The sequence below is a fragment of the Wolffia australiana genome, chromosome 1 (assembly GCF_029677425.1).
Source record: "Wolffia australiana isolate 7733 chromosome 1, ASM2967742v1".
In the NCBI taxonomy this organism is placed as follows: domain Eukaryota; kingdom Viridiplantae; phylum Streptophyta; class Magnoliopsida; order Alismatales; family Araceae; genus Wolffia; species Wolffia australiana.
In genome coordinates, this window is record NC_135835.1 from 3,142,788 (window position 1) to 3,212,253 (window position 69,466).

A 69,466-nucleotide genomic window follows, 5' to 3' on the forward strand; every position below is an offset into this window, starting at 1 on the left:
TGGGTGTTATTTATAAGAAAGAGTTCATTGAATTGATCCATATGAATCCCTAAATTTTGATATACCAAAATATTAATCATGTTGATTCACTCATCAAATCTATTAGTAATAGCTTAATATGATGATATTTACATATTTATTTACATTAAACTAGTTATAAGTGTTTGTTATCAAGCCTAAAATGATTAAATCCATTTAAAATAATGTATTAATTTTTTTATTTTTGGGGATTTTCTAATAACATATTTGGAAATAAAATAATCTTTTGAGTCATGGTATTATTTTTCCTAAATTTTTGACATTATTCTCATAAAGATATGATTTTCCTACGTCAAAATACGTTTTTATTTATATTTTCTGGTTTATATTTAATTTCATATGAGTTTTAAGACATTTTTGGGTTTTTGTTTCTGTCATACCACGTGTTGCTGTTCACTTTGTCGAACCGCAACCAACCAGAAATTATGGTTAATGATTGACGATAGCCATTCATTAAATCTAGTAAATGATTGGCGTTAGCCAATCATTTAACGTAGATTCTTATGGCAACGCTAATTGCGATGCCATAATGGCACTTACAATTAACTGATTCCCTTTCTTGTTTGTTCATTTCAAGGGTGACGTGGCCCAATAAAAAATTGATTTTCACAAGAAATGTAACACAGAGATCGAGGCTCAAAAACTTAAATTAATATATGTTTTCCCTTTTGACCATTCCAATACTGTGACACTGTCCATTGTATAGTAAGACATGTTGAGCCCCGTGTACACATGACATGCATATGTTCACTTTTCATTGATTTTGTTTTAGAACATGTGTTGATGTGGCATGCACTGATGTGTCATCACATCAATCAGTTATTAACTAATCCCATTTAAATATTATGAGTATAAAGTTTAGCATTATTCCTACCTTTTGTCTTTTTCCAAAAGTGACACCCGGTGCTACAAGAGTCGTCTATCAAGGATGACACAAGGAAATCTTAGCCAATGATTGTATATACTGAGAGATAAATATTTGTACTAAATCAATGGCTAGGAATCATCTCACTTTTGGCTTGATATCTGATGATCAAGAACTCCGATTCAGCTGAATTTTGTGGGTAGCTTTGTCTTTCTGCCCTTTTCCCATCTATTGGATTAAATCTATGAATTGAGTTCCCGATCTTTGTAAAAAACATCTTGAAGCTCACTTCCTCCAAGAGAGGCAAATGGAAAGCAAGTGAACTTATGAAGGTCCATCAAGAGTGTCTTGGTCACCTGAGTTCTTGGAGAAGGTGAACAGAGAAGAGGGTAGGCTGATATGCATCAGCAAAATGCCTTGATCCCAACATAGCATAATGATATAAAGTTAGTATCTTCCCTTACATTTATTAGTCTTCAACACATTCATTTAGATAAGATCATACACATCACTATCATCCATCCATATTTATCGTCATCTACCATCCACCTTACATACCACTTATTATCACAATCTCGTCACATGTTCCCCTCTCTATTTATCTAAGAAAACCTAAACCACTATCTTCCTCCATTTTATCCATCATCTACTCCTTATACTACCTTCATCACTGTGTCTCATATCGTCATCTCTATCACGTCTCACCTTCAAAATATCCTATCTTATATTAAATCCTAACTTCAATATTAAACCCTAAAACAGATATTTCTTATCATCATCACTGATTAGTTCTCACCTTGTCTTATCTTCACTTTGTCAGGACTTCATTTATTCTTCTCTCTCATTTTTACTCGCTTCAATCAAAATCCACCGCTCATGTAATACGCATCTCATTATTCTTATACCATTATTCCCCTTATCTCTAATCATTATCATCATCTTATCATTACCTCTTAGCTATATGTATCCCTTCTCACCCTCCCAAATTTATCCTATAAAGAAAGTTATTTCCTAAAGTTTGTCCCGTGTGGGAACAACCCTTGCTCATCACTAACTACTCAAATAATTCATGATTAAAGGTTTATAAAGTTTATTGATTAAAATCAAATATAAACAACATAATTTTACCCTAATTTTGAGTTTATCATTCACTCACAGTTATATAAGTGGTCCTTAAAATTGAGACACTGAAGATATTTTTTCGACGCATAGTTGTATTTTGACTATGACCTATGAGTATTTAATTGGGGAATTCTTAATAACCATAGTTCAGATGCGGCAATAAGTTCACAAAGACCATTGAAAGGTCAAGATGGTATTGTCTACTCTCGGTATAATATGAGACAACCAAAGGAAGATGAAGAGATGAAGTCCTTGGCAACAGAAGTGGAATACTATAAAAGAGTTTTCTAATGATTTATGAACGCATTAGTATTGAATCGGATGATTGATTACGATTTTATTGTTGACCATACCCTAAGTCATCCTTGGAGTGTAAAAAGGATGGGGGACTCTACTTACACAATAACTGATGAGAGACAAGTTCTATGAGTGAGTCAATACACTCCGTTGTGTCTTCTAGATCATGAGTTGTAGCTTGGCAACCCACGGGTTAGAGGCTCAACCTATCAATTTGGTTAAATTGATATATCATTAACTAATCAAAATGATAATATTCAATTAAATTGGGATGCTAATAATTGTTATTAGGTCGTCAAAGCTGTTAATCATACTTATACATGGGCCTGGAGAGTCACTAAAAAATGGTATTTTGGACGTTAGAAGATATAGTTAAATTTTAGGGGATTTTATGAATAATTCTTGCTAAGTATAAATAGGGGAAGTTCACACATGTCACAATTGCACAGGGCCCTACCCATTTCTCTTCTCTCTTCTCTTGTTTTCTCCTCTCCATTTCTGATGCGATCCGGATGACGTAACGATGACGGCCGAGATAGAGCGTGTCTTGTCAAGATGAAGGATTAGATCCGATGTGCCACGAATTATGTAGATATGACAATAGGCTGCACAATTAAGCAGCTCAACAAGTCTCTTTCGTGGAACCAAAAAATATGAATTAGAGAGAGAGAGAGAGAGACAGAAAGACAGAGAAACAAAGAGATAGAGGGACAGAGAGATAGAGATATAGAGACGGAAAGATATAAAAAATAGAGAGAGGGGGGAGAGAGAGAGAGATAGAGATCGAGAAAAAAGACCCACATAGACACACGCCAAAAACAAGATAGAGAGAACTTGATGGAGCGAATGGGGGAGAGAGAGAGAGAGAGAGAGAGAGAGAGAGAGACCTAAGTGTGAGAGAGAGACAAATACACACACAAGAAGAAAAATAGAGAGAGGGAGGGAGGTAGGTATGAAGGAAGATGGAGACAGAACTCAGAGTCAGCAACTCGGCAGCCATGTCAGCAGTGCCGACCAATGGGAACTTTAATAAACATTAGCTAGTGAAAACACGACATGTATCCTATACTCAGTTATTAGAAATAGAGGTCAGGATTAAATGTAAGTTCAAACATAGATAGAATGAAACACAGACGGCTTGGAGCAAATCATAGATATGAAACAAACTAACAGACAGGATTCGTTTGGTTCTAGCCATTATAACTAATTATAATAGCTAGGATTAAAGGGCTAGATAACTTCTATTGTTACATTATATAGAATACTATAAATACTAACCAACATGTGACAAAATGATTAGTGCAATCAACAATCTTAACCATCTATCTTGGTGTGTCCATTCCTCCTCTCTCTCCCTCTCTCTCTACTTCTCTTCTACCTCCATTCTTGTTCTTGTACGAATTACATCTTCAAGAAGCTTTTACAGTCTGGACCGTGAGAGAGTGAGAGACGAGAAAAGAGAGCATATCAAATTGCATAGAGCTTCTTGTAGTCAGTGATCAAGAGTTCAGGGTCCGAGATGAGGGAGACGGTGAAGGAGCCGCTGAGAGAGGACCGGCGGAGGCGGCTGATCTTCCTCGACTCCACTCTATTCGCCACGACCCAAAACGTCATCGTCCCCAGCGTAGCCACCATGATTCCCGCTCCAATCGCAGTCACACACACCGCAAGCAACCGATCATGGGGTCCAACGACGACAAAGGAGATAGCGAGAAAGGAGACAGAGATGAAGGCGCAGGCTATCCACATCAGCTTATTAATCACGGCCATCATCCTCTTCTTCGCCTTCCTCTCTATGACCACGACCGAGGTCTGCACCACGACCACCGCCAGGGCTATGATGAGGGATACCGAGTCAAAGACGAAGAAGATCATGAACGCAGCCTGGTGAGCTATGTTCGCCTCGCCGGGTTTCTGACCCGGCGATAACTCGTTCTCACCGCCGGCGTACTGGCCAGGAACGGTGAAGATGGCCGCGAATGCGACTGTAGCAATGAGAACAGCCACCACGGTGGTGGAATTAATGGCGTTGTTAAGACCCTCGGCGTGGAGCTTGTTCAGACGCTTTGCTATTCTCTGGACGCGGCGCCTCGTCTGGTAGGTGTGTTCTAGCTGGGATTGTACTTCGTGCTTTATGTCGCTCACCGTCTGCTTCAGCTCTCTCGCCGCATTGCCTGTCATGCAAGTTCTGGCTTTCTGTGCCCCACGCTCGATGAGAGCAGCTACGACCTCTTCGTTTCCGCCTTTCTCGCCGGCGTCCAGGGCCGTCTCCCCTGCCCTGTTGGCAATGTTGAGCTCCGTCTCTGGCAGATCTAGCAGCCATCTCACCGTCTGAAGAGGTAAAAAAACGATCAATGAGGAGGAGGGGGAGAAGAATCAAGAAAAATCTTCAATGGTATAGGAAGAAGAAGTGTGAAATAGGCTAGAAAGGAGAAGATGAAAAACGAAGATGAGAAAGGAGAATAATACTATTAGTAGTGGTTATCATTATAATAATAACAATAATGAGGAAAAGGATAGGAATAATATCTATAAGAAGATAAAGAGAAAAAACTGTTTTTAAAAAGAAGAAATGAGAAATAATTAAGAATAAGAAGAACAAGAATAAGAAAATAATAAAATAAAAGAAGGAGATGCGGAGAAGATAGAAGTCGGAGGAAGAGGATGAAGGAAAAAAAAAGAGAAGCAAGAATACAACGAGAAGACTAAGAAGAAGAAGAAGAAGCTAGAAAGAAGAGGAGGAAGAAGAAGAAGCTAGAATAAGAGACGGAAAAGACGGAATAAACTAGAAAGAAGAGGAGGAAGAAGAAGAAGCTAGAAGATGAGACGGAAAAGACGGAATAAACTAGAAAGAAGACGAGGAAGAAGAAGAAGCTAGAAGATGAGAAGGAAAAGACTAAAGAAGAAGAGGAGAAGGAAGAAAAAGCTCGAAGAAGAGAAGGAAAATGCTAAAGAAGGAGCTAGAAAGAATAAGGCGAGCAGGAGGTTGAAGAAGCTAGAGGAAGAGAAGGAAAAAACTAAAGAAAAAGCTAGAAAGAAGGAGTGGGGGAAGAAGAATCTAGAAAAAGAGAAAGAAAAGACTAAAGAGGAAGCTACAAGAAGAGAAGGAAAAGACTAAAGAAGAAGCTAGAAAAAAGGAGAGGAGGAGGAAGAAAAAACTCGAAGAAGAGAATGAAAAGACTAAAGAAGAAGCTAGAAAGAAGGAGAGGAGGAGGAAGAAGAAGCTCGAAGAAGAGAAAGAAAAGACAAAAGAAGAAGCTAGAAGAAGAGAAGAAAAAGACTAAAGAAGAAGCCAGAAAGAAGGAAAGGAGAGGAGAGGAAGAAGAGTAGCCAGAAGAGTGGGGGATTCACCAGAGGTCGGCCCTTCCTGGCGGCAACATGAAGAGCTGTGCTTCCCTGCGAGTCCACGGAGTTGACCAGAGATGGTTGGCAACGGAGGAGCTCCGCCACCGCCTCCTGGCTCTGGCCTTTGACAGCCATGTGAAGCGCCGTCTGGCCCTTCTTATCTGGTCTGTGGGCGATCATCGGATCGACGGCCAGGATCCTTTTCACGACCTCGGCATGCCCATTCCTGGCCGCCGAATGGAGCGGCGTCTTCCCGTTGCTACGCGCGATCTTCACCAAGCTAGCGTCGGCGGCAAGCAGGAGTTCAACCACGTCCGCGTGGCCTAGAGCGGCGGCCGTGTGAAGCGCCGTCGTGTTCGACGAGTCGGCGGTCACGACCAGCTCCGGGATCGCGTTCATCAAAATCTTTAGCACATCTACCGTAGACGAAAATAACCGGTTATTATATCTAAAACGACATCCCAAAGCATTATTCAACGCAATTTCATGTGATAAATGACATCTTTTTGTGATACTTGCTTCATTGGATCATTATTTACTACATACACACCGTAAATGATCAAGTTATCGTATACCTTTATCAAGTTCATAATGTTTCTTCGTTGTTTTCTAGACCCTTTCGTGTATTCTTATCTTACTGCATTGTTTATCCCTTCTTGACTCAATCGATGTAACCTTTGGAGGGATCTTATTGAACTGGATTTTTATGGATGACCGACTTCTTATGTATAAGAACACAAACATCAAAGAGTTAAGAATAAACTTCACTTGTGAATCAACAAATTGTAATGGGAACTCTTAAAGATTAAACTTCACTTGTGACTCGAAGATTGGCCCCTATACATAGGCAAGAGGAGAAACCTTATCCTCTAATTTCCATTCTGAAATTTTAATTAGGATAGGCGTTGCCTCTACGCATTAATTAAACCCCAGAATGAATGAAATGTTTAATTATGATGTATGTGATAGTTTATAATCAACGATAGTACAAATTATCGTCCAATAAGGAAATTATAACTTGAGAAAAAATTTATTCTAACCATCACATTCTGATTATTTTCAATGCAGGACTACGGGGAATCGATAGCAAGATGAAATCTCCAAAGGTAGTAGAATATGTTCAAGAGCTCACCAGCGTCGCCTTGTTTGGCCGCGATGTGCAGCGCATCGTAGCCGTTCTTGGCCTTGATCCCGGCAGATGAAGCGTCGTAATGTTTCGTCATCTCGCTGACCACGTCGAGATAGCCGTACTCGCAGGCGACGTAAAGGGCCGTCTCGCCTGCATGGTTTTGCCGGCAAAGCAAGCTCTGCATGTCTTCGTTACTCGTCCCCGCAAAGATCGCCACAACCATGGAAAGATTGCCATTTCTCGCGGCCGAATGGAGAGGCGTATCGTCCCGCTTTGCCGTCAACTGCTTCGTCATCTTCTTCCTCCGGAAACTCGTCTGCCCCCCGGCAGAAGAATCCATTTCTAGACTGGATTATCGTCCACGGACGAGCGATTCTTTCAAGCCATTGAACGTAAGGAACGAGAGGAAATCTGAAGAGATGGGATTAGACGGAGAGGAAAGCGGTCCTGAAGATGATTACTAGAACCTGGCGTTGATGCCGAGGACGCGGCTCTCAAAGCGAAGCCGAGAACGGCGGAGGACCGCTGATTTCTCTGTAAATTAACTCTCTCATCTTCCATAATTTACTGAAAAACTCGAAATTTTATGGTATGGAAGACCGGTCGACGATTCGCTTTGGACCCTTTTGATTCTGTCACGTCGGCCGTGAGTGGCTGCTAAGATTACTGGTGTTTCAGAAGGCTGCATAGTTGCCTCGCTGTTTCGTTATACTTAGTTCCGTGCAGCGGTGGCGCGGCGGCGCCGCCTCTCATCATGCGTAATATATAATAAAATATGTTCGATGTTTCCTGTATGAACTGTCTAAATTTCGACTTCTCTTATATCTAATGACCTTGTAAAGATCCCAAACCTTTTTACCTACTAGAGAACTGCAGTACTGCCTTTTATGTGTCCATTTAAAATAAACGATCGGTGACATTCTTATCAAATAGCGTCAAATTTTTTGCCTCATTTTAGAGTAATAGCATAAAATTAAATGAGTTTGTTAGGAAAATATTAGATTCTGAACTCACTCAAATATGTGTACACCAGTATTATGCTGGGTACCAGTCAAATGCACAGAGAGCAAGCTTTGATTATTTTAAAACGGTTCACTCTGTCAAACTAGATCAAATTAAATGAAAAAGGACAAAAGAACTATGGCAATATTTATTAGATTAAATTTAAGAAGTATTCATATCCTATTAAGTCAAACAGATCATAATTGAATTAAAAATCATTGATCAACTCAACCTATGTGAGAGCATTGACCAAATCAACGCACTTATTTATGAGGGAGAAATTTTTAGATTTTTATATTTCCAAAAGATGATAATACAAGCATTCTCAAAAATATTTTTTTGTAATTTTTTAATTTTAAAATCAGAAGAAAATCAATGGACAGTTCAGAGAGTTGACAATGACCAACCAATTGACTTTAGGTGAATTGAGAGTCAAAATGGTAAAGGATAATTATCATATTAACTTGGGAATTTTTTGAGAAGGTATAAAATTAATAACAATTTTTCAGAGTCATTGCTTTGAAAATGACCCAATTAATGACATCCAATCACAGCGAAGAAATTGAAGCCAAAATTTCATGAATGAGTTATGGATGTAAAGATGTTCAATAGAGGATTCCAAGATATAAAAATAATCCAATTTAGATATTAGAATACTGAGATATGGATCTCGCAATTCAATGCCCAAAAATTGTGACTCGCAAGAAACATATCTATTAATATATATAAATGGAAAGAGGACTCAAAGACAGATTGTTTGCCACAAAATCATGAGATTTGGTTTAGGAATGAGTGAGACAAATATGTCCAAAATTACCACAAAAAAATGCAGTGGATTTGAGGAAAATTAGTGAAGATTCAATCAAAATATTTATTGTTTTCTAATATAATTGCAAGTCTAGCCCATTAAAAGCAAAAACAACAAAGATTACATCTTTCCAACCCCAAAACTCCAAAAATGAAGCCTTAAATCCTTAAATCAAGTTCAAAGTTTGTTAATCACCTCATATTTTACTTTTGGAGTATTCTTGCATGTTGGTGACAATTCTCCCTCTTTTTTCATTGATTGACGAGATTTTTGCACCAAGGGCAGCATCACCAAGTCCACAATACAACTCTATCCTTGACCAAAGAAACACAACTTCACGCTCGATCAACTGAGGATTTCTTTGGTGTCTTTCTTGTAAGGAGAAAAAAAGCTTAAATAAACTCCTCTAAATGTGAGAGATCTCAGCCGTCCATTGTTTTGAATAAACTTGGACGGCCAAGATGATACCCTGTGGCATTGAAGGAGAGGCCACATCCTGAGAGTCGTGGAGTTTATAGTGGGGTCCAAACCTTGATCACTACATCATCATCCAATGCCTCACATGTTTCCACATTTACCTGCATAGAACATCAAAGTAGTAATCACATATGGAAACACTTACATTCGTGGAATGGTATAAGAGGTTATTTCTTTCATATGAAATAAATCCTCTTGGGCTCTTGTGGGCCACATTGTGCCACATAGGCAGTTTGCTGGGTACTTGTAGGTGTGCTCACTCAGTCGAATGCCTCTACATTCGTGCATGCATGTCAGCTCTTAACATGGGCCCATGCCTTTTATTATTCTTACTTTTTAGGCATTAAAATTATTTAAATTCAGAAATAAATAATATGACTTAGAAATTTTGTATCTTTTAATTTTTTAAGGCATTTTTAATATTTTTCCATCATTTTCTAATTTCCATCTTTTAAAAACTCATGCCACCTTAAAATAAATAATAATACAGAAAAGGGATTAGTTTAAATCACTAGTTTGACTTGAAAATTCACACTAGGACAACTTTGATACTTATAATCTTTGCCTTTGTTTCTTGCTTCCTTGTTCATCCACTTAAGCCCCGAAAGAGCTAAACTCAATAGATGTGGTTAAGTTCAAATGTTTTGACTTGAAAAGTCAAACTAGGACAACTTTGATACTTCTAACCTTTGCCTTTGTTTCTTACTTCCTTTTTCATCCACTTAAGTCCCCAGAGAGCTAAAATCAATAAATGTGGTTAATTTGAAATGGTTTGACCTTGAGAAATTTCAAACATTAATAAATATGTAAAAGTTAGGACTTAATGAAATGGCATGGTAATGGTGAAAGTATCATAAAATAATGATAACATGCATCATAATCATCAGAATTAGGCATCAATATGATGAAAGATGATATAAATGAATGCACAAGATGCATGTTATCATACTCCCCTACTTGAATCATTTCTAGTCCCTTAGCAATAGAAATACATAAAATGTATAATGGGACCACCAAGTGATGTTGAAAATCCATGGGTTGAGCGTTGATGAATTTGAAATGAAATTTCTACCCCAAATAGTGTTAAGGTGGAAGTAGTGTACTTAAAATTTTTGGGTAGAGGCATTCTTTCAATGAACACCTTACTGCACCACTAAGACCAAGACTCCCACTTAATGTCTGCAGCTGGACGTAACTCATTCTGTTCACAACTATGGAGGGACCGAATTCTCTAGAACTTTCAATCTGTTGATGTATTCCGGCCGTGATGTCTCGTTCCCAATATATGGTTTAGTCGATAGCAATTAAACTTGAATTTTTTTCAGTCTTAATATGTGATATTAATACCATTCCATTCTTGAATGATTCAAAGGCCATCACACCTAAAACGCAACGTTCCTAGAAAGGGTTTGATACGAGAATTATAAAGCCAAACTTTATCATTTATATTAAAACCTTTTCTACTAATATGCTTGTCACCAAAGGCTTTAGCGTGGCTTTACAAATCTCAGCATTATGATACAGTTAATTTTGTAATGCAATAATCCTTGTGTTCAAGTTCAACCAGAAGGTGAAAAAAGTTTGCCATCTGAGCGTCATCCTCTAGTGTTGAGTTCATTCCATCCTCTAGGTTTGAGCCTTCTTTGTGCTTCCCAATAGAGCCAAGCATCATCCTCTAGGGTTGACTGCATTCCATCCTCTAGGTTTGAGCTTTCAAGTGGATTTTCATCACATCTTCTTGGAGTTTTATTGAAATTCAGGACTTAAGTAAATTAAAGGGTATTTTTGGATCCATATGGGAAAAAAGTCTTAAGCAACTTGTTGGACGAGAACAGGGAAACCCAAGACATGACCCAGATTATAAAATAGGCCTAATATACAAAAATCCCATTTTTGGATCCCATTCAAGAGTTGAGTCAAATAAACGCAATAATTTTGGAAGCAACCCAAAATTCAAATTTCAAAGTCTATTTCCAAACATAGGCAATAATGGAAAATGATTCAGGCAGGAGATGAAAGTCATTATCGCCATCCAAAACCCTAGAATTACATCCAAGGAGTAAGAGAAAAAGAAACTTTTTTTAGACACTTTTTTCTCTCTTCATATCTTATCTTAGATTTATGCTCCCAACTTGTTATTGGCAGCCTAGTGTATCCAATTAATTTGATCCATCCTTTTTTATAATAATATGGGAGAAATATTTCAAGTTTGATCAAGATTCTAGGAGAAAAATCACCATTCATCCCTTAGGGGAAGTGACAACAAGTTCTGTAGATCTCCTATCTTTTTTATTTGAACTCCCTCACCATTTCCTCTATGCAAGCATTTCAATAGAGCCTAGACATCAAGCTTTCCAACGCATTAAGACACCTGTAAAAATTTGGTCTGTAGATGAAATAAAATTGAATTTATGAAACCACACATGGCCACCACTCACCATGGCCAACTATTGCTTGGTTGGCCCCAACTGCCCACTCCAAAAAGCTTACTTGATACCCGTCCAAAACTGATCAGTCGGGATCAACAAAATAACTGATCTAACCAAGTTGCACTTTCCAAATCCTATCCAACTCAATCAACCATAACCAAACCAGTTGTGAACTAGTTGCCGAGTCATCTTGGTCAGCTAATGGACTAAGGTGGACTAGTGAAATCCTGCCATACATGACTCTGCCACTCGGCACCAGTGAAGGGCCCACTAAAGATATCTTATCAACTCAAATTCATTGAATGATAAAAAATTCCACTAAAAACTTGTGACGACATATTTAATCCCTAAAATATGATGAAAATGAAAGAACTATGTAAGAAAATATCAAATAATCCCAATTTTCTTAAAATTTCAGACAAGCTATTCAAATTTTCAGAAAATTATTATAAATGAAAAAATAAGAAAGGACATTTAAAAATCATAAATATATATAAACAAAATTTCCCACTTTTTCATTACCTGCTTCATGCATATTCAACCCTTACTCTGTACTAAATAATGGAAATTTTAATTATTGTTGCATAAATCATACAATGATATGTTTTAACTTATGTTGTGGTTTATCAATTAGCTATGAAGGTCTAGTTCTTTTAATATAACCCCTCTCCTTGACCTCAATTCCAGATCATAGGAATATCATTCTTTACATGATCATGATATGTCCTAAAAAAAGTGAAGTGGAGCCAGATAACTGTCACCATACTAAGGATTTCTTTTCTTCATGTATCCAAATTAGGCAAGTATGACTTATTAACATTTGTTACATACATGCTAAGAATAGAGATATCCATGTAAAATGAAAAAATAGTACAGTAAATTCTTCGATATGGGTATCAAAGTAATTCTTTGAAGACTTAAGAACTAAATGAAACTTAACAAATTTCTGGAGCACAATTCAGATCTTATCACGGGATTTCCTAAAACACATCTGATACATGGTTTACAGCAATGTAATAAGGGTCTCTCAATCGAGTTCCAAAAAATTTTCTGTCCAGAATGTGTTCTAATAACCCAGTAACTTTTTTAATACAGGATGGCAGGAGCGTGCAGTGGCGGTGAAAATGAAGACAAAGGCGGTGAGTTGGAGATGATGGTAATGGTAACCATATTAGCTGGAGATGCTGAAAGGGGGGTCCCTTTTCGGCAATACGACTGTAGTACATGTGGCAGCAGACAGAAGGCTTAAAATTATTAAAAACTATTGTTTTAACCGAGTGCTATGTTTAATGCATGAAATGAGAATCCATAAAAAATGAAGATAGAATGAATAAAATGATCCCAAAAATAGCCCAAACAGGTATAATTTCAAACCTCATTTTGGGTTCATCAGAGGCGAAAACCCAGACAAAGATGATGACAAAGATGATGATAATGGTGATGATAGAGACTAGAGATGGAATTCTAATTATATATATAAAATCAGTTATGCTCTGTTCAGATCTTTAACATCTGCGGTTTCGTAGCCATTCAAAACTGTTCCCATCATCTTTTTTCCTGTGTTCGAACTTCCAGTAGTACATTTTATAGAAGTTTTCTTTGTATAGAATCGGGACTTTTTTATATAGTAAGATCAAGACCACTGGAGAGCGGATACAATTATGCTGTTCCACATCAAAGCTATCTACAGTCAAATGACTCACATAACAGTCAGTTGGCTTCCATGACTGTGTAAGCGCCGTGCTATAAGAGGGCAGAGAATCCATTTCAGATGGCGAAGAATGGGTCAATGTCAGAGTCTGAGAAATCATACCGGATCCTCGAGCTAGACACAAGACTCCTCTTCATGGTCTTCTCCCTCTTCCTGATTGTACGGCTGCGCCTGGACTTAACCACGTAGTAAGTCATAGTGCCAATGACACTAGCCATTATAACACCACCAATCACTGTCACGAGCATGGCGGCCCACTGGAAGCGCCTTCCCACTACGATATATGACGAGGCAATGAAGGCAACCGAGGTGCAGATCGAGGCCAGCCACATCAGCTTATTGATCACCTCGATTACCCTCCTCTCTGACTTGGTCTCCCCTCTGACCAGCGTTATCTGCACCACCACTACTGCAAGCGAAGTGAACAGAGCCAGAGCGTTGAAGACAAAGAAGATCTTGAAGGAGTGGTAGGTGACGGCAACCGCCACGCCATCCTCGCCATTACCACCAGGGACGGTGAAGACGGCGGCGAAGGCGACAGTGGCGAAGAGGACAGCAACGACGGTGACAGAGTTGGTAGCATTGTTGATGCCTTCTCTGTGGAGCTTGCGCAGCTCTTTGGCGATGCCATGCACATTCTTGTTGGTCTTCCTCGTCTGCTCAAGCTGGTTGTGCACATCCTTCTTGATCTCTGTGACGGCCTTGCGGAGCTCATCTCTGGGCTGGTTCAGCTCATTGGCCCGCAGCGCTCCGTGCCGACACAGACACTCTTTTATCTCTGCCGAGTCCTCGCCCAGTGGCAGCCCCTCAGCAATGTCCAGGGCCGTCTTGTGCTCCCTTGTCAGCGCATTCACATTGGTATCCGGCAGAAGCAGCATCTCCTTCACAATCTGCATGAACCAGTACATGAGATTAATCAACGTTGTAAGCCTAATTAGATGATCATACAGAAGTTTAATTCATGTAGTCAATCGACTATTTTAGACTCTTGGCCAAATCATCTGCAAGGTTAACTCAGAATCTTTAAGCTCGAACCCTCAAAATTAATTGTATATAAAAGCCTCTGTAAGTGACCCTCTGCAAGTATTGTTCATAATCCGCAAACTTCAACCCACGACATGAGCAGCCATATGAACCAATTACTCGTCGTCTGCAAGTTTAATTCATAATGTACGAGCGCAAACCCATAGAAATTAAGGGATGATGTCAGCCGATTTAACTCATCATCCGAAGTCTAATTCAAATTCCAAGGGCTTCAACCCAAGAAATGAACCGACTATACCAGACTCGTTGACTAACCGACTATACCACCCTCTTTAATTTATTTTCTGCAAGTTTAATCACTATCTATGAATTCAAAACTAAGAGATGAACCCAAACTATTAGCCGATTGTCCTCATCATCAGCAAGTTTGATTCAATCTACAAATTCCAACCCACGAAATTAATCGACCATATAAGCCTATTTAACTCAGCATCAGCAAGTTTCTGTCACAACCCAAGAAACTAACCACGATATTAGAACATTTCACTCATCATCTACATGTTTATTCCGGTTCGTGTGCTCAGACCAACAAAATTAATCGACCTCATAGGCCTTATAACATTAGCTAATTAAACAGAAAGAAAGGGGGTACCTCGGCTCTCTTCTTCCTTGTGGCAACGTGTAAGGCTGTGTTGCCATGCTTGTCTGGGAGCATGACGATGGCAGGGTCGGCCTCGAGAAGGAGTGTTACAACCTCGGTGCTCTTCCCTTTGACAGCCAAGTGAAGGGAAGTCTGCCCTTTCTTGTCTGTTCTCCGGGCCAGCTGTGGGTCTTTGTGGAGGAGAAGTCGAGCAATCTCGGAGTGCCCGTGCCTCACAGCAAAATGAAGGGCATTCTTGCCATTTGACCTGGCCAGCTCAACAAGGCTGGGATCTCTACGCAGAAGCTCCTCTGCTATCTGAGTGTACCCCTTAGTTGCAGCTGTTATCAGAAGTGTTGCGTTCGACGGCCCCAGAACCTTGCTAAGGCTCGGCTCGTGGTCTAGCAGTAACTTGACAATGTCTGCCAACACACATTCAATCTCAAATTGCAAAAATCAAAGACTTCAAACAGTTATCTTCTCACTTGACTCATCATAATGATCCTCTCAAACCCCAAATCTAATTTAAAGTTGACTAACTAAATCTTCCGGTTATGCATGAATCAAATAGTTTGAACTAGAAGGGTTGACTGATGAAATCAATAAAAAAATTAAGGTAGGAAGAATGAATGGGGCTCAAGACGATGTAAAACCGCGGTCAATGATCCCAGAGAAAGCAGTTTTTTGTTGACTACATGGTATTATGGCGAGGAAGTTATAATCATCTACGGATGCAGGACGGCCAGATACACTTAGAGATTGACTGATGAAATCTAAACAAAAATTAAGCCACAGTATCTGAACGAGCTGAAGATGGTGTAAAACCCAGGCGGCTGATCACGAGAAGAACACAGTTTTAATATGTTTAAAATCGAGAGATTAATTAAAATTTTGAAAAAAGTTGGAGAGGGAAGAGATTAATTCATACCCAAGTGGCCTTCCCTGGTAGCTAAATGAAGCGCGTCGAGCCCAGTGTTGTTCTTTCTCCCAAGACTCTCTCTTTCGGCATATTTTAAAAGGTCGGCCACCATTTCAATATAACCCTTCTCCGCAGCAATCATCAAAGCCGTCTCTCCTTTATCATTTGGCTCGTAGACCACCGCAGACATCATCTCTCTGACCTGATCATCAAGCTCTCCTCCGCCGACGATCTCCGTCATCTGGGCATCGATGTCCCTCAAGATCTGGCGGACTGCTGCAAGATCTCCCCCTTGAGCCGCAAGATGAATTTCAGTATCGTTGTGTCTTCCCGTGACCTGTCTGACGTACTTCTTCAACACCGGCTGATCCATTCTCTTCCCAGAGTGCGAGAGAACAAGACCAGGCGCGATAGAAGCAGAGGAAGAGGAAGGGGAGGGGGATGGAGAGTAAGGGAAGGACGCGCTGAAGAGCGATTTTGGGCTTGAACTCTGAGCCGGGCTGCCATCGATTGTGGGTAAAGCCAGCGAGCTCCCTCTCCCTTCACAATTAGGGGAAAAAATCGTTGAAAATCAAAGAATCAAACCGTGAAATTTGAGGAAAGAATTACCTTCTCGGAGACCCATCTCGCTGTTCTTGCCGATTGAAACCCTAATGGCGTCGAGGGAAGTTCTGGGTCAGCGTATCATTGGAATCGGGCAAGAACGAAGCGGCGATGGCATGGAATTCTCTATCTGATGCTCTCTCTCTTTTTTTCTGAATAGACGAAGACGAGCCAGTCTTCTTTCTCCAATCTCGTGGGCCCACAGACATGACGGGACGTGTGTCCTGTCTCAGTCTGTCTCGTCCCGTCCCGTTCCGTTTCATTCCGTCTCGTCCCGTTCCCCTCCGTTTCGTCCCACCTCATTCTGTCTCGTCCCAATCCGTTCTGTTTCGACCTCGTCTCGTCCACTATCATTCCATGTCGTCCCGTTACATTCCGTTTGCCCCGTCTTATTCCGTTTCGTCCCAACTCGGCCTGTCTCATTCCCTTTCATCTTATCTCTTCTCGTCTCAGTTTGGATCGTCCCCATCTCGTCCATCTCATTCTGTTTCATCCAATATCTATAGTTCCTGATCTTCCCGGACGTGGATGATGGACGGGACATGACAAATTTCGTCCCGTCCGACATCCGGATTCAGTGGAGGGATGAAGGACAGGACGAATTTTCGTCCGACGGTACAAAAACAATCCCGTCCAGTTCTCTAGGGACGAATTTTTGTCCCGTGCCGGGAAAAATCGTTCCAGTTCCTCTTTACGGATGAAAAAAACCATTTGATATTTTTAATATATTAATATAGATTTTTCTAAGTTTCTTAGGGAAATATGGAGGAGAGAGGATCCAAATGGATATATGTACAATTATTTATGCATGGTGTCAGTTTGCACGCACAAAAACATACAGGGACTTTAATGCAAATTGTCAAAGCGAGGCCACGTGACTACATCTCAACCGTCAGATGTGAATCCGGCAGTCTTTCGTCCACATTTGTCCGTCCATCGTCTGCGACCTCTGGGCGGATGGTTTTTTCGTCCCAGGGGACGAAAACCATCCTGTCCGGTGGTTCCCGGGACGAATTTTCGTCCTGAATTTCATCCATGCCCTTGGACGTGAAGAAAAAATCGGCCCGTCCACATCCCTGAACTACACCAATATCATTCTGTCTCGTCCCGTTTCATTCTGTTTCGTCTTATATCATTCTGTCTCGTCCCGTCTCATTCTGTTTCGTCTTATATCATTCTGTCTCGTCCCGTCTCATTCCATTTCGTCTTATATCATTCTGCCTCGTCCCGTCTCATTCCATTTCGTCTTATATCATTCTGCCTCGTCCCGTCTCATTCCATTTCGTCTTATATCATTCTGCCTCGTCCCGTCTCATTCCATTTCGTCTTATATCATTCTGCCTCGTCCCGCCTCATTCTGTTTCGTCATTTATCATTCTGCCTCGTCCCGTCTCATTCTGTTTCGTCTAATTCTTTCAGTTTCGTCCCGTCTCATTCCGTTTCGTCTCATCTTTTCCCGTCTCGTTCCCGTCTAATTCCATTTCGTTCCATCCCTTCCGTTCTCGTCCCGTCCCGAATCAAATAAAAAAATAAAAAAGAGTTTGTGCAGATTAAAAAAACGGATAGTAGTTACTTTATAACGGCGAAATCCAAATTAGTATGATTAGAGCCGTTAATTGACGGGTTTAACCGCGGGTTTGCTGTCACGGCGGTTTTGAAGATTCAACGAATAGTATAAAAGCCTCTTCGAAGCACGCAAAGCCATAGCCAACAACTAGCTTCTCTCTCTCTCTCTCTCTCCCTCTCTCTCTCTCTCTCTCTCTCTCTCTCTCTCTCTCTCTCTCTCTCTCTCTCTCTCTCTCTCTCTCTCTCTCTCTCTCTCTCTCTCTCTCTCTCTCTCTCTCTCTCTCTCTCTCTCTCTCTCTCTCTCTCTCTCTCTCTCTCTCTCTCTCTCTCTCTCTCTCTCTCTCTCTCTCTCTCTCTCTCTCTCTCTCTCCCTCTCTCTCTCTCTCTCTCTCTCTCTCTCTCTCTCTCTCTCTCTCTCTATCTCTCTCTCTCTCTCGCTCTCTCTCTCTCCCTCTATTCCTCTCTCACTCTCTCTCACGCTCTCTCTCTCTCTCTCTCTCTCTCTCTCTCTCTCTCTCTCTCTCTCTCTCTCTCTCTCTCTCTCTCTCTCTCTCTCTCTCTCTCTCTCTCTCTCTCTCTCCCCCTCTCTCTCTCTCTCTCTCTCTCTCTCTCTCTCTCTCTCTCTCTCTCTCTCTCTCTCTCTCTCTCTCTCTCTCTCTCTCTCCCTATCTCTCTCTCTCTCTCTCTCTCTCTCTCTCTCTCTCTCTCTCTCTCTCTCTCTCTCTCTCTCCCTCTCTCTCTCTCTCTCTCTCTCTCTCTCTCTCTCTCTCTCTCTCTCTCTCTCTCTCTCTCTCTCTCCTTGTCTCTCTCTCCTTCTCTCTCTCTCTCTCTCCTTCTCTCTCTCTCCTTGTCTCTCTCTCCTTCTCTCTCTCTCCTTGTCTCTCTCTCCTTCTCTCTCTCCTTGTCTCTCTCTCTCTCCTTGTCTCTCTCTCCTTCTCTCTCTCTCTCTCCTTGTCTCTCTCTATCTCTGTCTCTCTCTCCTTGTCTCTCTCTGTCCCTCTCCTTGTCTCTCTCTGTGTGTCTCTCTCTTTAACGGCCGTCAAGGAGAGATGTCGTCCTTGGCGCCATACTCAGACGCGGACGCGACCCTACGAGCTCTCGCAGGACGCGCAGAAGGCTTTGGCCGGCTCGCCGTCGGCGGCCTAGACGGCTCCGTCTACCACGTCACCACTCTTGCCGGTACTCTCAACCTCAAGTTTTGCAGTGTTTCATCGATCAAAAATTCGCATTTGCGAAAGAAATTAAGTTTTTGCAGACGACGGGGACGGCTCGCTTCGCGTCGGCTGCAGCTACGTTGAATCTCTGTGGATCATCTTCCATGTATCGGGAACGCTTCGACTATCCTCGCCGTTGATTGTATCCTCTTACAAGACGATCGACGGCAGAGGACAGAGAGTGAAGATCACCGGCCATGGCCTGCAACTGATGAAATGCGAGCATGTCATCGTCTGCAATTTGGAATTTGAAGGAGGAAGAGGGCACGACGCTGATGCTATTAAGATCAAGGACGGGTCGAGGCATATTTGGATCGATCGATGCAGTCTGAGCGACTTCGACGACGGTTTGATCGATGTAACTCGCGGGAGTACCGATGTCACTATATCCAGGTGACGATCGTTCTCGGGTTGATCTTTCGTGTTTAACTGTTTATAATTGGATCGATCTTTCGAATTCAGATTTATATTTCCTAACGATCAGATCGTAGAATTCGGTAGAAGAATTGATGGGTGCTCTTCTGTGGTTTGCTGATTTTATTTTCCATTGAAAGATGCAAGTTTTATTTATCCGAACAATCAAATCAGAATATTCGGTAGAAGAGAGAGGAGCTGATAAAAATTGGCGGCCAGTAAATCAAAAACAGCAATGATGGGTGATCTTATGTGGTTTGATGATTTTATTTTCCTTTGAAAGATGCGAGTTTTGTAAATCAGAACGATCAGATTGAACTATTCGGTAGAACAGAGAGGAGCTGACAAAAATTGACAGCTAGTAAGCTAAAAATAGTGTTGATGGGTGATCTTATGTGATTTACTGATTTTATTTTCCTTTGAAAGATGCAAGTTTTCCGCTCATAACAAGGTGATGCTGATCGGAGCTGATAGCGGAGACGTGGGAGATCGATGCATTAGAGTAACGATTCATCACTGTTTCTTCGACGGGACGAGGCAGCGCCATCCCCGAGTGCGGTTTGGGAAGGTTCATTTGTACAACAATTATACGAGGAAATGGGGGTTATACGGAGTTTGTGCTAGTGTTGAGTCTCAGGTAACTCCGTAAGTTAATAGGGATTCTGTCTCTCTCTCTGTGTCTCTCTCTCTCTGTCTCTCTCTATATATATCTCCCTCTACCTCCCCCTCTCTTTCTCTTCCTCTCCTCCCTCTCTCTCTCCTTCTCTCCCTTTCTCTCTCTCCCCATATCTCTCCCTCTCCCTCTCCCTCTCTCTCCCCCTCCCTCTCCCTCTCTCTCTCCCTCTCTCTCTCTCTCTCTCTCCCCCTCTCTCTCTCTCTCTCTCTCTCTCTCTCTCTCTCTCTCTCTCTCTCTCTCTCTCTCTCTCTCTCTCTCTCTCTCTCTCTCTCTCTCTCTCTCTCTCTCTCTCTCTCTCTCTCTCTCTCTCTCTCTCTCTCTCTCTCTCTCTCTCTCCCTCCCTCTCTCTCTCTCCTTTTATCTCTCTCTCTCTCCCTCTCTCTCTCGGTCGGTCTTTTTCCCTTCTCTCTCTCTCGCTCTCTCGGTGGGTCTTTTTCCCTTCTCTCTCTCTCTCTCTCTCTCTCTCTCTCTCTCTCTCTCTCTCTCTCTCCGTCTCTCTCTCTCTCTCTCTCTCTCTCTACTTCTCTCTCTCTCTCGCTCTCTCTCTCTGGCTCTCTCTCTCTCTCTCTCTCTCTCTCTCTTCTCTCTCTCTCTCTCTCTCTCTCTCTCTCCCTCTCGCTCTCTCTCTCTCTTCTCTCCCTCTCGCTCTCTCTCTCTCTTCTCTCCCTCTCTCTCTCTCTCTCTCTCCTCTCCCTCTCGCTCTCTCTCTCTCTCCCTACCTCTCTCTCTCAACTTATATTTCTCTCCCTACCTATATCTCTCTACTTATATTTCTCTCCCTACCTATCTCTCTCTACTTATATTTCTCTCCCTACCTCTCTCTCTCTACTTATATTTCTCTCCCTACCTCTCTCTCTCTACTTATATTTCTCTCCCTACCTCTCTCTCTACTTATATTTCTCTCCCTACCTCTCTCTCTCCCTACCTCTCTCTCCCTACCTCTCTCTCCCTATATTTCTCTCCCTACCTCTCTCTCTACTTATATTTCTCTCCCTACCTCTCTCTCTCTACTTATATTTCTCTCCCTACCTCTCTCTCTCTACTTATAATTCTCTGCCTACCTCTCTCTCTACTTATATTTCTCTCCCTACCTCTCTCTCTCCCTGCCGCTCTCTCTACTTATATTTCTCTCCCTACCTCTCTCTCTCCCTGCCGCTCTCTCTACTTATATTTCTCTCCCTACCTCTCTCTCTCCCTGCCGCTCTCTCTACTTATATTTCTCTCCCTACCTCTCTCTCTCCCTGCCGCTCTCTCTACTTATATTTCTCTCCCTACCTCTCTCTCTCTCCCCCCACAACTCTCTCCCTCTCTCTCTTTCTCTCTCTCCATCTCTATCTCCCTCTCTCTTTATATCTATCTCTCTACTACCCTATCTCTCTCTATCTCTTCCTTTATCCCTCTATCTATCTAGTTATCTCCATATCTCTCTCTCCCGATCTATCCCTCGCTTTATCTATATATCCCTTTCCCTATGTCTCTCTCATATCTTATATATATATAGTTTTCTCATATATCCGTCCATGACGTTATCGCTCCAGATCATCTCGCAATGCAACATATATGAAGCAGGTGAGAGCAAGGTGGTGCTGAAGTATATGACAGAGAAGGTAAAAACCCATTTACATCAAAACATAGGTTTGGAAAGATCAAATGTCTTGAGTTCCTAAAAGTTTTCTGATTTTTCATTCCTTTTTCTATTTAACTTGTGAAACCAGGCAGCTGACACAGAGGAGGAAGCTTCAGGATCAATGATATCTCAAGGAGACCTCTTCCTAGGAGAAGCACAGCTTGGTTCCGCACCAAACAGGGAAGCATGTGGCGTCTTCTGTGCCTCTGAGTTCTACACTAACTGGTCCATGGAGCTGCCCACCCAAGAGCTTATGAAAGCCCTTGAGACCTGCACAGGATGGCAGCCCATCCCAAGGCCTGAGGATGCTCCCCTTCTGTAGTTAACTTATCCCCCTTTCATTTCTTAAATTTATGATTGGGAAGAAGGAAAAGGGGACCATGGTTAGTGGGCCCATGTTGAAACCCTGATGACAAGGGAAATAAGTTAACTTCAGGCTTGATGAGGTCAAAGGGGGATGAGGCCATGTTGAAAACCCATGTTGAATCAAGTAATGTAGAAAAATCACAACATATCCAGAGCTAGCAGTCTTTATGAGGTCAGCCCCCTTTTGTTTTGGTTTTTCGGTTTCATTAAGCCACAAATTAATTGGTGAAATTAACGAGCTGAAATTATCATGTTTTAAATGTTGTGCTTCGAGATTGTATTCATGAGTATTAATGTCATGATTAATCACATCCAGGAATCAATATTAAGTGATCATTGTTTCTACTTTCCTTAAATGAAGTAATGTTCATTGGTCACTGGATGACTTTTAGTTTGTATTTTGTGGCTCAAGAATTATTTGTCATTAAATAATCATTATTTCAGTACAAATTGTGCATAACACTTGAGTTCAGCACAAATAGGTGCATAGCACATAATGTGAATACAAGGAAATCAGCTCAATGAAACCAACAAAATAATTACATATCTTGCATGAACGATGTTGATTCCCAAGATGGTCTTACATTGATTTGGAGTCAGAAGGATTTAAACTCTCAGGTATAAGAAGTACTAGAATGTGATGGCCTTATAGTGTCTTTCTCCTATACCATCTTGGATTTTGCTCATAGTCCTAATAGCATAGGCCACATCCTGCCTTGTGCATGGCATATGGTACATAGTGAACCCAAATACCAGGCATTAGTGATCTTTCCATCTTTACTTTCTTGCTAAATTCACCAATGCTACTTAACCTCAGTGCTTTTCGTTGGTTTGAAAAAATATGACTTCCTTTGCAATTGAGATTTGAGATTTGCATAGGGTTCAGATCAATATCTTTGGAGTTAATGGAATCGGGTATAAAAATTTAATATTTCAAGTATTCCAAGGTTCTTCTCCATGTAATTGAGATTTGCATAGGGTTCAGATCAATATCTAAGAATATATTACACATATATTTTTCTTTTATTTAAAAAAATCAAAATGATTGAAACTGTTAAATTTATATCTGTGTAAGTTATAATTCATATTAATTACGCAATATCTTTCTCATAATGCATTTACAATAAATATTTCATCATTTAGACCTTTTTCTAGACGCATTTTTCATGATGTATTCTCAGTTGGACCATTGATTGATGAATTACTATTTAAATATTTACCTAGACAAGGATATTTTTCATCATAGATAAGTCACTGTCTTTGATGATATTTTTTTCCACCATTCTCGCTATGTAGAGTCGACTTGTTTATCAGCACCAATATTTCATTCAAAGATCTGGATACGTCAAATAGGTATTACTCTTTTGGGAGGGCCCAGCAATATCCAACTTGGTTCGTGTACATGGAAAAAAATTCAGAATATATAGCATCTATCCAATTCCTAGGATCCAGATATTATAAAAAACATTAGAGGTCATGGGATTATCATTCTTACGGTCGTATGTATCAAATGTACCCAAATCAATGTGTTGAACATATTGATTGCGATTATTTACTCTATCAAATCTACATGATTCTTCTATTTGTAGATGAAAGCAATCACAGACTTATTTATATTTCAATGAATATAGGTTGCTGTTCAGATCTTGAGTTTCTTCCTGCATTATTTCATTCCCACTCTATTATATTGGAAGATAGTCATCTTCCAAGAAGGCTACCAGATAATTCTAGTTTAGGGGTTAAAATATGTCATTGTGTTAAAATATACTTATAAACAGTTAGCAATGAGAAATGAGTAAGAGACTATCCTTAGGTAGATAGGCTTTTAAATATGTTCTTTAATTTTTTATAGATGGAAAGAAATGCAGGAGATAGAAATGTAAATATAAGATGAAGAGAAAACACAAAATGGTTGTCGAGCATGTCATTCATGCCCACACATTGCCATCTGCAAAGCTGTTCACTTGTTTGTGATCATTAAATATTCTCCTAAGTCATTCACATCATCAAAGCTCAAAACAAAATTATAAATCCACCATTGTGGCTGATATACAACCAAGTAGGGTTATTACTAATTAGCTCATTAATTCTAATAATTTCTTAATAATTAAATCAAAATTTGATGATGCCTAGAAGATAGTCTGTATTCTAGAATTTGACTTCTCTAGGTTATGTCCATTCAAATAGACTTCTCAAGGTTATTTTATTTACATATATCACATGGAGTGGAAATCATATGTTTTGCATGTAACAAGTTTGGTGCGTATGTCATTGCATGAGGCACATATTCCCAAAGGAACATTACCAAACTTGAGAAGTTAATCATGTCCATCGAGGTTAATTCCTCTTCGATTATACACCATCCACTTGAGGTGTATATGGAGGGTTCCGATGTTTTATCTGTCGTGAATTGCACAAAACATGCAATTAACTATTCTCCTCCTCAATCTGATTGGGATTTATTACTCTTTCTGTTTTCTTTCAATACTTCATTCTTAAACACTTTGAACTTGTATAAATATTCCCATTTTACTTTATTAAGTACACTCATTCAAATCAGGAAAAATAATCAGTGTAAGTAATGAAGTATGAAAATCCATCTTTTGTTGTGGTGGACATAATGAATCACATAGTAAAATGTATTAGCTCCAATATTTATTTGGCAGGTTATCCATTTCCTGAAAATAGATGTTTGTATACTTTATCTACAACGCACAATTCATATGGTTCAAACCAAAATACACCACAGTATGCATGCTTATTCAAACTCAGTGACCTTCTAATACCAAAATGGTGAAGTCTATAATGATAGAGATATGCCTTGTTCACAAAATTCTTCATCTGTTTTAAGTGCAACACCAACAAGAAGGTTATATTTAGAAACATTCAATACATATATTCCATCGAATAATGATGCCAAATCAATCAGTGTATCATGAAATTTAAAGGGAACAATTTCTTCTACGATGGTAAAAAAATCTAATTTTGTTCAAACATAAAACATAAATGATATTCTTTATGTGAATCCATTAAAGCACAAGAGTAATGTCTACATATTTATCCCAATATATAATTGCTATAGTGTCTGATTATCCGGTATCAACATCCTGACCAGTTTCCACTTTATCGGATCTGTCTCATTATTTCTCTCTGTTCCTCTCTTTAAATAATCATAGCTTAAGAGTGGTTGGTAGACAAGCAGGCCATTGATAGGTATTCTCTCTTTCTCTCATTTTCCCTCTTTCATTCTGTAGTCTCTCTCTCTCTCTCATATATATATATATATATATATTTTATAATTATAAATTAACTGAAGGTCTATAGGCATTGGGCAAACTCTTGTATTAATAAGTGCCTTATTTGATATTGATAGGCATTTGATGTGCATACTCCTTGTCTGTTTCACCCTCTCTTTCATTTTCTCTTTGAGCTTTTGAGTGCTTCATAAGAGTTTGACCACTCAACAAGCATGTTCACCTGTATAAACTCCAAATACAATAATGTTTTATATAAATTTTCTCTTCCTCAATCTCTATTTTTTTTCTTTATCCGTCCCATCCTTTCTTTTTCCAATCTAATTGCTCAAGAAAGGTTGATAGACAATTAGACATTTTCTAAGTATTATATCTCCCTCTCTCTCTTTCATTTTCTCAATCTCTCTCTCTCTCTCATTAAATAATAATAATTTAAGAGAGGTTGACATGCAAGTAGACAATTATAAATATTTTAAATTTCCCCAATTTCGTTAATTAGAGCTTAATTATGGGTTATATCTAGAACTCTGTTAATTCAAAATTCCAGATGTAAGAATGTTTTATTTAGTTAATTACATCTCATTTGTTTATGTCAATAAAACGTATTCAGTTTGACTTGATTCAGCCGCGTACCAAGGAAACTCCGCAATTCGTATACAACGGAATCGGAAAACGGCGAAAATCGGTAGTATTTGAGTTCTTGGGCGGGCTAGATCGGAGAAGCGGAGAGGAAGGGGAAGCGAGATGGACGCGGAATTGTTGGAACTGCAAAGGCAGTTTGAATCTGCGCAGCAGGCCAAGTCGAACATCAGACTGTCGGAGAGGAACGTGGTGGAGCTCGTTGGAAAGCTGCAAGAGCTCGGGTTCATCGACTTCGATCTCCTCCACACTGCATCCGGAAAGGAGTACATTACGCCTGTAAATCACCGGCTCTTTGTTTTTTTTTTTGTCGTTTAAATTTTCTGTCTCTTAATTATTTCGTTTCGTTTTTGCGGATCCTTCCGTTGTGATCCGCGTGGCTAGGGGAGTTGCGGACTGCTGCGTGAGAATTTATATTTAGCTATGCATTTTATTTTATTTTTTTACCGGAACTTTTGGAATGCTGGAATTATTGACATGGTAATGGTACTTCATCGACGATTTTTGTATGTATACCTTTCCCGAATTGGAGAATTATTGGTGTGACTTATGGACGACTCTTATCTTCGACCGATTTGGATCCATTCTTTAGTCTTTCATCGTCGATTATGCGATCTATGACTTGGATTAGACATACTTTCAAAAAAAATGGTTTGGATTAGACATAGTTTCTCAACTTGTCCCGTCAAATTTCTGAGAGAAAGAGAAAACTTCGAGCCATTTTGAGATCTCAAATTATTTTTTACAATAATTGTATATTAATATTAAATTATAATCGTGGAGTAATGAAAAAATCTCTTAAATTTGTAATCTGGTCATACGACAAACCTCTCTTTCTCTTCTTCCTAACCTGCGAGTAATTTATTTCCTAACACCGTCCATCAGCCTGATGACTAATTTATCCAATCTTGTAATCTAAAGCTGCAATAATGTATGCAATATCGAGCAAAAACAACTTAAATCACGATTTTTTTACGGGGCATGTACTCTAGAAATTTATGAATTGCGGAGATTATGTTGACTTGTGTGGTCTTTTTTAATGGTCTTTTTACCATTGGTACCTAATAGGGTGATTTCGATGCGCCTGCAGGACCAACTTCGGCATGAAATGGTTGCGGAGATTGAAAAAACTGGTCGTATTTCTCTGATTGATCTCTCTGATATTATTGGAGTTGACTTGTATCACATCGAGAAGCAAGCCCAAAAGATAGTTTCAGATTGTCCAGGGCTCATGTTAATACAAGGAGAAGTAATATCTCAAGCTTATTGGGACTTGATGGCAGAAGAAGTAAACGAGAAGCTTGAAGAGTGCAGCCATATTGTGTTGGCTGAAATTGCTGCTCAGTACCATGTTAGCTCGGAACTAGTGCTGGCTGTTATTGAACCACGTCTGGGAACTACTGTAAGTTTTGAGTTTCATGATTCGGCAAGTTCCTCGGTATTGAATTATGAATTCGTCTGGCTCTTTTTCGGAGTCATCACCATTTTTATAATTCCTATTTGTATTCATATATTGAGTACCAGATGATTTCTTCATTGTGGAATAGGATCTGTTATTAAGTGTTGCATCTGCATGAGAACAATGTGGTAGTTACTCTCCGCTGTGGATGTACGGCCTGTTTTCAGTGACATAGAGGGGGAAAACGGACTTATAACGGGAATTTGGATGGTATCATAAAATTAGAATAAGAAAATTATGGGCAGGATAATGTCATCGTTTGGCCTGTTAGACAGTTTCCTTTGCCTAATAATTTGCGAAATTCACTTTCTAACGATCAAAAGAAAGGCTCAGAGTAACCGTTTGGAATGAAAAATGTTACAAATTATAAACTTCATCCTTTTGGACTCTGAAGTTAGCAATGTCAAAACGTGTTGGGTGGGAATTATTCTGAAAATACGTTGTTTGCTCGCAATTTATGAAAATTTCGTGCCTAAGAATTGCACTTATTTAGTTTTTTGTGGCTTAAATATTGCTGAACTTTGTATGATGTGATCCTACTTCAATTGGGGAAGCAAGAGAAAGAGCTGGGTGATAGGAGGAACCCAACTGTGCTGGGAATTGGGCAGTCTGATGAAGATAAAAAAAATTCAATTATCATCAAGATGGCTTACCTAGCTAAATAGGGATAAAGACACCAAAAATTAGAATTACGAGAAGGTCCCTATCGTATGGTACATCACATAATTGCATAGAGGTAATCAGTATGTAATGTCATCTGGCTAAGCTGCGGAATGGTGATCTTTTTTTTTCTATTTTATGGTTCAGTTATGATTTAAACAATGATTTTTTGGAATCCCATGTGGAGATGCCATTTGCATTATCATCTGTGGCTAAGTTCTGATCAATTTCCTTCTCCTTTATTTCTACTTCATATGTTTTTGGGAACATATTTTATGGTGAAGTTATTGATACGAACCCGACGTATCTAGGTCTCTTTCATCATTTAGCCCAATAGGGGCAAATACGTCGGGGTCGTATCAGTTATGACAAAAAAAGCAAATACGTTACACTCGTCTTTAGCCAAGATGAATGGTATAGAGGGTACTTCATCATAGTCGTGATCAACTAGATTCTTGGTTTAAGATGAACTTGTTTTTCTCTTTCTGACGTAAATTGCATGTTTGGGTTACTGAACATTGGGTATTATGACCTATTTTTATCAAGTTTCATGCGTCTGTTGGATATTTTCTTGTCGTTCTGTATATAGTTTGTACACCCAAAAACTTATATTTGTTGATCCGAATATTTTTCTCTCCATTATTTACAGATTAAGGCTAGACTAGAGGGTGGACAATTATATACCCCTGCATATGTGGCTCGCGTTAATGCAATGGTTCGTGGGGCTGCTAGGGGTATCACTGTGCCAACAAATTTAGCTACAGTTTGGAGTTCCCTGCAGAACTTGTTGCAGGATATGGTCGGTCCTAATGGTGTCTCTGTCGAAACTGCATTTTTCCAGTCTTTATTTAATGGACTTGTCAAAGAGGAGAAAATCCTTGGATCAATTCGTGCCGGGATTCATTGGACGCCTTTGGTAGGCCCCATTGCTTATTTTATTTTTACGGAAAATATTCCTTTATTTCTTTTTTGACGAGTTCTAGTACTGCACCTTTGCCAGGTGTTCGCTCATGCTCAGAAAGAGAGTGTCGAATCCTTCTACTCTCAGGTCTCCTCAATTCCGATGTAAATTTTAAAATTTTTTGTCCTATATTAAAACTAACAGAGCGCCAGGTTTCTCCCATCGCCCAGTCTATATCTCTCTATGGTATTGACCAACACGAATCATGTATAGTTTTAGATGCGTCTCTTTTTACTGGAATTCGTCCTGATTTATGATTAATGAGCTATATATTTTGTCCGTGTAAGCTTTTGACAGTCCTGATGCCATAAACTGCACCCTGTCATTTACATCCACTGATCTTCATCTTTCTTTTCCTGGCCATCTCAGAATTCTTTCATCAGTTATGATGTACTTCTCAAGCTTGCAATACCCCAACCCAGGCAGTACTTGCAGGTATCCCTGTGGAATTAGTCGTAGCATTTCTTTCTTCTTATCAGTAAAAATATTATGAAATCGAGCTTCATACAATATCATACGATACTTATTTCTTAATGAACCATTCGCCCATTTTTTGTATGCAGACCCGATATCATAGTGGCATACAATTGGAGAACGTTTTTGTTCACCCTTCATTGGTAGAAATGCTAGACGCTGCGGTGATGGATGCAATTGAGCATGGAAACTGGTAGGCATCATCTGATGCAGTATATCTTTCTTTGCTTATCCATATTTGTACTCTCTCGTGTCCATTTTTTAAAGACGTATTTAAAATTAAGTTATAGTTTTGTTGATCTTTACAAGGTCAAGTAATTGGTCTCTTACCTCAACTATCTCCCTCTCTGCCTGTAGTCTCCTCTAGCCTCATATGAGGATGTCCCCTCTCCCCCTCTTCCAATTTTAGCATTGATAGGATGCTATGTTTATGGAAAGCCATCAAGCCCATGAAACAGGCCTAATCCATGAAATCAAAACCCTTTAAAGGCAGTGATGCCAATGGGGAAGTTGGAGTTTGGTTTGTAAATCTTTTTCCCTTATCTCTCCTATCTTTCTCCCAGCTCTCAGTCCCGTGTACCTAGTCTAAGGGGCTATGTCCATCTCTCTTGGTCACTTCCTCTCTAAAGAGTCCTCTCCCCAGTCCCCTTTCCTCTTTTACAATCTTAAGTTTCTTTTCCTTCTCTTAATCATTACACTCTCTCAGGGTTCTCTTAACGATTACATTTGGTTCAAAGCGGTGATAAAGTCCATTTGGTGTTCTGTTCAGTGTTCTAGAGTTCCTGGATCTACCCTTTTCAGATGACTTAATGTAAAACTTTATTCTTGCACCTGCAGGGCCTCAAATCAATCTTGCACCATTCATATGACTAGAAAATGGACCAAAGAAATTAGAAAATTGGATTCTACATAATCCTATCACCCCTGGCTACTAGGCAGATTGGCTGGTCCATTCTTTCTCCTGTTCTGTCGCCAGCGTGAAACACATGTCCCGATGAATTCTTGGCCAAGGACGTGCTTATTGTCGCTTTCTTCTTCATTACTCAGGCTCTGTGATCTTTTCTGCTCTTCCATTGATAGGTGGAGAAGGGAAACTTATCGATAGTCCATTAATCTGCTAGCAATAAGGTTTAGCCTTCTAGATATTGAAAATGAGCTTCTATTTGGTAAATCTCTTCCAGTGAAAAGGTTTTCCAGCATTGCATGTGTAGCTCCTTAATCTATGGGAGACCTTGTATGCTGTTGCTTGGTGTGATGCTTTGAAACAGGAGAGGAAAGGGCTGATCACCATTAACGCTTGGGAGATTGTTTCATTACCCGTGGAGACAACAATGATTAACTGCTAGTGGATGTTCAGTGTCAAGTATACAGAAGATGGCATAATTAAGAAATAAAACGTGGGATTTTTCGACAGATTTTCACTCAGACTTGTGGATCGATTATGAAGATACTCTAGCTCTAGTTACAAAGATGAACAGTGTCAGGATGTGATAGGAACCCACAAATTCCTGTCAATATATGGACTGAAAGGGAGGGAGAAGGTGAGAGGCAGGCAAAATGGACGTCACCTTAAGGTCTGACAGGTTGAACGCCGACAGGGAGACAATAACGGCAGGATGGACTTCGCCGGAGAGCCAAACGATAACTCTTGGTACTTCTTGTCTGCTCTCCTTGAGGGAGGGCTGCCCTATTAAAAGGAAATTCATAGGGGCCAAATGACCAAAATGACAAAACATTCCTAAAATGGCAAATCCAAGTGGGCTAACATGACGAAACCTACCCTAGATAGGATGCAGATCATATAAGGATGCTGATATGTCTTGTTGCTATGAAGGGCCAGACACTGCAACAACTGAATGTTTAGATTGTATTCTTTCATGGCAAGTTGGATCAAGGAATCTGTAGTGACATTTCTTGTTGTTTTGATTAAACACTTAAGTGTACGTTGAAAAATATTTTTTGTGTCAAAAGTTGCCTCGGGCAATTTTTTGTGGTTTTGCAGACTTAACCATACTTTGAAAAGCATAGCTTAAAGGCGATGCAATAATATCCAGTCCTTTTTGTGGTGACCCTATGTTACGAACATTCCCAAGAATTACCTGGAAAAGGAAGAAACTGATATGATCCTCAACCTATCTAGGTGTAGTCTCATCATGTCAGCCCACAACTGCATTTTGATTATTTGGTCATTATGTATTTCCTTTAAATAGGGATGCCCTCCCTGTAGAAAAGCAGCCAAGAAGAATGAAATAAAGTCACGCGTCTCTCCTACTCATGCCTAAGTCCCTTCTCTCTTGTTGCGATCACCATCCTGATACGTTCGTGTATCGAATTTGGTAGAAATTCCAGAAGATAGAGTCACTTACAATGGGGTGTTCGCTCTACTCAGCCTTTCAAGCGAATGCCTGTAGTCGCCGTCTCCGTCTCCCACCTTCTCGATAGCTCCGCCTTGCTCGGATTCCTCCAGCCGAATGCAGCCTGAATCCCAGCTCCCGCGTGCTCCAAGAAAGTCTAAAGTCGGATGCCTTGCTCTCCTCCTCCTCCTTTATTTATAGTCTTCTTTATTTCCTAACTAACTACCAGTAAAGACTGGCGGTTATGATGCCAGGTCAGCTCGACCTGGACCAGTGACCACTTCTAGTACCCCTTTTTCTCCTTTACGCTTCCTTCTCTCATATACTTTTATTGGAATCGTATCACATCCCTCGTGATCATTCTCTCCCTCACTATGTCTTCCGGCGGCTCATCCCCGGTGGATCCCTGTCTCATCCGTTCAACACCTCCTTGGATCATTCCCATTTCTCCTCTCTACCCCAGGAACCTCTCCTCCTCTATTTCCTTCCCCGGTACAAGCCTGCATCAAGGTTCATATTATTGGTATCAAGTTTTGTAAATTCTTGAGAGAGATGAGGAAATGATGAGAAGAAGAGGAGAGGAACACCAGAAAATAGGGCACAAAAAGGTTGGAATCTCCATTACTAATCCTTTGCCCTTTTTATACAAATATGCACTGAGGAGAGAGAGAAAAACAGTCCCTCCAATGGTCATATTTTTGAAAAATATGACCGTTGGGACCTATCACATCCAGCTGCCCTTTTTTGCAACTGGATGTCCAACGACTAGTTTTCCAGCCGTTGGAGTCTGGGCCTGATGTAAATCAGGCCCAGTATATATTAGGTCCTTAGTGGACCTAATATATGGCCCTAATGGGCCCCACACTATTGGGCCCTAAATGGGCCCTTAACGGGCCCTTATTTAGATTGATTTTAGTTAGGTTTTTTATTCATTTTCCTAGGGTTATTCTATTACATGTACATGGCCTTTGGCCCATAAGTCAGTCCAATCTGCCCTAAATGGGCCGTGATGATCTAACAAGTTTCGTACCCGCATCTCCACCAAATGATATGAACCTTGATGAATCCCATAATGGATGGATTACAAAAAGGACCAAAACCCTAACAGAGATCATGAATCGTTCTGTTAACTGGACTGTGCCACCTGCTCATTCGGACTTCATGGTGTTTGAGAGTGCCCACATTACCCCATGCAATGCTTCTTTAAATGCACAGCTTTCAGATATAATGGATCTGTTACGCAGGCCGACTCCTAAGGATATCTATTGTTCGGAGCCCTCTTCTGTTGTAGCCTGTATTTATACAGGTGTCCAATTAAGTAATGAAACAAGAGTTTCTATTGGAAAAAAAACTATTACAGGTGTTGCGGCAGCATATCTTCTTCTGAGGTGTAAGAAAAAAAATTCTTATGGGTTCTTGCGGTCTGGTAGGACAGTCCGTACTTGTTTTCATCTGTGTTGCATGCAACTAAATCATGATTTAGCAGTGTCCATTAAATGAAGTAGTTCATGTCTGGATTTCATCTGGACCACAGCCATTTAGAGACACAATGGCAGCATACTGAGGGAAACTGGAGACAAATCGTCTAAGATTTATACACAGAAAATGATTCAAACTGGATGGATTCCTGCGACCTTTTCTGCTGATTCCTTTAGTGAACTGGGGCCTCTGATAAACTAGTGCCTCTATAAACAGGGGCCTTCCAATTACAATGTCAGGGTCTGGCCCTTTAAGTAATATTTCTTGACTGCATAATGTTTCATTTGTTTTTTATTGTATTAGAGCATCAAGCCTGATTATCCCATCATTTCATTTTTAGGTTCCGTGGGGTTTATTTGTATTGTCTGATTATGCCCATATAACTTCCCTGAACATCTTTTAAGATTCTAACAAGTATTGCAGTCTATAAATAAAAGAGACTACTGCTAGGATCCTGGATCCTGATAGAAAACCGCTACAAAGAAATCCAAATTTCCCTTTTTACTCTTAACCAAAAACAATGGAAATCCTCGCAAGGGTTGGGATAGAAACCATCGTTCTCACTGAAAGGAGTTTGAAGAGTGATCTGTCCAATGATCCTTCATGATTTGTTTATTGGAGCCCCATCACCTCCTATCTTGAAAACACACATGCAGACTCCATTAGACGATTGGCGTCTTCATCACTTCTCCCTGGATAGATCTGTGTTAGGACCCTACCAAGTACTCTACTGCACGTGAATGGGAAATATAGATCTAAATGTGTGGTCGGATCCTTTGTAGAACTTCAAAATATTCTCCCTTTTTGCTTCTTATCTCTCTCTTCCCTAGGACATATACCAAGAATATTAATTCTCTGGTTTTATTTTAATGTGTCGGAATCCACATTCATTTTAAATTATTTATTCTCAAAAGGATCAATGTGGCGTTGACTCAGATGAAGAACACTCAAAAGCTAGTTTCGTCAATTCGTGGCCTCCAAAATAAATTTCTATTATGCTTTCATGTTAACCACTGTTTTTCATGATTTGGGCGGAAGAGCTCTCCTTCTGCCTCAAGTGTTTAGTTCTTGAGTGCATGTAAAGTTGTAGCCTCACTTCCTTCATCCTTGATAAATGAATCTTTTTTTTTTGAGCAGGATTGATTGTCTTTCAGTTCTACCATCGTCTATCGATTCTCTGGATGCCTCTAAGCTTTTGTCCTTCTGCTCATCTGTTCAAAGAGCACTCAAAGTAACTCTATTTTGGCGCTTTAAAAGCCCATGACACTAACTCGATTATTCATATTTTAAAATTTAAAATTTAAAATTTAAATGCATATTAATCACTCTTGTTTCAGTCTGAGTTGGCAATAATCTTGGGGGAGTCGAACGTTTTTAGCAGCAGTTATATAAAGGTGCGTCCTGATCCATGATACAGCTTCTTATTGATCAAGAAATAACATTTAACGGAAAATATTAAATTTGAAGTTCGTTCATTGGACTCTCTCTATTTTCCTTCGCTAGGATTTATTTAAGAAACTTGAGAAAGAGCTCGAGATGCTCGCCTGTAATTTGACTTATGGTCAGATGAGAGAAAGCCGTCAGTCTTTGGTATTGGCGGGGTCAGATCCAGATGATATCTCTTCGAAGAATACCTCAGAGAAATCATCGAAAAAGAAAAAGGGAAAACCATCTGGTTCTGCAAAGGCTACAGCGAGTGAAGACGATCCTTCAAGCCAGGAAAATACCTCAAAGTCCAAGAAAAATCAACGAAAAAGCAAGGAAGCTGCTCCGCCATCATCAAAGATGGCAAACAACAAATCAGCCGTCAAAGGAGAGGAAAACCAAAATATTCTATCTGAGGAGTGGGTGTTTCAGATGATCAGAAGATTAGCCCCAGATATAGAAGAAATGGGAGGTATACTTCGTCTCTTTTTCTGCCTAAACCAAGAGTGTTTTTTTTGGTCATCAGCCTGACTTTCTCTCTATTTCAGACCCTGACGACCCCCAAAATTTGGCTAAACATTTTGCATCCCACTTGAGGCCAAGTCTCGTGATTTCGTGGGGTAAGAGGAGAAATATGATACTGATGGAAAATGCGGAGACAAGGCGTCGCATGCATGACACCTTACAGAAGTACTTGGATGAGGTTCCTGGGATTTTAATGAAATCGCTCTAATCCGTTTCATCATTTATATTTAGCCTCAATTTATAATATTTTCTCATGTTATTTAAGATTATCTTATTTGCTTATGGAAGATGTGAACATATGCTGACGTTATCTTGACTCTTTTACCAGGCTGTTTTGGACTTGCAGCTTTATGAGAAGTCACTCGAGATATTTGAAGATGATCCGCCAACTTCTGTGAGCTTTTATTGCTGAGATTGCACTCTGGCTTCCACTAAGTCTCTTACTCATGAAGCCCGAATTTCCTTCATTCTTTCTGATCAGGTCGTCCTTCACAAGCATCTTCTTAGAACGTCAGCTTGTTCTATTGTCGACAGAATCCTTTTGTTCTTGGTGAGCCTCATCCTCTTAATGTTCATAAATGCTCAAGAAGAAGATAATAATATTCATTCATAACAAATGATGTTACATTGTTTCGATTTCTCGTAGGATGCAGAGAATAAACTGACGAATGGAGTGAAAGTTGAAGATCCTCAAACCATGGAAACTCCCCAGATGGGCCCTGCCGATCGTACTGCTCTTGTACAGTCTCTATCCCTTGTCCAACAGCCATCTATTCATTCGGCAGCTTATTTCCTTACAAAGTAAATCTCTTATTTCCACGCACAGGCCAAGAATTTGTCAGGCAATCTTTCGGCTAAGGCCCAAGCTGCAATTGAATCGCTGGAGGGAAAGGTTTTGTAGAATGAAAACCTCCAAATTCTGTTTTATTTATTTACTTAGTGATCCAATAACTTGCTGCGTCTCTCTCTGGACTAAATCTTGCAGCGAGTGGACATGTTCTTGAGTGCTCTCGGATCTCTTGCAGAGGAGTGGTAATATTACCGTCCTCGCTCTTACGTCCCAGTCAACGTACTCAATTTTCTCTTTTTTTTCCAGCGGTTTAATGGTGAAAAAGCTAGATAAGAAGCTGGAGAGAACATTGCTTCACGCATATCGGAAGGTGGGCAATACTAAACCCTGAACCCTAACCAATACTAAATCCTCTGCTGGTCTACTTGTTTCTCTCCGTCCAAATCATTGATTCAGTATTCGTTGATGTTCAATCTAGGATCTCATGACCCATGTCGCCTCCGAGACAGACCCAGTGGCTCTCCTTCCCAAGGTTCTCTCTCTCCTCTACGTCCAGGTCAGCATGATTTTTAAATGACAAAAATACCCTTCCCCCTCAAGAACACCATAATATTTTAATTTTGCCCGTTCTGCAGGTATACAACAAGGCCCTTCAGGCTCCCGGAAGGGCTGTTTCGGCAGCTCTTTCTCGGTTGAAGGTGGGGAGGGCGTCTCTTTCTCCCAATTTCTTCTTATTTTTTAAGTTTAGAGAATAATTTAAAGAAATAATTAAACAGGATAAGTTGCCGGATGCGGCATACATGACCGTGACCAACTACCACTCGGCGACTGTTACCCTCTTGGCACTCATCTCTGCCGCGACTGGGGAGGTGACGTTTCCTTTTGTGTTTCGTTTTGCTCTTTTATTTTAACCCATTACATTAATTTGACTTATCACCCATTTTGTTCTATGCAGGACGACGGCTGCTCGGCGGACAGAATTCTGTCCAAGAGAGAACTTCTGGAAAGCATGATGCCGGAAATGAAGGCCGTGGCGCTGGGCAACTTGGGCTCTTGATTTTCTCGATATTTTTGAAAATCAAGAAAAAAAATGCGTGAGTAACCGTCCATCTCTAGCTTCGCGCATTACTTCATCTCATCGCAATTTCTAATTTTTCTCGGCAGGTTTATGCTTTCGTAACTCTCACACGCGTCAGATGAAGTGAAACTATGCTGAAAAAATAAACGGTGTAATAATTTATTTTTTTAATCATACGTAATTTACCTTTGACTTCGATAGAGCCGGTAAGTCCCTGAACCGGGTTCGCAAGTTATCCCAAGAACACGAGACGGCAGGAAGGGAGGGACGAAGAGAGTGGGAAGAATGGTGATACTCCATGTTAGGGATGGAGAAGACGGGTTTCTCTACGATTGTTCTGTTGAATCAACAATCGAGGGTGTTACGATTGCTGTCGTTTCTATTCAGAATCTTAGGCGCAAGGTAAGACATCTCTCGCTACGGCTCCAAGAGCAGTTCTTCGAAGACTCCTCTCCGGGTACACTTCTAATCACTTTCATTTCCCGGCTAGCTTGATTCTCTCGTCTCTTTGTTTCCCCTTATAGTTGTACGTATACGCCCATTGTGATGGATTATTGAATCTTTCCGCCTTGATTTGATTATAGTTCGTGTTTCTGCTCGATTTCCCTTCTGAGTTTTCTTGAAGAGTTTCTGTCGCGCGAAACTCCAAATGAAGGTAGTGTTGTCGCTTCGTGGCATCGCAATAGGTCTTCTCTTTGCTGGTGACGAATAATTTTTCTCCCAATTGGCCGTCACGGATATTGAAACTCATTTTTTTATGAGTTTCGATGGTTTCTCACTGTTCCGATGCGGAACTTCAAGCGTTTATATGACCTAATTAAAGGAGTTAAAGCCTCCAAATGGCTTTTTTCACTCACCAGTTTCTGATTTAGTCGCCTGAACCCATCCTTTTGCTTTGAAGATCGCTCGAATTTTTTGATTTTCTCTTAATTATACTTTAACTTTTGAATGACAATTGGCTCACCAGCAGTTATTGAGTGCGCTTCTTCTTTCTTATGACGACAGAAACTTGGACAGATTTGAAAGCTGATCTTTTTAGATGTGCGTCGGAGGCTGAGGCTTATGCTTCAAAGGTGCTAGAATCTACCGTGCCCTCTCCTGTTTTAGTTTTCGTCATATTCTTCAAAGGCACTACAATTAAAATGTTCATCTTGCTACCTTGTTTTGGTAAATTAGGAACAAGTGGTGCATAAAAGGCCATTATTTCTTCATATTCTGGTGGAGCGTGTCCAAAGCTTGGAGAACAAAATTGCAGCTTCACCGCTGATAGAATCGTCTCAAGTTAATTTGTCTCAGCTCCTCTCTGGTGAGCACGCTGCTAACCTTTATCTCTATAATCATCTGCAACATGAGTTTCAGCTTCATATTCATCAAAATAGAAGGCATTAAAGCCTTTCCGTTATCTTCTGTCCAGAGTAGAACTTTGAGTATCTCACTTAAATAACTATCTTTAATCATCTGTGACACAATCAGGAACCGAAATGTGTAACATCTACTACATATCAGTTTATGCGCAGATCGTGTGATTCTATTTCGGCTATTTACGTTCTATTTTGGTAGTCCAATAAGGGATCCTCCAAGCCTCAGATTCTACTAATCATCCGATTATCTAGTCTGAGGCGAGCAAGTAAATAAATGTAAAGAATTGGACCTTTAGCGAATAATAGAATTTCAAGGTAGGAATGGTTTCCCCTGGAAAGTGGAAAGTAGGTCAAATTTACTAAAGCAAAAGTGGCCAGAGGGCTCCTTTATAGTGTAGGCTACGTCGAGGCTTTTTTACTCCGTTTTTTCTTTTGAAATACCCTGTAAATAAAAAAGAGCATAGAGTCTAAAACTCCTACTTAAGAGTGTTTTACAAACCCACCTGCTAAATGTTATGAAGATAGAGATGATTAGTTTTGAACAAATGAAGATTGTCTTGATTGACGGAGATTTAGGGGGTAACGTACCTTTCCTTAACAAACCTTTTTTCTTTTAAAATCAAAATAAGTACGATACTCTTTTTTTATTTTTAGTAGAAGGTAAAGATGGGCCCACCTAGCGTTTTAGTTTTCGATTTGTTTTAAATTATGAATTTTAAACTAGTTAGCGGAGGTTCCTTTTTGTTTCGTTTGTTATTTTGGGTTAAGAATTTATACGTGACATAAAGGAGAAGGGGCCCGTTTCAGTACTTTGATAAAGTTTTTAATTATTTTTTCGAAAGTTAAAGTTAGGCTGGCTTGGCTTTCTTTTAAAAGGATATTCTGACTACAGGTATAAGGTTTGGAGAGTTTGCGGATTAAAACAGAAGAAAGGTAAATGACCCAAGTCGAATTCACTTCCTTCTGACTTTCATACCTAACTCTATGGAAATTCGATTACAAGAAAAAGGACTAACTTCATATCCCGGGAGGTGAATTAGAGGGAGAACAGCCCCTGTTTGGCCAAGGGGGACTTAGGGGGGTTCACGTACCTTTTGTTTTCGATTTGTTTAATCAAAATTCAGTATGAGACTGTGTTTTTAGTAAAAAGGATTAAAGATGGGGGGCCTGCCATATTCTCTATTTATTCTTTGAAGTTATTCATTCTAAAATTGTAAATTAAGTTTCTCTTTTCTATTATTTTCAAGAATTAGGAATTCTATGTGAGTTTGCAATATTTACATTAAACCTGTTAGAGATCAAAGATTAGAAACTTTGAAATTTCATAGTAGCTTGAAACCGGCAGCGGATACTCCTCGGGGTATTCCCATCATTTTACTTGCCATGGGGTATTTCGGTATTTTCCCTTCAAATAGTGGAAAAAAAGCAGCGTCCATAAGAGAAAGTTTCAAGCTGCCTTTCTATCATCATCTCTCTTTTTTTGAGATCTCTGCTCACCAATACCATCAGTTTTTGAATCTTTTTTCATTTCCAATGATTCCCAGGTTTCCTTCCGCTCGACTGGGAAGAAACTCAGCTACTGTGGGCGGGTAAACAACTTATGCGGGGAAAGCGGTTGTGCGATTACATCGGCAAAAACGAGAAAACAAAGGTAAAAATTAATATACCATCTTTTTCAAATACACCCATTCTCTAATCGATTCCCCTGTTCTCGAACCGAAATCAGGCGACCGTTACACTGCAGAGCGCAAGTTCCGACGCAGCCCAAATTTTCACGTCAAACTAAAAACCCCTTGTAAATCTGCCCATCGCGGAAGATCTCCCAAAACAAATAACGTTCAATAATGACGTCACATTTCTTGGAATTACTAAACATGATTAAAAGATTGACCGAGTGCAGAGCAACTGGACTGAGCGCTGTCGGCAGCAGAAAGTGACGTCACTTTCGCCATGAAAGGTGAGCAAAGAACCCATGCAAACCGGAAATATTAATTTTTATTTTTCCAGATTTATGTTCAGGCTGAAGCAGCGGACTTCTTGCAATAGGCGATGGCGCCTTGGATCGGGGACTCCGCCGCCGAGCCGCCGCTGCTACTTCTCTTCAGGGAAGAAGAAGAAGAAGAAGAAGACGAAGAAGAAGAAGAGGAGGGGCGGCGGCGGAGGACGCCGGAGAAGGAGCGGCGGTGACGGGACCGCGGGGCCACGTCAGCCGTGGTCTTACTGGGGAGGAGAGATTTGAGGTAGAGTTTGATGAGCTTCAGGGTCTTGGACCAGGGCTGACGTGGCGAGGTGGGCCGGGGTGGGGTGAGGTGGCCGCTGACGTGGCGTGAGCTGGCGGCGGGCTCTTGGAGGAGGAGCTGCACCATCTGTAGCCGGGGGGGGAGGTGGAGGGGGAGGAGCTTGCCTTTGTAGAAGAGCTCGTCTGCCGGGAAGCTGACGTCATCTCTCTGTCCCATGCAGAACTCGAATTCTTCCTTGGAAGGCGGCGGCGGCGGCGGCTCGGCGGCGGCGCTCAGGTCCATTTCTATGTACTCGTCCCTCTCTTCTTCTCCCATTCTCTCTCTAGGCGGTGGGTGGTGGTGGTGGGGGTGGGGGATTTATAGGGGAAAGGAGGAGATTAAATTAGTGGCGGAAAACCCCGGGAAAGTTGTAAGAAGTGGGCAGAAAATGAAGGGTTATTTTTTAGAGGGAAGAGAGAGATGGGTATTTTAGATGGGATTTATTGGGGAAAGGAGGAGATTGAATTAGTGGCGGAAAACCCCATGAGAGTGGTAAGTGGGGAGAAAACGAGAGAAAATGAAGGCTTTTTCTGTAGAGGGAAGAGAGAGAAATGGGTGCTTTATATGGGATTTATTGGGAAAAGGAGGAGATTGAATTAGTGGCGGAAAACCCCATGAGAGTGGTAAGTGGGGAGAAAACGAGAGAAAATGAAGGCTTATTCTGTAGAGGGAAGAGAGAGAAATGGGTGCTTTATATGGGATTTATTGGGAAAAGGAGGAGATTAAATTAGTGGTGGAAAACCCCGGGAGAGTGGGGAAAAAACAAGAGAAAATGAAAGGTTACCATTAAGAGGGAAGAGAGAGAGATGGGTATATTAAATGGGATTTATAGGGGAAAGAAGGAGATTAAATTAGTGGCGCAAAACCCCAGGAGAGTGGGGAAAAACGAAAAAACAAGAGAAAATGAAGAGTTACTCTTAAGAGGAAAGAGACAGAGATGGGTGTATTATGGGATTTAGAGGAGAAAAGAGGAGGTCAAATTAGAGGCGGAAAACCCCAGAAGAGAGGTTAGAAGTGGGGAGAAAATGAAGGGTTACCCTTAAGAGGAATGACAGAGATATGTGCACACTAGATGGGATTTAAAGGGGAAAGGAGGAGATTAAATTAGCCGCGTAAAACCCCGGGAGAGTGGTAAGAAGTAGGGTTACCCTGAAGAGGAAATACAAAGACATGGGTATATTAGATGGGATATAAAGGGGAAAAGAGGAGATTAAATCAGCGGTGGAAAAAACAAGAGAAAATGGAGGGTTAAATTACCCTTGAGAGGAAAGAGACAGAGATGAGGGAGGAACAGTCTTGGAGCAGTGGCAGGTCCCCGGAAGGCACAGGCTTTCTTTCTCTGGAGTCAAAGAGAGGGAGGGGGGGGGGGGAAGATCTACCCCCTCCCTTCCTCTTATAAAAATACGCCCTCTCGTTTGACGAGGGGTGTCAGAGCTGAAGTGAATAATACAAAGAAAGGGGGTGCTCTTTTTAAGTGTGTATAAAAAAGGGCACCCATTCAAGTGGTACAGCGCACCGCTGTTTCGGGCGCAGAGGGAGCCAGAGGCTTTGACTGGCTCCCTCGGTCTCCAATGGGGACCCGCCACGTGGCCTTAATATGATAAAAGATCCTGGGGCCAGACTAGTTTTTGAGCCTGGGTTCCTTTAGTAGGGGCCAAGTGGTGGGGTTCCTCCTAGTGAAGAAATTCTAGGACCCAGATAATTCATTTTTTGTGTCGTAACTTTCGGGTCTCACAAGTATAGTGCACGATCGTCCCAGGACGGGGATGCTGGTATAGTTCAGGGACACGGGTGGGACGATTTTTTCGTCGCGTCCGAGAATACGGACGAATTTCGGGACGAAAATTCGTCTCGGGGACCGCAGTACGGGACAGTTTTCGTCCCGTGGGACGAAAAAACAGTCCGTCCAGAGGTCTCGGATGATGGACTGACGGATGCGGATGAAAGGCTGGTTTCACATCCGACGGTTGAGATCTCGCCATGTGGCCTCACTATGACAATTTGTATCGAGGTCCCTGTATTTTTTCGCGCGTGCAAATCGATGCCGCTCAGAATTAATTGTACATATGTCCATTTGCATTCTCTCTCCTCCATATTTTCCTTAAAAAACTTAGAAAAATCTATATTAGTATATTAAAAATATAAAATGGGTTTTTGTTGTCCGGGATGAATTTTGGGATGAAAATTCGTCCCTGGACGACTGGATGGAACGTAAAAACGTCCCGGTATGATTGGATGGAACGGTTTTTTTATCGTTGGACGAAAAACTGTCCCGCCCTTCGTCCCTGAACTTACTCTGGACATTGGACGGGACTAAATTCGTCCTGTCCCTTCCATCGTCCACGACCGGGACGATCCGGAACTATAGATGCTGGACAGTTTGGGAAGGTTTTCGTCCCACCCCACATTATTCCCTGGTGACGTCCCCTCCCAATGTTTTGGGTAGTCCCAGAACCATTCCTTATGGGAACTGGCGGATTCCATGACATGTGGAATGATTCATAGAAGTTTTAAAATTCGGGAAAAAATTCATAAAATGAAATTTTACCACATTTCCATCAGCTGACAAATTTAGTACATCAGGGCGGGACTGATTTATGTCTCGCCTGCCATCCGAGGCCCTGGACGGGACGGTTTTTTTGTCCCTGGGACGAAAAAATGTCCATTCGAGCCCGTGCACTATAGCCTCACAAGTTGGTCATGTTAAGAAGTATATTAAATTAAAGGGGAAGAAAGAAACAGACAAATGGCTTGAGTATGTTTTTTCCCTTTCTTTACTTGGAGGGTGGTGGGGGCTGGTCGCCGGATCTGAGCTCTCTTTCGAGCTCGTCGAACTCCCACCCACCAATCTCTTCGGCGGAGTAATCTCCGGTGACGTTGCCGAACTCTGACTCGAGCTGTGCCAGCTCGGCATCTGGGTCGAGCCGCTCTGCCGGAGCCTTTGGCTTTGGCAAGTCAACGGTCTCCGTGTGGTCAAGGAACGGCCTTTCCGTTGACTCAAAGTCAACTCTCATGCGGTCTATTGCATCGAATTGCTGCATGACTGGGCCGTCATCTCCCCTGCAGTTGTTGGCCCGCCCGGCGAAGAAGAGCTCTTTCATGTTGTCCACCACGCTGAAGGCGGTTATGATCTGCACCGGTCAAAGAGTGATATTTTAGAGAGAGAAATTTCATGATTAGATGAAAGTTATAATCTTCCATCTAATACCTTTTCTTCGGATTGTATGTATTCCTCCTGGAGTAGCTTTCTTGGATCCGAATCTTTTGATAAGTTTCCTGAGAATTCTGCTTCAGACCTGCCCATGAAAAAAAACCTCTTCTGGATTAAGTTTCTCATTAAAATAAAATTTCTCTTCTGCAAAGAACCTGTCTTTAAGTTTCTTCAGATTGTCCGCAGTGGTCTTCATGCGAGAGATCAAGGAGTCCAGTTCGTCCTGTACATTAACAAAGAAGAGCAATACTAAAATAATCGAATAAATAAAATATAAAACAACAATTTTGGTACCTTGAGTGAGGAAAGATAGCCGGCCACCAGCTGTGTGAAATAGAGACCGTACTTCTCCAAATCATCGCTAGAATAATGGAAAAAAAAGACAATGAACTTGGTTAAAAAAATATCTTTTTTCGTTGGATTACAAAGAAAAGCATCACAAACTTGATATGCTTCTCCGTCTGTTCGTTAAAGGATGACTGAAGCGCCCAGGTATCTTCCAGGAAATTGATCCAGGTTTTAACGACCTCTCCTTCTACTTTACATGAAGCAATGGATCTTGAAAGTTCATCCTCCTAAAAGCAGATGGCCACACAATGTTATCTGTAATTTCTAAGCAGAACACGAGTAATTTCCAGCGAGATAAGTCACCTTCGACTTAAAATGGGCGACTATCTGATTGCTTGCTTCGTCAAATTGGTCTCTCTCTTCTTTCATCTTGTTAAGTCGCCCGCGAGCAGCGGTTAAAGAAAGAGTCACCTGTAAAACCGTTTTCACTGTGAAGAATTGTACCTTGTTCAATTCAGATAATGTTTGATTGTGAGATGTGTACCTTGTTCAATTCAGCCTCAATTTCTTCTTTTTGTTTTTCCAGTGCAGCAATCTCGGTCATGATATCCTATAAAAACACTAACTCTCACAAATATTGAAATGAACAGTGAGCTACTCACAAAAGCCATTCACAGCACAAACTTGAGAAAAAGATGAGTGACTCGACTGAAGATATGGATGACTGACGCGGAAATACAAATCTTCATCATGAAACGCACAAGTTAGGAAAATAATGACTTACTGGCGAATCCAATTTTTATTGATGATGACGCAACGATGGAGAAAACAAAGCAGATTTTAAAAAGCATAATTCAGAAAATATAAAGAACAAACAGTTTCTCCCTCTCATCTTCTGAAAAGGCAAGGTTTTTAAAAATACTTTCAAGACTCAAACTCAAAAGATCGTGTGAATATTTTTCTTCTTCTTGCGGCATACCTTTTCTGCCTCATCGACGCCACTGGATTTGGCAGCCCGAAAGTAAAGAGCTTCCTCCTTTTGTTTTCTGCTCCAAGAAAGAATCAGAATTAAAAGGACGGGTTTGTAATCAACCCAAAGAAAGTAGAATGGAAAAATGATTTCAATAAATTGCGACATGTTTAAATACATAAACCTACGATTCAAACATCAACGGTGAATCTGATGCAATCGAGGGGGAAAATCAGCTAGACTAGAACGGAAAACCTTTTGAAGTGAATAAGAAACGAGCGGGTTTATGATTTTTCTCGTCTCTTTCTTCTCCCCTTTCAAGTGCTTATAACTCTTCTCGCCCGAAATGATGAAACTACTCCCTGTCTACTATTCTCACTGCTTCGTTCTTGCGTCATTTCATGTGCAATTACTTTTCAGTATTTATGAAGAAGACCTCACACTAGTCCACGGGAACTAAGGATATGAAGCATGCGGGTTACCAATAATCTTACGTAGAGGCCTTCTTATATATTTGAAAAAAGAGACTCTTTCTTTGGTCTTTTTCAGAGGTACGTAGAAGACAGATGACAACAACAGAGGGAAGGGAGATTAATGAGTGAAGAAAGAGAAGAGAAATTATCATATTTTCTCCGTAATATTATAGCTTCGTCAAACTATGAAGTTTGAATTAAAATATTTGGTTGTAGCTCACGAAGAAGGAACTTCACAGTAACTGAATGAAAGTTAAAACAGTATCATACCTGTGCTCTGCGATGCGCTTTTCTGCCTTCATCGAGGAATTTGCCAGTGATTCAGCCAGAACTTTCAGTTTATCGACCTGATTTGGATTTCGAGAACAAGAACACCGTCATAGACCTTGCAAGTAAATGGGACAATGACGATGTTGGGCAACTTTAAAATATCTGTATATTTCGTGATGTAACTGAAGCAACCTCGTAAAATATTGTCAGAGGAAACATCAATAAGTTGAGCGACCAAGTAATTGCGAGCCATTTCCGATTTATCTGGAGTTCAGATGTATAAAAAATAAGAAATGAGAAATGCATGCCTTCTGAGAATGTATCTCCAAAGAATCTCCACCAGTTATAGATTTTTTCCTCAGCAAAAGGTTCTCCAACCTGGAGCACAGCTTAACTTCTGCAAGTGCGTCCTTCAAAGCCTAAAAAAGGATAATAGTCAATTCACGTCATGAGATCACGAGTGTTTGTCATTATGTTGTGCCATAACGTTTCAAATTAAATTATAATCCCAGAGTTTAACTTGCCAATTTAGTGGAAAACTAGCGAGGTTGAAGCGCGTTGGTTTCTGTTACATAATGTATGAGCGTGGTATAAAAATCTCAGCAGATCTCATCAAAGGTTGTTTGTTTTAAGATGCGAGGATAGGTAGTCAGAAAAGACTGGGTCTGTGGTCCACCAAACTTCAGACGTAATTTTTTCAGACTTGAATGAATGCATGGTACGGCTCTCCATGGAACTTCAATATTTTGTATTTCCTATTGCTTCGATGTAAAGTGAGGCTACCCAACCAAATCATATTGAGCGTTGACCCAAAACACCATTTGGATAGAAGAAAGATCGAGACGTACCATGAAGTAGCAAGAGTGATCAGAATTATCTCACTTATCTGTTACGTACGTTATGTGCATTGGTCTTAACCATATTGTCTTTGCCCTTCATCTAAAGATGCTCCTCAGGTATATAATTTTCTTCTCTACAAAAGTGGTTTTACTCTCACATGGTGCCAGAGACTTAGGGTTCTGGCCATGCACTGCCTATCAAAGCACTGTTAGTTTCCAGCACTGCGATAGAGACTTCGATGTAGAGCTGTACTTTTCTCGGTAGAAGACGATGCCCTGTTACAGCCATTGACCTTGGGAGGTGAGTGAGTTGGGCATCCAGTCATTTTAGAACTAGATACCCAGATTAGAATTTGAATTTCTCTAACTGACATTCCACCTTCCCGAAATGAATCCTAGAAAATATTCTACATTTTTTATGATCATCTCCATCGAAGATGTGATTCTTGAAAGAAACAAAGCAAACTAAAGGGTATATATTGAGAAAATGGATGAGTACAATCAAGCAGTGGCAGTACAGCCCCAGATCCGTGAATGTGCACCTTCTCAATATGATATCCCCCCTACACCAACTCCGACCTCTCGTAAGGAGCATCTCCTGTACTAATCGTCCCCTCCACACACTCCTGCCTCCTTCCTCTTGTCAAATTGGTTCAGACGAATATGTCTTCTTGTTTGCTCCTCGTTTCGTGGTTGCATGCATTTATAGAATACTAACCTAAGGGCTAAAGACAGAAATTCCCCTAGGAGTGGTCTGGGATTCTATCAAACTGTCAGTTCCCCTCGTTGATTTCGAGTCTGTCGTGCCACAGTTGCCTGTAGCACATCATGAATGTCCTCGACACCAGTCTGACTGTTGCCACCTCTTATTTGTTGCCGTTGCCATCGCTTAGTATAGCTACTGATCCTGATGTATCCACCAGCAACAGTTGGCTGTACAAACGTGACCATTTCAATAACAGGCAACAATAGAAACTGCCACAGCTGACAGTTTCACACTGCCTGACATCCACTGGCATCAGGTAGACGGACTGCTAATGGATTGTATTTACCAACGGGTGCTATTGTTTACATCCATTAACATTTAAGTTAATGGTTAAACAAAGACGGCCAGATATGGCCGATTAAAGTAAGACTTTTGGATAATTTCATGCAGTCCACTACCGCTTTGGGCCCAACAACAGCCATTCTCCATTCTAACGGAAGTAATTAATAACCATTGAGCTCAGCGGAAGCAGTTTATCTTCAATCTCAAGAAAAGACCAGGAATTTCAAGACTGGGATACGGGAATATTTGGGCTTATTAGGATCTCAGTGGAATTCCATGAATCCCAATGTCGCAGATATGTGATACGGTTCTCATTAAGAGTATATGAGAAAAGAAAAAGAAGGGGGAGCCAAATAAAGAACGTTGACCGGTCAACAGGCACCAGTGGACCTGATGCCCCATGTGGTGCTGGCATGGCCACTAACTCCCGGTCTTGACTGGGAGTGGTAAGGGAATAAAGGATGCCTATAAATAATAGGTGAGACCTCAAAGAAAGGCATCTGCTGGCAGTTAGACTTCTTGGAGGGTGTGGGAGATCTTGGAAAGACTAGTTGTATGCAGCAAGGGTCTTCTGAGAACGTTCATACCAACAACAGGAGCTAGCTACAGGAGGATCTGTGTCCACTAGGATTTTTGAAGAAGGATCTTGCTTTGGAATTGCGACATTACATCTGTAAGGTGCATCTCTTGATCTTTTTATTACCAATTCGATACGGATCGTATCAATATAGTTTCCTATTTTGAGAATTTGTAAGGTCTGTATCGGCTGACATTGATGTACTCAACAACGCCAACCAACATATCTCAAGGTCAGACAGAACCAACGCGATTAGCTATCAGTTCTGAGTTTTCTTTTGGGTTTTTTTTTTGCAGGCAGATCCTTTCAGGCCATAATCAGATGTTTCTAGTGCATTTATCCTGCAGTGATGGCTTTAGCGACACCACTTCTCCATTCCTACCCTCAGATCTATTTTTCACTATTCCCACTTAGTTGCCTATTGAGACTAACTGATTATCTTGTTTTCACTAGTCTCCATTCTTCCTCTTCACAAACTGATTGCCTGTTGAGACACTACCCATGTTCTTATGGAAAGGCTCTGGGTCAGGGAACAGCAATGAGATGAATTTGATCTCCTGAGATGTGGTTAGCAGACTGCTTAGTTGGGTCTGCAGGATTAAAAGTTCTGAGGAGGACCTGGTTCCAAAGGTATTGGAGGACAATTATTGATCCTCCCGGTTTCAGCCAGAGGGGCATCTATTTTCAGGCATAGTATGAGGAAGATGTTACCTCAAATCGGTGAATTTTTTGGCCCCACACTAGGGAACAGTTCTTTATTTCAATGTTGGTTAGACGACTGGTAGTCTTGAGGCATTCTACACGAGGAGGTTCCACTCCTCTCCACTTCACAGAACAATCATGCCACAGTTAGGGACTCCTGTGATCGCATATGGGATCCGATCTTGAATGGGTTCTGTTGAACCAGAGAGAGGGATATTTCTTAAGCATGTAGCAGTCTTTATTATACCTGAGACCATTGAGCAGTGCACAAGATGGCTGGTTGTGGAGAGGTACCTCATTTTTTATGCGGGATGCCTGCACGAAGATCAGGGAGGGACAGATCGAGGAATTGAAAATCATTGACACGAGCAAACTTATAGGTACAGAAGGTTCCCTTAAATTGCATTTTTTGGATGGCTGCTCCTTAGGCTGCAACTTGTGACATGATTCTGCTCCTTAGAGAATGTTACCAGACGCCACAGCAGAGTGTGCTATGTGCACAAGGGCAAGGAAGACTGCTCTCGTTGATTCTTTGAGTGACCGTTCACCCAGGCAATATGAGCCTTGCAGAAGATCCTACGGGTAGATGTCTCCTCAGATGAGGCCTTCTGGGGCTTTATCAGGAGATACGTGCACAGGGGGGAGACAGAGTGGGGAAGGCCCCTCGCAGTGCTTCACGGATTTTGTTGTCTTCCTAATATTACCTGTGCTGATGATTCCAAGATTGCACTAATTGGTGTTTGCACCATATGTTCTTAAACTAACTACATTATCTCTCACTTCTATACTTCATGCGCCATGACTTCACTAAAGAAGACAATGATTTATCATGCTGATATCTACAAGACCAGAGAGAAGGCGATCAAGAGAAGCAAATGAGCCTAACATATGTAATAGTATCTAATGAGAAAAACCGTAGTAAGAAGATAATCATGCTCCCTTAAAGCAAATTAAAAATCACAAACCAGAAAGGCCAAAGTAAAAGAGCAAACCATGGGATGAAATTTGAATTGTGGTTCTAACATCTGGGATATTATTTGAAGGGTACATTAAATAATATGACGCAATCAGTTACCTCGATATCCATGACACTGATCCTTTCTGACGTTCTGAACTGGTCATCAGCTGATTTCAGAGGCTGAACTTTTGATACATCGATCCTCAGATTAAGGGACGATGCTTCCGCATCTAATCTGCAACCAAAGACATGCCAATGAGCACAACAATTGACGAGATTTTGAGAGGAAGTTTCCATTTTTATTGTGATAAGCAGACTAGTGGAAAATTACATTGAGCTCCACTGGAGTTTTTAAATAATTCATTGCAAAAGGTCAAAAACTCACAGTCGATCACTAAAGAAATCACAATATTCATCTATACAACTGTATTATGAATGACACTTAGAACTTAACGATGCACTTTACTTTTCTACAAATTGCCATATTTTTCACGAGGAGCATTAAATTTTACTCCAAAATATAAAGGACATCTGCATCAAAACCTTGCAGCGTCTGCATTTATCTTTAGCCCAGCAACAGCGCTTTGGGCGAACTGAATCAACTCCGACCTTTTTACCTGAAGATGCAACGTCAATTAGATTACAAGGTACGTGTTTTTGAACCTGAACATCACAAGAAGGAAAACAGTAATAAATTATTGCAAGGAAAAAAGCTACTAAGCTAGGGCACAGGAAAGAGAATTTCATTTAGCATGAAAAAACAAGGTTGAATAAGCTAATTATCTACACAATCTTAAATGCCACATTAGTTCATGTGTTGTAAGTGACTCTACCAGACTCGGATTAGATGTGCATTTCTTCAAGGTAACAGTAAAACCGCCAAGAGTGCTATCCACTGCCGAATTGTTTTTATATAAGCCACATAATATCCAGTTTCACATTTTAGGCAATCTTTTTTAATAAACAACCTCATCCTTACAGGACCTTATCAGTAAGCATCTTGTTATACAAAGGAAACGGTCTCCTCCTCGAAAATTCTCTCATAAACATTGTTTCTACATGAATACGGAAAAAAATATGGATCTATATTTCAGGACATTGGCGAGCTTGTCTGAACAAGAATATCGCCATTTTGGCAAAAACAAGACATAAAGTGACCTTCAGCAGGTAAGCCTTGACGACCCAAATTAATTTCATGTATACCAAGCACAACACTAGCCTCAACCCTGTGATATTACACAGACCTTTGGCGAACATGCCATTCTAATAAGTTTCCAGCTTCCTCTCTCCCGGCCCAAATTCACTTGTATGAGGTCTCTCTTGTTTTCGTGCTATTAACTACAATCTTAAAAATGCTTCCCAAGATTCCGATTTGGACATCCATGCCAAAAAACTACACCATTGTTGATGGAAAAATCTTGACTTTCAGAGCATTAAAGCATGGATCGATATTTCAGGAGTTTTATCTGATAATTCAATGAATGTCAAATTGGATGATGCACACCCATTCTCCATGTCCAGAACTTCATTTTTACAAAATCTACACAACATTTTGAGAAGATTCTGGGCCACGTTTATGAATGACGCCGGCCCGGTAAGAGAACCCAGCCCAAAAGCATTCCGAACCTGGATATTTAAGGATTGGAACGAGTTTGGAAGGGTATGACATTGCAGACACGTGAGTTACCTATTGCTCTACTCTCTCATTCTCCACTCAGACATGACCCTTTTTACTTCCTCTTGCAGATGATCTTCCCTGCTTAGAGGGAGGTTTCTCCTGTCTCCCAGAGTCAACCATCTTCCAGTCTCCGTCTCTATCTTTCCTCCTTCTTAAGCCTTCATTATCTCTCCTTTTTCCTACCTTGTTACTCTGAATCATCGGAAATAATATTTTGAATTAGAAGTTGAATCTTCTTTTGATGAAAGGATATCAGCGTTTTCGATAGACCTTGCCTGGGTTTTATCACATTTTACCCTCAAAGTGATGATTATATAAAGCTTTACAAGGTCCAAAATAAGAGGAAAGGTTCAAGGCTCAACGAATACTACTACTACGCTCACAGGGGAAATTTATGGCCACCTGCCTGGGCAAGGAAAGGAAATAACAGTGGACTGAAATGGCAACGATTTTAGGCAGATGATATCACTACAAGCATTGGCATCAACCAGGTATCATTCTACGCTCTTTGTTTTCAACACTTTAAATCATCAACCGCCCCCACCCCAAAAGAGGCATAAGGATACTCTACCAACCATAGTGTCTTTTTGGCCTCAAAAGTGGCCCAAATTATTCTAAATAATCATAGAAATCACATTGCCTTTCTGTTTGCACTCGTTATTGACCAGAAATCCAAAATCTTAAAGATTCCTGGGCAAATACCATCGCAAAATGACATTGATTTATCACTGAATTAAACCTCACAGAAGAGCTTCAACTGTACGGCTCTGAGACAGTGAATGGCAAAAAATAATTGTGCTTCAGAGAAGCCAAAGGTACTCAAGTAAGAAAATCCTTCCCCAAAAACACTGAAAATAATTAGGTGCCAAATATAGGGGAGAGAGAGCGTGCAAGTATCAGAAAAAGGAAAAACACGTGCAGCCAAGAGTAACTACAATAAAGATAAAGCAGCAACGACGATGTGAAGGAGAAAGAGAAACAGCGTCAAACATAAATACGCTGCCAAGAGATCTCAAGCCAAAAAGCTCAAAGAGTATATCAATTTATGATGACATCTGCATTCAACGGAGAGACAAGTACAATATGGTTCTTCATATTTTATCCATGAATGATTTCATAAAACAGATCAGCAGAGTATCCGTTCTCAAATGAAACTTTTTATCGTCAAACAGTAATTACGCAACTACACCCATGAATGTTGCCAAAGGCATTCCCACATTAGAAATCTTGAACGTGCAAATAGATTCAATCACGAACAGCATGTAAAATATAATTGAAACCACGGATGTAATTTCAAATGATATGAAGGATGAAGCAAGAAAAATGAGCGATTCATTAAAGAAATTCATATCCCCTTGAAGCCACGTTTGATAGGCTCACCAGAACTTCGTCTTCATAATTTGAAAATACTTTGGCCAAATCTTGGATGCTACTTATTACAGCATTGTGAACCTCCTTCCCTCCAGTAAAACAGAAACTACAAACATTTCAAAAAATGAGATGAAAACTTATCGTCAATGAATTTTGCCCCAAAAAACAAGAACATATACATCAAGACTATATAAGCTAACAGTGTCAATCGAGATCAAAACAAAACAAAAGAACTAACATGCCAAGAAATACATTTTTAGTAAAATAGATCAATACAAACTCCCTGCAGACAATGGATACAAAGGTTTCGTGCTAAAAAGATAACATAACATCCACGTTTTCATCTCACTAACAAAATTTGGCTGCATGATATGGATTCCACGGACCTAAGGAAGAGAAAATAAAGTACATATAGTTAATGTGATTGTTAAAACAACTGATCCTGGACATTCTGACGACAAAAAACTAGAAGCTAGTCAGAGCGATATAGCTGATAGGATTCCAATTGTTCAGGTCCTAGATTCTCCAAAAACCTTAATGGAGAAGGGCATCCCAAAAAACAAATAAATATACTATGCATTTTCCAATTTATTAAAACCACGAATGCTGCCTACAATCGTTGTGCCCTGCCACACATAAACTGACTTCTAATGCAGGTCAGCAAAATACCAATCATTTACAAGTCTAAAATTGAAATTAAAAAGTCAGAGATTGTGATACATTATCTGTTGGTACATACGGCTGGAAAATATCTGCCACATGAAAAAAGAACTTTATGGCGATAGCATAAGCATCTGACGAAATAAGACTAAGCAAACATGAACAAATAAGAACAGAAACCCAAGTGATCACCAAAAATGAAGTCTATTTGAAAACATAAATCTGCTGTATTGAAGGAAACAGGATATTCATCCAAAAAAGTGTCAATGCTCCAATCTCCACTAATGGATAATCGCTTGAAGAAATGATACAGTTTTCTACGTTTGGAATACATAGTTTTTAATGAAAGCCAATCAGCAGGAATAAAATCTTAAAGAACTCACCCAAAAATCTCAAGAAGGAGAGAGACTTCTTCCTCAGTTGGAGCCTCAAGAATCTGACCAAAAAACAAGAGAGACAGACACTCTTACCCTTCGCTGGCAAATAAATGTAACAAGTGTCTCTTTTGTCCACCGCCATTATTTCCATTCAAATGAGATAAAATTTTATAATTCGTGCAACTACATAGGAGATTTTTTGGGTGCAAATTGAAAAACTCAAGAACCTACCATGCACACATGTAGTAACGTGTAATTGGATTTACACAATTGAGCCAATTTGTAAGGGACAATAAAGAAAACAGAGAAAAATAAGATTCACTGAGGCATACCATTGACAATGTAATGCCCTCCAATGCCTGACTATGTAAGAATACATCTCGAAAGTTGACCGCTTCGCCTCCACTGTCGGGATCAAAGAAAAGAGCCTGCCATGTGGATAACAGTGAGTTTTTATATAGATCTCACATATTTTCATATCACACTCTCGATTCAATGCATGACAATAATTTATCCAATTTATCATATTTTCTCATGACGGCCAATTAATAAGACAACAATGACTTACCCATCAGCAACAATTTGGAACTGGGCCGACCGCTAAACTTTAACAAAGAAATGGGGTCTATAGAATAAAGGCCAGGCCCCGTCGTGCAGGGAGCTGAAGAGTCAAAGTGGGTACTGATAAAGTCCTTCCAAGAACCTTTTTGAAGAAAGAGGCAAGAGATCGCAAGGGGCGCTCACGCATGCCAGCTGAAGGGCATGTGCCGGATGGCACGATAAATTAATGGCAAGGCGGGAGATCCAAATCAAAAGTGGCTGAAGGCTGGAAGTGGTAGAAACCTGCTACCAGAAGGGGGGTGTCTTCCGATTCTTCCATTTTGTATGTCTATCTTTCCATCTTCATTTCATCTGATCTCTTCCTCTTACCAAATATTTTTTGCAGATTGATTACTGTCTCATGTCAGCGATTGATTAATATTCTTGTTCATTGCTGGAATTCCAAGGGAATCTCTTGAGTAAACTTAAAAGTAATAAGGTGAAGAGGGAAGACCATGCAGGAAGTGAAGAGATAAAAACAGAGAACCAAAAAGACGTCGATATCTCAAAAGGACTGGGAGGTATGGAGAAATGGTAGGTGTAGAGGGCTCTCAAAGGCATCCGATGGCCAAATTATTTTGTTGAGAAAGTCCAGAAAAATGACTTTTCATCTAAACAAGTTTTGAAGTAAATAAGGTTGGAATAGATTTGAAATGCTGTTTAAGATGTCCACACGTCGCCGTGCATGATTAATCTCATAGAACTTGACCACGTGATATCAAATTTCTGCGCCATAAATATTACAACATTTGAGTGAAAAATGCACACTGTGCATACCTTTTTGACAAAATATAAGAAAGATCATTGTTTTAAGAATATATAACAAAGATCTTATCGAAATGAAAGCTCAATTTCGGAGATAGACAGACTCGGATAGTATCAGGACATGCAACACACAACCGGACATCCCGCTGGAAAGATAGGTATCATATCTGCGTGTAATATTGTACAAAAAAACCTTCGGAAGTTGTTGACAATCAAAAGGAAGGATGGAGAAAAAAAAATTTTTTTTTTTGAAACAAGAGGGATGGAGAAAATTAAAGCCCTCAATGAGGCCACAAATCATTACTACACTTTTGGCATCTCCTTATAGTGTGTTGTCTTGGCTGAGTTAGCATTAATTTCATGGCATCTTGTAAGCTATGTCCCCAAACTGAAACGTACGCCGCATTATAACGTACATAGACAAGTCATGTTCAAATAAAATTTGAGCCCAGAAACTGAAGTAGATACAAATATTTTTAGATCCACGACGAAATGAACGGCTTAATTACAAGAGAATAATTCTCTTGAAAAAAAAATTGCAAGAGAAAAAATATATACTCCCCTGCTTACCGGGGAAACACTCCGAGGAGATGTGGGCCCGTCAGAAGAGAGATGCTGTTCAAGGGTTTTATTATCCGATGAGCCACCCGTCACTCTGTCGATCTCTTTCAGAGCAGCCAACCATCTCCTCAGCAATTGGATTCTCTCCGAACCTCTGCAAGATACAGCAGCCTCCTCCAATCTCTTGATCGTTTGCTTGTAGCTTTTGAAATTTCGTCCCACCTGGAAATCACAATTTCAGGAATTAACATAGTTTGCAAGTATCATCTTTTAGCAAGATGAGAAACGCATCCATCTTTTCGTTATTATCTTAATCTCAATCGTTTAGCCAGATCGGAAAAGGATGTATGCGTTCGCACTGAAATGCAAACACATTACCTCTCTCTTCAAGGATTAAAAAAAAAGACGTATCCAAGTCCGCATCCGAGCGAAACGGATCAGTTTTAGAGTTTGAATCAATAAAAAAAAGTGATTTTAAAAGGAAACTAATCTTACATCCCTCGTCTCTCGAATCCGAATCTCACGAATTCACACGGTTCTGAGTCATCTCTAAAAACGAATCCCCATCAAAGAGAAAAGATGAATTTCCTCTTTGGAAAAACGGGTCCTCGCCCTACGGTGCACAAAAACTTCACACAGCAAAGTGAACTCTTAAATTGAGAAAATTATTTCCTATTTTCAACAAAGCTCGGTGCTTTATACCGTATATAACGACATGGAGAATTGATTCTCCGGTTGGAGAAAAAACTTGCAAGGAATCCGGAAACTCGAAGGTCATGATTCATTCGATAGAATTGTCGCAAACCGGAATATGATGCAAAGTTGAAACACGGATTGGGGATGAAAATAAACAGCGATCTACCATGCGTTCTTGAAGAATTTTTGCACCGCCAGCGACGGCCTGGCCCGCATGGTGGACGACAGTATCCGCATAGTTCCTGACGGTGCGAGTGATGTTGTTCTTTCCGCCGACTTCGACGGCCTTGTTGACCGCAGATCTCAGCCAAGACATGGACCGGAAAGACGAGCCGACCACCAAACAAGGAAATTGAATCAAGATCAACGAAGATTGAAATCACGGGAAAAGATCGAGCTCCAGGAAGAACCGAGATTGGGATTTCAGGACGAAGTCAGAACCAAGCCAGCCCTTCGACGCGCCACGCGCGCGTTTCGCCCTGCTATATATACCCTGAATTCAAGGTCATGGGCCGGCCCATTATTTCTGTGATGAACTATACTGGGCCAACTAAATGGGCCCAGCTCGGTTGCTTTTTCTGCCTGTTTTCTTTGAAAATTTAAGGCCAGATGAATGATCATACCTTAGATAAAAACATAAATATACTGGTGGAATTTTTGGTATTCTGATGTGGAAGATATGATTTTCCTTAGATTTTAATCCTACACAGTTTACGATGGTTTATCTGGATAAAGTTTAGGGTCAGTGTTTTGGGGTGATATTTGAGTGTCAATTTAGGAGTAGGGAATCAAAGTCTCATGCAATTTGGTGTGTGGACTGGGGAACGGCCAAACGTCATCTATCGTGACATTGGTCATTGCGATGTAGGCATGAAGGGTGATGTGATAGTGACAGATGACCTTTTAGAATGCCATGATGGTGACGGATGATGTGACAAAAAATGGTGACGAGCGACGTAACAGTGACGGACGACGTGTCAAAAATTTGGTAACAAGAGACGTGATGGTGATGGAGGGTGTTAGACAGGTGATGTGATGGGATGTTCGTCCCAAATGAAGATGGTGATTGTTTTATAGAGGAGAGAGATACCAAAAAAGAGAATAAGGAGAGAGAGAGAGAGGAAGAGGAGAGATCAACAGAGACAAGAGGGAGAGAGAAGACCGATAGAGAGAGACGAATAGAGAGCGATAGAGAGGAGAGAGAGATAGAGACAGGTAGAGATGAGGGGAGAGAGAGAGACCCAGAAAGATAAGAGAGATAGAGATAGACCGATATAGAGGAGGGAGGGATAGAGACCTAGAAAGATAAAAGGGATAGAGATAGACTAGTAAAGAGGAGAGAGAGAGAGAGAGAGAGATAGCTAGATAAGAGGGAGAGAGATTAAGTGAGAGAGAGATGAGAGAAACAGAGACAAATAGAAACCAAGAGAGGGAGGAGATAGAGAAATTAGTGGAGAGGAGGGAGAGAGAGACCTAGTGAGATGAGAGGGGGAAAGATAGACAGAGAGACAAAGACCCAGAGAGATAAAATGGAGATGGAGAGAACATGTAATAAAAGAAAGAAGGAGAGACGCAAAGAGAGGCTCTCGGACACAAAGAAAGAGACCAGGAAACCGAGGGAGAGACAAAGAGTGACTCTCGGACACAAATAAAGAGACCAAGAGACCAGGGGAGAGATAGAGAAAGATAGAGAGAGAGAGATGGAGAGGCAGACACCGAGAGACCTAGAGACTGAGGGAGAGACACCAGACAGAGAGAGAGGGAGACCGAGATAGAGACACCTGTAAAAAAAATAATTGAAACAATGACAAAGTATGTTGACGTGATGCGGACAAGACATGCGGGCATGTGACATGTGATAAAATTTTGATGTGTTTAATCAAAACCTAGGGGTGTATGACAGGATGGGCAGTGTGATGAATCAGATGTCACACTCTCGTATGTCATCGGGCCGTCATCCATCATCCATCCTGCCACGTCTGAGTTGTCCCATATGGTGGAAATATATGTGGTCACATGTTCAATAACTCTTTCTATGTTTATTAATATAACATATTCATTATAGTACACATGTGATGCTTTTAATGAAGTTCACAAGTACATGATCAGACTCAGTAAATTATGATGTTATCATAATATAAAATTCACTTGCTGTTAAGTATGTGTTTTAAATATTCATATTCAATCAATACTCCAGAAGGACATCAAAATATCTAGAATAGCACTATCTAGCCGTACTCATATGTTGAGTATGGCTGGTCATGTAGCTATTAGTGTGGAGACACTAAGGATGGGTAGTGGGTGCTTTTTAGTGGAAATAGGTTCACTAAATTGATCCATACGAATACATGAATGGTATTATACCAAACTGTGAATCTGGTTGATTCATGTCATAGTCGTGTAAGTGGTCTTTAAACTATATACCCAAAGATGTATTGTGGATGGACAGTTGTACTTTGACTATAACGTATGAGTCTCTAATCATGTGACTCTAAACTGTCTTAGTTTGAGTGCATCAAGAAGTTCACATAGACAAATGAGTCGTCAAGATGGGATCATCCACCTTCAGTAAAATAGGAGACATCTCAAGCAAGACGATGTAATGAAGTCCTTGGCCTAGGTAGTGAAATATTAGAGAAGAGTTATCCAATGATTTATGGATGCATTAGTACTAACTTGTATGGTCGATTAAGGTTTGATAGTTGACCATACCATAAGTTGTCTTAGTAGCATCAAGTGGATGAGGGACTATACATATATAGTAACTGATGATGAACAAGTTCCACAAGTGAGTTGATACACACTCCTTTATATCTGTGTTTTGGGGTGATATTTTAGAAGGCCATAACGGTGATAGATGATGTGATGAAAAAATTGATGGCAGGTGAAGTGACGGTGACATAGGGTGTTGAACAAGTGACATGATGGGATGGATGTTGTGGATGGAGATGGTGATGGGTTTATAAAGAAGGGAGATAGAGAGAGAGAGAGGTCGATAGAGAGGAGGGGGAGGGATGGAGACCCAACAAGATAAAGAGGGATATATATAGACTGATTTAGAGGAGAGAGAGAGAGAGAGAGAGAGAGAGAGAGACCTAGCTAGATAAGCAGGAGAAAGATGGACCAAGAGAAAGGGGAGAAAGATAAATAGAGAAACCAAGAGAGAAATGGATAGAGAGGAGGGAGAGATAGACCCAACAAAATGAGAGGGAAAGAGATAGATCGAGAGAGAGAGGACTTAGACAGAGAGAGAGACCAGGAGGGAGGAAGGGGAGAGAGAGATAGACCAGAGAGATAAAATGGAGACGGAGAGATCAAGGAATAGAGAGAAGGAGAGATCCATAGAGACTTTTGGATACAAAGAAAGAGACAGAGAGACCAAGGGGGAGACAGAGAGACATAGAGAGAGAGAGAGAGATGGAGAGATAAACACCAAGAGACGGGGTACTGAGGGAGGGACACCAAAGAGAGGGAGACCGAGATAGAGACACTGGTAAAAAACAATTGTGATGAGGACAGCGTCCATTGACGGGATGCCGACACAACATGTGGGCCTGTGACATGGAGTAAAATTGTGACGGGATTTATCAAATCCCAAGGATGTGTGATGGGACGAGTGATGTGATGAACTAGATGTAACACTCTCGTCTATCACTGACCATCATCTGTCCGCCATGTCTGAGCTGTCTCGTCTGGGACAGGCCCTAGTGTGGACCCATATGAGATTCAAATATGAAGTCAAAATTATTGCACTACATTGATAAAACTTTCTGAGGATTTGAGTGTCAATTTAAATTTCACAATTATTAGTGCTTGGAGATATTGTTTGCTATGATAGCCTTACTCTGTGAAAGATAAATTTGATACATTTTATGTGGGATATAATATGTATTAGAGTGAATACTATAATAAAATAATAATTAGCTGTATTATTTTTGTGTGATTATCAAAACTAAGATAAATTAGGTCATATTGATGCCTAGATTTTATGAGGCATGATGAATACAGACTCCTAGCTCAATGTTATATTGGCACATTTTAAAATACTTTTAACTGGATAAATTTTAGGTACAATATCTTGAGGTCGTTTGCGGGAAATCAACATAGGATTGGGAATAAAAGTTTTAAATGATTTCCTACGTTTACCCATTTGAGACTCAAAGATGGTAAAAAAACTACTAAACAATATCGAGGATTGGAGTGTAGATTCAGATATAAAAATTATGTGTTTTGAGATGTTTGTTATGGCAGCATCATTCTATGAAAGACACTTGAGTATATTATTAACTTTGATACATATTATGTGGGATAGCATATGTATTAAACTTTAATAGTATATCAATAGTGAGATGTGGCATTAATTTTAGCATTCTTATAAATACCTAAGACAAATTAAGTCATAAAAATGCTTAGATTTTCTGAAACATGATGAACATGTGGTTCATAGCTCAGCCCAAACTTGCAATGTAAATATAAGATGCCGATCACTAACCAATTTTAGTTCACTAGGTAGGTAATTTGGTCCATAATATCATCAGGGCATGATTCTCAAAACCCAATTCATAACTAATTTTCCATCTGTGTAATATATGCTTATTTTCAATGGCACATTTTCACATTGACATCAATTGTGTTTTGATAAATATTCAATTGGGGATCAGATTGTTATTCAATCTCAAGAGAATATTAGACTTTGTTCTCTTGTAGATTGAAATATCTCAAGCTTGGCACTATGATGTTCATCTATATTTAGATGGAGGATGAGATCCAAGAAGCATGAAACACATCATCCACACAATAGCTATTGAACATTATGGGTCATTCAGTTGTTCCGCAATACTTACTAAAGTCCTATTGAATATCTATTCTCAAGAGTCCTTTCATGTGTTTTATGGGTAAATGACTATGTCAAAAATATTTGGCATCATCCTGGATGTTTAAACTTCATTAATGGAATTTTATATGTATCTCTTAAAGACCTTATATTTTTATTAAAAAAATAGGTAACACCTCATGGGAACGGCTTGTTCGGGACGTGACGGCCCGGACGTGATGTGACGGATGATGTGTGATGACGGATGGGAGCGTGTTGAGAAGTTCATCACGTCTCCCGTCCTACACACATCCTAGGATTTTGAAAAAAATTCCATCACGTATGTGTCACGCAACACCACATCCATCGTTTCGTCTTCGTCCTGTCACCAGAGGGCGTCCTCGTCGTAGGTGACAAAAATATATGAATAGTCATAAAGACTTATGCTTGAGAGAGAGAGAGAGGGTGAGCAGGAACGATCATTTTGGGGAGGTTTGGAGGCGAAGTTGCAGAGCTGGAGTTGGGGAAGACAATACTCGTTCAGGAGGCGGCGAAGGGCCGGAGGACAACGAATGCTTTGCCAGATCACTGTGGCACTACCAATCCATGGTGACGAGATGTCAGGAGTGATGGATATATATATGGCCAGCAAGCCAATCACACATTCCACATCTCGTTCCATGTTCATTAATACAACATATTCATTATAGTGCACATGTGATGCTTTTAATGAAGTCAATGAATACATGATCGGACTGAGTGAATTATGATGAGATCATAATACGGAGATCACTAGTCTTTAAGCATATGTTCTAAACATTCTTATTCGAAGGATGCGCGAGAAGGACATCAAAGTATCTGGATAGAATAGCAGTATCTAGCCTTACTCACATGATGAGTATGGCCTGTCCCCTAGCCATTAGTGTGAAGACACTAAGGATAGATAGTGGGTGCTCTTTAGTGGAAAGAGTTCAATGAATTGATCCGTATGGATCCCTAAATGGTATTATACCAAACTTTCAATCAGGTTGATTCACATCACGGTTGTGTAAGTGGTTCTTAGACATGAGACACCAAAGACTTCTTGTGGATGGATGATTGTACTTTGACTATGGCCAACGAGTCTCTAATCATGGGATTCTAAACGGTCTTTGTTCGGGTACATCAAGAAGTTAACGAAGACGATTGAGTGGTCAAGATGGGATCATCCACCCTCGGCATAAGAGGTGACAACTCAAGGAAGATGATGCGATAAAGTCCTTGGCCAAGGTAGTGAAATATCGAAGAAGAAATCTCCGATGATTTCCAATTGCATCAATACTAACTCGGATGAATGATTAGGGTTTGACAGTTGACCATACCCTAAGTCATCCTAGGAGCATCCAATGGATGAGGGATTATACGTACTTGGTAACCGATGATGAACAAGTTCAATGAGTGAGTCGATACACACTCCTTTGTATGTTCTAGAACACGAGGCCACGTGTTGGAGACTCGACCTATCGATTGGGTTAAATCGATTCGACATTAATTAATCTATATGATGATATATTTAATTAATTTGGAAGACAAATAAAGGTTATTGATCCACTAGAGTTGTTAACTAAACTAATACAAGGTTGTAGAGGGTCTCACGCAAATGGTATTTTTGACGTCGAAAGATATACTTAAGTTTTGGGAGTTTTTATGAAAAATAACCAATTAGTATAAATAGGGGAATGCCCTGAACGACATTCACCCAGGATAAAAATTTTCAGGGGCCTTTCCCCTTCTTCTCCCTTCTCCCCACATCCCCTCTCCATCCCCAATGCGATCGGGACGACGTAATGACGATGACAAAGATTGAACGGGGCTCGTCAATGAGAAGAAGGAGATTCGAGGTGCTGAGGATCGTGTGGATATGTCTAGAGGCTGCACACTTGAGCAGCTTGACTCGACTCGCTCCGGGATCCAAGAAATCAAGGATATGGTTTGTGCAAAGGTACTTCATTACATGGTTTTATCGATTTCATTCGATTTCACAAAAGTCTTCCACTGCATGTCGTTTTGATTTCTTCATCCATGTCAAGGCATCTATAACCCAGCAAGGAGTCACTGGCAGCATGGGGCTACTACTGCATGAGATTGATGGAAATATATGTGGTCGGCAAGCCAATCACACATTCCACATCTCGTTCCATATTCATTAATAGAACATATTCATTATAGTGCACGTGTGATGCATATAATGAAGTCCATGAATACATGATCGGACTTAGTGAATTATGATGAGATCGTAATGCGGAGATCACTAGTCTTTAAGCATGTGTTCTAAACATTCCTATTCGAAGGATACGCGAGAAGGACATCGAAGTATCCGGATAGAATAGCACTATCTAGCCTCACTCATATGATGAGTATGGCCGGTCCCATAGACATTAGTGTGGCGACACTAAGGATAGATAGTGGGTGCTCTTTAGTGGAAAGAGTTCACTGAATTGATCCGTACGAATCCCTTGATGGTATTATACTGAACTGTCAATCAGGTTGATTCACGTCACGGTTGTGTAAGTGGTCCTTAGACCTGAGACACCAAAGACGTCTTGTGGACAGACGGTTGCACTTTGGCTATGGCCAACGAGTCTCTAATCATGGGATTCTAAACGGTCTTAGTTCGGGTGCATCAAGAAGTACACGAAGGCGATTGAGTGGTCAAGATGGGATCGTCCACCCTCGGTATAAGAGGTGACAGCTCAAGGAAGATGATGCAACGAAGTCCTTGGTCAAGGCAGTGAAATATCGGAGAAGAGTTTTCCGATGATTTTCGAATGGATTAGTACTAACTCGGATGATCGATTAGGGTTTGACAGTTGACCATACCCTAAGTCGTCCAAGGAGCGTCAAGTGGATGAGGGATTATACATACACGGTGACCGATGATGAACAGGTTCCATGAGTGAGTCGATACACGCTCCTTTGTATCTTCTAGGACACGAGGTGTAGCTTGGTACCCCACGTGTCGGAGTCTCAACCTATCGATTGGGTTAAATCGATCCGACATTAATTAATCTATATGATGATATAGTTAATTAATTTGGAATGCCAATAAAGGTTATTGGGCCGTTGGGGTCATTAACTAGATTGATACATGGGCCTTGAGGGTCACACGCAAATGGTCTTTTGGACGTTGGAAGATATACTTAAGTTTTGGGGGTTTTTATGAAAAATATCCACTTAGTATAAATAGGGGAAGGCCCTGAAAAAAATTCACCCAGGCCAGAATTGTTCCGGGGCCTTTCCCCTTCTTCTCCACTCTCCCCACACCCCCTCTCCATCCCTGATGTGATCGGACGATGTAACGACGCTGACGGAGAAAGAACGGGGCTCGTCAACGAGAAGGAGGAGATCCAACGTGCCGAGGACCGCGTGGATACATCTAGAGGCTGCACACTTGAGCAGCTCGACTCGTCTCACTCCGGGATCGAAGAAATCACGAATGAGATTCGTGCAACGGTACCTCATTTTAATAGTTTTTTGTCGATGCCGTTCGATTCACATAAGTCTTCCACTGCGCATCGTTTTGATTTGTTCATCCAGATCTAGGCCTCTAGAACCCAACAAACCTTACACATCTAACCTTAGCGGCCCTGTTACTAATGTACTTAATAACCCATTTATTCAAAAAACCTTATTGTTTCCCATCCCATATAAATAACTATGTCTAAATATAGTTACGATAATCCCAAATCAAGCTCCCAATCTACATTATGTAGCTCATAACATATGGTAAGTGGAATCAACCCTTTCATAGAAAGTATTTGTCAAACATTAAGATGAATGCATAATCCCTCATCTGAATGACACTTGTAGCAAGTCTTGGTATGCAATAAATGTTGGAAGTATGTGTGACCTACAAGCCAATTGCACATTCCAAATATAATTTATTATTTGTGATAATGCATGTGTATTATTTTTAATTGAAGTCCATGAATACATGTAAATGACTAATTGAACAGTGATTATATCATAATATGACGATCACTGGTCTAAATATGCATTCTTAATATTCCAATTCAAATGACACATTAGAAGGGCATCGAAATGTCCATACAGAATAACATTATCTACTCATACTTATACAATGAGTATGGCCAATCCATAATCATTGTCATGGAGAGATTATTGATAGACAATGGATGCTTATTGCAGAAGTGTTGACCTAGTTGATGTGTATGAATTCTGGGATGATATTATACACACCATTATTAAGGTTGACTCATGTCGCATTAGTGTAAATGGTTCTTAGACATGAGACACCAAATACTCTTTACGGATGGACAGTTGTGTTTTGACTATTGGCATATGAGTATCTAATCAAGGCATTCCAGACCGTCCTTACTCAGATACAGAAAGAAGACCATGAAGGTGATTGTGTCCCCAAGATGTGTGCATCCCCCTTTGGTTTTGGAGGAGATTGACTTGAGGAAGTTGGTGCACTTCAAATCCTAAACCAGTGTCGGGGGAATATGAGAGAATGTGTTCTAAAATGATTTTTCCATGCATCAGTACTAACTAGAATTCAGGGTTTGATGGTTATCCATGTCCTAAGTCATTTGGGATTCTCGCATGTGTAAAGGATTATACAGATACAATAACTGATAACCTTAAAGGTTCCATGAGAAAGAGTTAACATACTCCTACCTATCTTCTAGGGCACATGGTGTAGCTCAGCACCCCATGGATCGATAAATTAACCAATCTATCGGGTTAAAACAATCAAACATTCATTAGTTAACTAATAGGTTCAAACCAATATAGGTTATTGGGCCATTGAAGTTATCAACTAGACTGACAAATGAGTAAAGAGGGTCCCACACATGAGATTTTTTAGATATTGGTGGACATACTTTAAGTTTAGGGATTTCTACTGAATAAAATATATTTTAGTGAAAACTTGGTCATAGTTTATTTACATATACCATTATACACTAAATGAGGTTTGGTCAATGCACTTGACTTAAGAAAAGGAGCATGTATTTGAAGGATGACCAATTCATTAAAAAAAATATTATTGGTTTTATTTTTTAAAAATATTCATCTTAAAATAATTTAATTTTCTGGCCTTATTCTTCAGAGTATTAGGACAAGTGGTGTACAAGTGACAAATAATAAATTGGTCTATGAAATTTAAGAATCTAGACTCAATTTATATTCAGATATCTTGAATTCATCTTTTAAATATTATTATCAGTATATTTGGGGTGTATATCCTGAAAATTTATCTGTGATACTTTTTTTATAAAAAGGGAAAAATGAAGTAAAGCATATCAAGAAAACTGGACTTACATATCAGAAAATGAGATTACCCTAAAAGATGGAATATTTAATGAAATTTACTCATTAAACAATTATGATTAATTCTTCAGGAGGGGGTATTTTATGAATTCAGTGAGGATAACTCTTTAAGAAAATTTAAATCTAAATGTCATCTCTCAAAGTTTGAAGAAATCCAATAGGAGAACGCTAAGGTTGTTATAAATAGTTTGATTTTTAATAATTTACATTAAACCAATAGATAAAATGAGAATATAGATGTGAATAAAAAATAAATCAAAAAATATTTTAGAAGAGAGGAGGAGGATTAATAAAAAAGATTATCAAGAATCCAAGTAATTATCTAGAAGCTAATAGTGGTTTTATTTAGACCTGAAATGTTTAGTGAGCAGCAAGTGTATAAAAAAGGATGGGACTATTTAAGCTTCAATAAAGATTCAATATTATTTTATTTGAGTTCTGAGAATGTAGTATAAATAAAATAATATTACATCATTTTTTAAATTAGTATAAATAATTTATTGAGCGTGCTAATACCCTTGTAAAAAACATACCAATTTTTAGAAAATAGCTTCATATTTTTTGAAGACCCTTAAGGCCGATTCATACACGAGTCGCTTGAAAAGTCTCTTAGTTTCTATCACTATATCATTAGTGAAAACCATAATGATAAAGGTGAATATGGTTTTGTTGCCATTCTGATCACCTCTGAAATGTTGATGGTTCCAGAAAAATTTGTAGGCACATACTGATTTTTAGCATAATTAAATAAGTTAGTTGATAACATGATTTTTTTTCTGTAATTACATGTATTTTATATGAATTAAATCATTTAAGTATTGAATTCATACTAGATTATCTGAATATTTCTGAATTTCATCACAAATACCAATTTATGTATATTTCTGGTATTTTACTAATCTTGCTTGACTTTCGTGTTGAGTTTTTTAATTTATTTTTAGACTAGGTTATAGACATAAATTGGATGCGGACCAATAGCTAAAGCGTCCCATATGTGTTTTAGAGTTATTTATTTGGACATTGGGCCAAATTGGAAATACTTTGGTTTTGGGCTTCTGAAATGCAGTTAGAGAGGTTGCATCACATCCTGAATCCCTCCACAAATCCTCTCTGTCTTCCCTTTTCATGAGGAGCATGGATTCAAATTGATTTCATGAAATTATGATTCATCAAATAGGAAAGAGGAAGTAAAGGTAAGGAGATAAAATAGGAAAAAATAAAATGCCATTTTACATCATCCCAATATATAAATATTATCTTCCTCTTTATCTCCCTCTATCACATTCTGGACGTGATATAGCAATGGTTAACCTGCAGGACAAGGCTCTCTAGGATCCTGGTTGTTCAACCTGGTTGAATTTAGTGTTTTGAAGAATTCTTTTGTCACTCATCCTTTTACTGCATAGAAAACACACAATCTCGATGAAGTATAATGATAAATATTTAGGAAGAGGAAACTGAGGATCGAGACGAGAGCATCAACATTTTAGGATCTAAAGTTTTGTCATCATCCCCGCCCATATTCCCCACCTTTCCTTCAATTTACACTACTTTCTCTCCCTAGACACCCATTTTCTATGATTCTCTCACTCTATAACCCAAAATTTTCTCTCTCTAAACCTTACACTCTATCTCTAATTTCCTAACTCAAAATTTCATTATAACATTTGTCCATTAACCTTTCCAAAATTGCATCTCATTTCATACACATTCAAATCTGGTTCAAATCGCATTCTGTTTTAGTCTATTTTAGGGGATTCCCCGTCTGTTCCATTATCCAAAATAGGCCAAATTTGTCTAAGTCTGGGTCTCTCTTGGGGATCCCTTTGGCCCAGAGCTCACCTATCCGGGTGTGCCTGAAATGAATAAACAAATATAAATCATGTCTATTACTTTCTAGGTATTTAATCACTAAAATAATTTCTAGAAAATTATTTAAAATAAGTATTTATCATTTTAGTCCATTTTCTTTTAATTTTATTCTATAAAAATGTAAAATTTAAGAAATATCTAATTTTTCTTTTTAAAATGAAGTAATAGACGATAAATCATATTTAACTAGCTTTAATTATTTTCTTAGCTTTCTGCTTTAAATAACTCATTTAAAATCCAAAAAAATCTAAAAATATATATTTTACTTGTGAGATAATCTCTTTCATTTCCAAGTCTACAAAAAACCTAAAATTGAATTACTGCTTCCCTGTGGATCAACTCCTTAGTTACCATAAATTATTTATAGAGTATTAAGTGAAAAATCATTAAAAAAATTGTTGCTTAAGTCTAAATTAGAACGAACATCATGAA

At 40.0% G+C, this 69,466-nt stretch overlaps 7 protein-coding genes across 8 annotated transcripts; 3 read left to right on the forward strand and 4 right to left on the reverse strand.

The window, feature by feature from the left end:
• Positions 1-3,619: 3,619 nt before the first annotated feature.
• Positions 3,620-7,337, reverse strand: LOC144701761 (ankyrin repeat-containing protein At5g02620-like). The gene is made up of 3 exons (XM_078573514.1): positions 6,801-7,337; positions 5,675-6,084; positions 3,620-4,654 (listed from the first exon to the last, which is right to left on the reverse strand). Exons 1-3 carry the CDS (start codon positions 7,135-7,137, stop codon positions 3,791-3,793), a joined length of 1,611 nt encoding a protein of 536 aa, XP_078429640.1. The 5' UTR covers positions 7,138-7,337; the 3' UTR covers positions 3,620-3,790.
• A 5,666-nt stretch (positions 7,338-13,003) lies between these two features.
• Positions 13,004-16,533, reverse strand: LOC144701745 (ankyrin repeat-containing protein ITN1-like). 2 transcript variants are annotated; one of them, XM_078573495.1, is made up of 5 exons: positions 16,377-16,533; positions 15,777-16,307; positions 14,861-15,270; positions 13,327-14,114; positions 13,004-13,256 (listed from the first exon to the last, which is right to left on the reverse strand). In XM_078573495.1, exons 1-5 carry the CDS (start codon positions 16,390-16,392, stop codon positions 13,019-13,021), a joined length of 1,983 nt encoding a protein of 660 aa, XP_078429621.1. In that variant the 5' UTR covers positions 16,393-16,533; the 3' UTR covers positions 13,004-13,018. The 2 variants fall into 2 exon arrangements, with proteins under 2 accessions (XP_078429621.1, XP_078429629.1); XM_078573503.1 differs by having other exon boundaries at positions 13,255-14,114.
• A 2,383-nt stretch (positions 16,534-18,916) lies between these two features.
• On the forward strand, positions 18,917-22,341 carry LOC144713187 (putative pectate lyase 21). Its single transcript, XM_078587736.1, has 5 exons — positions 18,917-19,115; positions 19,192-19,543; positions 19,991-20,201; positions 21,779-21,847; positions 21,956-22,341. The coding sequence occupies exons 1-5, from the start codon at positions 18,986-18,988 to the stop codon at positions 22,187-22,189; spliced, it is 996 nt and encodes a 331-aa protein (XP_078443862.1). The 5' UTR covers positions 18,917-18,985; the 3' UTR covers positions 22,190-22,341.
• Positions 22,342-26,102: 3,761 nt separating this feature from the next.
• On the forward strand, positions 26,103-37,523 carry LOC144701768 (E3 UFM1-protein ligase-like protein). Its single transcript, XM_078573527.1, has 21 exons — positions 26,103-26,405; positions 27,217-27,528; positions 28,895-29,161; positions 29,246-29,293; positions 29,576-29,641; positions 29,770-29,873; positions 34,651-34,744; positions 34,851-34,907; positions 35,017-35,410; positions 35,487-35,641; positions 35,792-35,857; positions 35,945-36,013; positions 36,110-36,202; positions 36,290-36,355; positions 36,449-36,495; positions 36,560-36,623; positions 36,732-36,809; positions 36,889-36,951; positions 37,030-37,122; positions 37,209-37,347; positions 37,418-37,523. The coding sequence occupies exons 1-20, from the start codon at positions 26,232-26,234 to the stop codon at positions 37,308-37,310; spliced, it is 2,412 nt and encodes an 803-aa protein (XP_078429653.1). The 5' UTR covers positions 26,103-26,231; the 3' UTR covers positions 37,311-37,347; positions 37,418-37,523.
• A 93-nt stretch (positions 37,524-37,616) lies between these two features.
• LOC144713883 (uncharacterized) lies at positions 37,617-40,478 on the forward strand. The gene is made up of 5 exons (XM_078588616.1): positions 37,617-37,788; positions 38,337-38,404; positions 38,508-38,637; positions 40,237-40,343; positions 40,419-40,478. Exons 1-5 carry the CDS (start codon positions 37,617-37,619, stop codon positions 40,476-40,478), a joined length of 537 nt encoding a protein of 178 aa, XP_078444742.1.
• A 34-nt stretch (positions 40,479-40,512) lies between these two features.
• On the reverse strand, positions 40,513-41,783 carry LOC144701786 (uncharacterized). Its single transcript, XM_078573550.1, has one exon. The coding sequence runs from the start codon at positions 41,245-41,247 to the stop codon at positions 40,708-40,710; it is 540 nt and encodes a 179-aa protein (XP_078429676.1). The 5' UTR covers positions 41,248-41,783; the 3' UTR covers positions 40,513-40,707.
• Positions 41,784-43,503: 1,720 nt separating this feature from the next.
• Positions 43,504-57,487, reverse strand: LOC144701777 (structural maintenance of chromosomes protein). The gene is made up of 17 exons (XM_078573538.1): positions 57,182-57,487; positions 56,329-56,541; positions 54,726-54,821; positions 54,400-54,452; positions 53,366-53,462; positions 50,851-50,924; positions 50,425-50,542; positions 46,492-46,602; positions 46,184-46,260; positions 45,450-45,516; positions 45,015-45,080; positions 44,834-44,941; positions 44,627-44,757; positions 44,477-44,543; positions 44,338-44,405; positions 44,180-44,267; positions 43,504-44,102 (listed from the first exon to the last, which is right to left on the reverse strand). The coding sequence occupies exons 1-17, from the start codon at positions 57,329-57,331 to the stop codon at positions 43,746-43,748; spliced, it is 1,941 nt and encodes a 646-aa protein (XP_078429664.1). The 5' UTR covers positions 57,332-57,487; the 3' UTR covers positions 43,504-43,745.
• Positions 57,488-69,466: the final 11,979 nt, after the last annotated feature.

What these genes read in the sequence shown, in the direction of transcription:
- LOC144701761 (XM_078573514.1), bottom strand. Translation starts at nt 7,137, where the DNA reads ATGGATTCTTCTGCCGGGGGGCAGACGAGTTTCCGGAGGAAGAAGATG. An exon ending in GGCCAAACAAGGCGACGCTG is followed by an intron (nt 6,085 to 6,800) that starts GTGAGCTCTTGA and finishes CGTCTACGGTAG; the next exon opens with ATGTGCTAAAGATTTTGATG. An exon ending in CCAGGAAGGGCCGACCTCTG is followed by an intron (nt 4,655 to 5,674) that starts GTGAATCCCCCA and finishes TTACCTCTTCAG; the next exon opens with ACGGTGAGATGGCTGCTAGA.
- LOC144701745 (XM_078573495.1), bottom strand. An exon ending in TACCAGGGAAGGCCACTTGG is followed by an intron (nt 15,271 to 15,776) that starts GTATGAATTAAT and finishes GTGTGTTGGCAG; the next exon opens with ACATTGTCAAGTTACTGCTA. An exon ending in CAAGGAAGAAGAGAGCCGAG is followed by an intron (nt 14,115 to 14,860) that starts GTACCCCCTTTC and finishes TGGTTCATGCAG; the next exon opens with ATTGTGAAGGAGATGCTGCT.
- LOC144713187 (XM_078587736.1), top strand. Translation starts at nt 18,986, where the DNA reads ATGTCGTCCTTGGCGCCATACTCAGACGCGGACGCGACCCTACGAGCT. An exon ending in CCACGTCACCACTCTTGCCG is followed by an intron (nt 19,116 to 19,191) that starts GTACTCTCAACC and finishes AAGTTTTTGCAG; the next exon opens with ACGACGGGGACGGCTCGCTT. An exon ending in ACCGATGTCACTATATCCAG is followed by an intron (nt 19,544 to 19,990) that starts GTGACGATCGTT and finishes TTCCTTTGAAAG; the next exon opens with ATGCAAGTTTTCCGCTCATA.
- LOC144701768 (XM_078573527.1), top strand. Translation starts at nt 26,232, where the DNA reads ATGGACGCGGAATTGTTGGAACTGCAAAGGCAGTTTGAATCTGCGCAG. An exon ending in ACAGAATCCTTTTGTTCTTG is followed by an intron (nt 36,014 to 36,109) that starts GTGAGCCTCATC and finishes GATTTCTCGTAG; the next exon opens with GATGCAGAGAATAAACTGAC. An exon ending in CAGCTCTTTCTCGGTTGAAG is followed by an intron (nt 36,952 to 37,029) that starts GTGGGGAGGGCG and finishes ATAATTAAACAG; the next exon opens with GATAAGTTGCCGGATGCGGC.
- LOC144713883 (XM_078588616.1), top strand. Translation starts at nt 37,617, where the DNA reads ATGGTGATACTCCATGTTAGGGATGGAGAAGACGGGTTTCTCTACGAT. An exon ending in CTGAGGCTTATGCTTCAAAG is followed by an intron (nt 38,405 to 38,507) that starts GTGCTAGAATCT and finishes TTGGTAAATTAG; the next exon opens with GAACAAGTGGTGCATAAAAG. An exon ending in GCAAAAACGAGAAAACAAAG is followed by an intron (nt 40,344 to 40,418) that starts GTAAAAATTAAT and finishes AACCGAAATCAG; the next exon opens with GCGACCGTTACACTGCAGAG.
- LOC144701786 (XM_078573550.1), bottom strand. Translation starts at nt 41,247, where the DNA reads ATGGGAGAAGAAGAGAGGGACGAGTACATAGAAATGGACCTGAGCGCC.
- LOC144701777 (XM_078573538.1), bottom strand. Translation starts at nt 57,331, where the DNA reads ATGTCTTGGCTGAGATCTGCGGTCAACAAGGCCGTCGAAGTCGGCGGA. An exon ending in ATTATGAAGACGAAGTTCTG is followed by an intron (nt 50,925 to 53,365) that starts GTGAGCCTATCA and finishes TTGCATCTTCAG; the next exon opens with GTAAAAAGGTCGGAGTTGAT. An exon ending in GCTATCTTTCCTCACTCAAG is followed by an intron (nt 44,406 to 44,476) that starts GTACCAAAATTG and finishes GTTAATGTACAG; the next exon opens with GACGAACTGGACTCCTTGAT.